Source organism: Aegilops tauschii, chromosome 1, assembly GCF_002575655.3.
Source record: "Aegilops tauschii subsp. strangulata cultivar AL8/78 chromosome 1, Aet v6.0, whole genome shotgun sequence".
NCBI lineage: Eukaryota > Viridiplantae > Streptophyta > Magnoliopsida > Poales > Poaceae > Aegilops > Aegilops tauschii.
In genome coordinates this window covers 96,996,684-97,068,772 of record NC_053035.3, presented here as the reverse complement: position 1 = coordinate 97,068,772, position 72,089 = coordinate 96,996,684, and the positions used below count along the sequence as shown (strand labels likewise).

Below are 72,089 nucleotides of genomic sequence, written 5' to 3'. Positions count from 1 at the left end.
TAGGACTTCCCATATATAAATCTTTACCTCCGGACCATTCCGGAACTCCTCGTGACGTCCGGGATCTCATCTGGGACTCCGAACAACTTTCGGTTAACCGCATACTAATATCTCTACAACTATAGCGTCACCGAACCTTAAGTGTGTAGACCCTACGGGTTCGGGAGACATGCAGACATGACCGAGATGACTCTCCGGTCAATAACCAACAGCGGGATCTGGATACCCATGTAGGCTCCCACATGTTCCACGATGATCTCATCGGATGAACCACGATGTCGAGGATTCAATCAATCCCGTATACAATTCCCTTTGTCAATCGGTACGTTACTTGCCCGAGATTCGATCGTCGGTATCCCAATACCTTGTTCAATCTCGTTACCGGCAAGTCACTTTACTCGTACCGTAATGCATGATCCCGTGACCAAACAATTGGTCACATTGAGCTCATTATGATGATGCATTACCGAGTGGGCCCAGAGATACCTCTCCGTCATACGGAGTGACAAATCCCAGTCTCGATTCGTGCCAACCCAACAGACACTTTCGGAGATACCCGTAGTGCACCTTTATAGCCACCCAGTTACGTTGTGACGTTTGGCACACCCAAAGCACTCCTATGGTATCCGGGAGTTGCACAATCTCATGGTCTAAGGAAATGATACTTGACATTTGGAAAAGCTCTAGCAAACGAACTACACGATCTTGTGCTATGCTTAGGATTGGGTCTTGTCCATCACATCATTCTCCTAATGATGTGATCCCGTTATCAATGACATCCAATGTCCATAGTCAGGAAACCATGACTATCTGTTGATCAACGAGCTAGTCAACTAGAGGCTCACTAGGGACATGTTGTGGTCTATGTATTCACACATGTATTACGATTTCCGGATAACACAATTATAGCATGAACAATAGACAATTATCATGAACAAGGAAATATAATAATAACCATTTTATTATTGCCTCTTGGGCATATTTCCAACAGTCTCCCACTTGCACTAGAGTCAATAATCTAGTTACATTGTGATGAATCGAACACCCATAGAGTTCTGGTGTTGATCATGTTTTGCTCTAGGGAGAGGATTAGTCAACGGATCTGCTACATTCAGGTCCGTATGTACTTTACAAATATCAATGTCTCCATTTTGAACATTTTCACGAATGGAGTTGAAGCGACGCTTGATATGCCTAGTCTTCCTGTGAAACCTGGGCTCCTTGGCAAGGGCAATAGCTCCAGTGTTGTCACAGAAGAGAGTCATCGGGCCCGACGCATTGGGAATAACTCCTAGGTCGGTAATGAACTCCTTCACCCAGATTGCTTCTTGTGCTGCCTCTGAGGCCGCCATGTATTCCGCTTCACATGTAGATCCCGCCACAACGCTTTGCTTGCAACTGCACCAGCTTACTGCCCCACCATTCAAAATATACACGTATCCGGTTTGTGACTTAGAGTCATCCAGATCTGTGTCGAAACTAGCATCGACGTAACCCTTTACGACGAGCTCGTCTTCACCTCCATAAACGAGAAACATATCCTTAGTCCTCTTCAGGTACTTCAGGATATTCTTGACCGATGTCCAGTGTTCCATGCCGGGATTACTTTGGTACCTTCCTACCAAACTTACGGCAAGGTTTACATCAGGTCTGGTACACAACATGGCATACATAATAGACCCTATGGCCGAGGCATAGGGGACGACACTCATCTTTTCTCTATCTTCTGCCCGTGGCCGGCCATTGAGTCGTGCTCAATTGCACACCTTGCAATACAGGCGAGAACCCCTTCTTGGACTGATCCATATTGAACTTCTTCAATATCTTGTCAAGGTACGTACTTTGTGAAAGACCAATGAGGCGTCTTGATCTATCTCTATCTTGATGCCTAATATATAAGCAGCTTCTCCAAGGTCCTTCATTGAAAAACACTTGTTCAAGTAGGCCTTTATGCTTCCCAAGAATTCTATATCATTTCCCATCAACAGTATGTCATCCACATATAATATGAGAAATGCTACAGAGCTCCCACTCACTTTCTTGTAAACACAGGCTTCTCCATAAGTCTGTGTAAACCCAAACGCTTTGATCATCTCATCAAATCAAATGTTCCAACTCCGAGATGCTTGCACCAGCCCATAGATGGAGCGTTGGAGCTTGCATACCTTGTTAGCATTCTTAGGATCGACAAAACCTTCCGGATGCATCATATACAATTCTTCCTTAAGAAAGCCGTTAAGGAATGCCGTTTTGACGTCCATTTGCCATATCTCATAATCATAGTATGCGGCAATTGCTAACATGATTTGGACGGACTTCAGCTTCGCTACGGGTGAGAAAGTCTCATCGTAGTCAACCCCTTGAACTTGTCGATAACCCTTAGCGACAAGTCGAGCTTTATAGATGGTAACATTACCATCCGCGTCTGTCTTCTTCTTAAAGATCCATTTGTTTTCTATCGCTCGCCGATCATCGGGCAAGTCTGTCAAAGTCCACACTTTGTTTTCATACATGGATCCTATCTCGGATTGCATGGCTTCAAGCCATTTGTCGGAATCTGGGCCCGCCATTGCTTCTTCATAGTTCGAAGGTTCACCGTTGTCTAACAACATGATTTCCAAGACAGGGTTGCCGTACCACTCTGGCGCGGAACGTGTCCTTGTGGACCTACGAAGTTCAGTAGGAGCTTGATCCGAAGTACCTTGATCATCATCATCATTAACTTCCTCTCTAGTCGGTGCAGGCACCACAGGAACATCTTCTTGAGCTGCGCTACTTTCCGGTTCAAGAGGTAGTACTTCATCAAGTTCCACTTTCCTCCCACTTACTTCTTTCGAGAGAAACTCTTTCTCCAGAAAGGACCCGTTCTTGGCAACAAAGATCTTGCCTTCGGATCTGAGGTAGAAGGTATACCCAATGGTTTCCTTAGGGTATCCTATGAAGACGCATTTTTCCGACTTGGGTTCGAGCTTTTCAGGTTGAAGTTTCTTGACATAAGCATCGCATCCCCAAACTTTTAGAAACGACAGCTTAGGTTTCTTCCCAAACCATAATTCATACGGTGTCGTCTCAACGGATTTTGACGGAGCCCTATTTAAAGTGAATGCGGCAGTCTCTAAAGCATAGCCCCAAAATGAGAGCGGTAGATCGGTAAGAGACATCATAGATCGCACCATATCCAATAGAGTGCGATTACGACGTTCGGACACACCATTTCGCTGAGGTTTTCCAGGCGGCGTGAGTTGTGAAACTATTCCACATTTCCTTAAGTGTGTGCCAAATTCGCGACTCAAATATTCCCCTCCACGATCTAATCGTAAGAACTTTTTTTTCTGTCACGTTGATTCTCAACCTCACTCTGAAATTCCTTGAACTTTTCAAAGGTCTCAGACTTGTGTTTCATTAAGTAGACATACCCATATCTACTCAAGTCATCAGTGAGAGTGAGAACATAACGATAGCCACCGCGAGCCTCAACACTCATTGGACCGCACACATCAGTATGTATGATTTCCAATAAGTTGGTTGCTCGCTCCATTGTTCCGGAGAACGGAGTCTTGGTCATCTTACCCATGAGGCATGGTTCGCACGTGTCAAATGATTCGTAATCAAGAGACTCCAAAAGTCCATCTGCATGGAGCTTCTTCATGCGTTTGACACCAATGTGACCAAGACGGCAGTGCCACAAGTATGTGGGACTATCATTATCAACCTTACATCTTTTGGTATTAACACTATGAATATGTGTAACACTACGTTCGAGATTCATTAAGAATAAACCATTAACCAGCGGGGCATGACCATAAAACATATCTCTCATATAAATAGAACAACCATTATTCTCGGATTTAAATGAGTAGCCATCTCGAATTAAACGAGATCCTGATACAATGTTCATGCTCAAAGCTGGCACTAAATAACAATTATTGAGGTTTAAAACTAATCCCGTAGAGGTAGCGTGCCGACGGCGATCACATCGACCTTGGAACCATTCCCGACGCGCATCGTCACCTCGTCCTTTGCCAGTCTCCGTTTATTCCGCAGCTCCTGCTTTGAGTTACAAATATGAGCAACCGCACCGGTATCAAATACCCAGGAGCTACTACGAGTGCTGGTAAGGTACACATCAATAACATGTATATCACATATACCTTTGGTGTTGCCGGCCTTCTTGTCCGCCAAGTACTTGGGCCAGTTCCGCTTCCAGTGACCACTTCCCTTGCAATAAAAGCACTCAGTCTCAGGCTTGGGTCCATTCTTTGGCTTCTTCCCGGCAACTGGCTTACCGGGCGCGGCAACTCCCTTGCCGTCCTTCTTGAAGTTCTTCTTACCCTTGCCTTTCTTGAACTTAGTGGTTTTATTCACCATCAAAACTTGATGTTCCTTTTTGATCTCCACCTCCGCTGATTTCAGCATTGAATATACCTCAGGAATGGTCTTTTCCATCCCCTGCATATTGAAGTTCATCACAAAGCTCTTGTAGCTCGGTGGAAGCGAGTGAAGGATTCTGTCAATGACCGCGTCATCCGGGAGATTAACTCCCAGTCAAGCGGTTGTGTAACCCAGACATTTTGAGTATGTGCTCACTGACAGAACTATTTTCCTCCATCTTACAACTGAAGAACTTGTCGGAGACTTCATATCTCTCGACCCGGGCATGAGCTTGGAAAACCATTTTCAGCTCTTTGAACATCTCATATGCTCCGTGTTGCTCAAAACGCTTTTGGAGCCCCGGTTCTAAGCTGTAAAGCATGCCGCACTGAACGAGGGAGTAATCATCAGCACGCTGCTGCCAAGCGTTCATAACGTCTTGGTTCTCTGGATGGGTGCGTCACCTAGCGGTGCTTCTAGGACATAATCTTTCTTGGCAGCAATGAGGATGATCCTCAGGTTCCGGACCCAGTCCGTATAGTTGCTGCCATCATCTTTCAGTTTGGTTTTCTCTAGGAAAGCGTTGAAGTTGAGGGCAACATTAGCATGGGCCATTTGATCTACAAGACATATTGTAAAGATTTTAGACTAAGTTCATGATAATTAAGTTCATCTAATCAAATTATTCAATGAACTCCCACTCAGATAGACATCCCTCTAGTCATCTAAGTGAAACATGATCCGAGTCAACTAGGCCGTGTCCGATCATCACGTGAGACGGGCTAGTCAACATCGGTGAACATCTTCATGTTGATCGTATCTTCTATACGACTCATGCTCGACCTTTCGGTCTTCCGTGTTCCGAGGCCATGTCTGTACATGCTAGGCTCGTCAAGTCAACCTAAGTGTATTGCGTGTGTAAATCTGGCTTACACCCGTTGTATTCGAACGTTAGAATCTATCACACCCGATCATCACGTGGTGCTTCGAAACAACGAACCTTCGCAACGGTGCACAGTTAGGGGGAACACTTTCTTGAAATCATTGCGAGGGATCATCTTATTTAAGCTACCGTCATTCTAAGCAAATAAGATGTAAAACATGATAAACATCACATGCAATCAAATAGTGACATGATATGGCCAGTATCATATTGCTCCTTTGATCTCCATCTTCGGGGCGCCATGATCATCTTCGTCACCGGCATGACACCATGATCTCCATCATCGTGTCTTCATGAAGTTGTCACGCCAACGATTACATCTACTTCTATGGCTAACATGTTTAGCAATAAAGTAAAGTAATTTACATGGCGTTATTCAATGACACGCAGGTCATACAAAAAATAAAGACAACTCCTATGGCTCTTGCCGGTTGTCATACTCATTGACATGCAAGTCGTGATTCCTATTACAAGAACATGATCAATCTCATACATCACACATATTTCATTCATCACATCCTTTTGGCCATATCACATCACAAGGCATATGCTGCAAAAACAAGTTAGACGTCCTCTAATTGTTGTTGCATGTTTTTACGTGGCTTCTATAGGTTTCTAGCAAGAACGTTTCTTACCTACGTAAAACCACAACGTGATATGCCAACTTCTATTTACCCTTCATAAGGACCCTTTTCATCGAATTCGATCCGACTAAAGTGGGAGAGACAGACACCCGCTAGCCACCTTATGCAACTAGTGCATGTCAGTCGGTGGAACCTGTCTCACGTAAGCGTACGTGTAAGGTCGGTCCGGGCCGCTTCATCCCACGATGCCGCCGAAACAAGATAAGACTAGTAGTGGCAAGAAAATTGACAACATCTACACCCACAACAAGTTTGTGTTCTACTCGTGCATAGAAACTACGCATAGACCTAGCTCATGATGCCACTGTTGGAGATCGTTGCAGAAATTAAAAAATCTTCTACGCATCACCAAGAACAATCTATGGAGTCTTCTAGCAACGAGAGGGAAAAGAGTGCATCTACATACCCTTGTAGATCACGAGCGGAAGCGTTCAAGTGAACGGGGTTGATGGAGTCGTACTCGTCGTGATCCAAATCACCGATGACTGAGCGCCGAACGGACGGCACCTCCGCGTTCAACACACGTACGGTTGGGGAAGACGTCTCCTCCTTCTTGATCCAGCAAGGGGAGGGAGAGGTTGATGGAGATCCAGCAGCACGATGGCGTGGTGGTGGAAGCAGCGGGGATCTCGGCAGGGCTTCGCCAAGCTCAGCGAGAGGGAGAGGTGTCACGGGAGGGAGAGGGAGGCGCCAGGGGCTTGGGGTGCTGCTCCCATGCGCCTCCCCACTATATATAGGGGTGGAGGGGGCTGGTTTGTTGCCCTCCAAGTCCATTGGGGCGTTGGCAAAGGTGGGGGAAAGAAATCCCATCATTTCCCTTCCCCACCGATTGTTATCCCCCTTTTTTAGGGATCTTGATCTTATCCCTTCGGGATATGATCTTATTCCTTCTAAGGTGGGATCTTGGTGTGCCTTGACCAGGGGTGTGGGGCCTTGCCCCCACTACCCACGTTCATGTGGGCCCCACTTCGGAACCTTCTAGAACCTTCCCGGTACAATACCGAAAAATCCCGAACATTTTCCGGTGGCCAAAATAGGACTTCCCATATATAAATCTTTACCTCCGGACCATTCCGGAACTCCTCGTGACGCCCGGGATCTCATCCGGGACTCCGAAAAACTTTAGGTTAACCGCATACTAATATCTCTACAACTCTAGCGTCACCGAACCTTAAGTGTGTAGACCCTACGGGTTCGGGAGACATGCAGACATGACCGAGATGACTCTCCGGTCAATAACCAACAACGGGATCTGGATACCCATGTAGGCTCCCACATGTTCCACGATGATCTCATTGGATGAACCACGATGTTGAGGATTCAATCAATCCCGTATACAATTCCCTTTGTCAATCGGTACGTTACTTGCCCGAGATTCGATCGTCGGTATCCCAATACCTTGTTCAATCTCGTTACCGGCAAGTCACTTTACTCGTACCGTAATGCATGATCCCGTGACCAAACACTTGGTCACATTGAGCTCATTATGATGATGCATTACCGAGTGGGCCCAGAGATACCTCTCCGTCATACGGAGTGACAAATCCCAGTCTCGATTCGTGCCAACCCAACAGACACTTTCGGAGATACCCGTAGTGCACCTTTATAGCCACCCAGTTATGTTGTGACGTTTGGCACACCCAAAGCACTCCTATGGTATCCGGGAGTTGCACAATCTCATGGTCTAAGGAAATGATACTTGACATTTGGAAAAGCTCTAGCAAACGAACTACACGATCTTGTGCTATGCTTAGGATTGGGTCTTGTCCATCACATCATTCTCCTAATGATGTGACCCCGTTATCAATGACATCCAATGTCCATAGTCAGGAAACCATGACTATCTGTTGATCAACGAGCTAGTCAACTAGAGGCTCACTAGGGACATGTTGTGGTCTATGTATTCACACATGTATTACGATTTCCGGATAACACAATTATAGCATGAACAATAGACAATTATCATGAACAAGGAAATATAATAATAACCATTTTATTATTGCCTCTAGGGCATATTTCCAACAAATATATGAAAGCTCAACAAAAGAAACTAAGTGGGTGTGCATCCAACTTGCTTGCTCACGAAGACCTAGGGCATTTGAGGAAGCCCATTGTTGGAATATACAAGCCAAGTTCTATAATGAAAATTTTCCACTAGTATATGAAAGTGACAAAACAAGAGACTCTCTATCATGAAGATTATGGTGCTACTTTGAAGCAGAAGTGTGGTAAAAGGATAGTAACATTGTCCCTTCTCTCTTTTTCTCTCTTTTTTTTGGGGCCTTCTTCTTTTTTTATGGCCTTTCTCTTTTTTTCTCACTTGGGACAATGCTCTAAAAATGATGATCATCACACTTCTATTTGATTACAACTCGATACTAGAACAAAGTATGACTCTATATGAATGCCTCCGGCGGTGTACCGGGATATGCAATGAACCAAGAGTGACATGTATGAAAGAATTATGAATGGTGGCATTGCCACAAATACGATGTCAACTACATGATCATGCAAAGCAATATGACAATGATGAACGTGTCATGATAAACGGAACGGTGGAAAGTTGCATGGAAATATATCTTGGAATGGCTATGGAAATGCTATAATAGGTAGGTATGGTGGCTGTTTTGAGGAAGATATAAGGAGGTTTATGTGTGAAAGAGCGTATCATATCACAGGGTTTGGATGCACCGGCGAAGTTTGCACCAACTCTCAATGTGAGAAAGGGCAATGCACGGTACCGAAGAGGCTAGCAATGATGGAAAGGTGAGAGTACATATAATCCATGGACTCAACATTAGTCATAAAGAACTCACATACTTATTGCAAAAATCTATAAGTCATCAAAAACCAAGCACTACGCGCATGCTCCTAGGGGGATAGATTGGTAGGAAAAGACCATCGCTCGTCCCCGACCGCCACTCATAAGGAGGACAATCAAAGAACACCTCATGTTTCAAATTTGTTACATAACCTTTACCATACGTGCATGCTACGGGACTTGCAAACTTCAACACAAGTATTTTTCAAATTCACAACTACTCAACTAGCACAACTTTAATATTACTACCTCTATATCTCAAAACAATCATCAAGCATCAAGCTTCTCTTAGTATTCAACACACTCATAAGAAAGTTTTTACTAATCTTGAATACCTAGCATATTAGGATTATTTAAGCAAATTACCATGCTGTTTAAGACTCTCAAAATAATATAAGTGAAGTATGAGAGAATAATAGTTTCAATAAAACAAAAGTTACCACCGTCCTCTAAAAGATATAAGTGAAGCACTAGAGCAAAAACTATATAACTCAAAAGATATAAGTGAAGCATATAGAGTATTCTAATAATTTCCGAATCATGTGTGTCTCTCTCAAAAGGTGTGTACAGAAAAGATGATTGTGGTAAACTAAAAAGCAAAGACTTAAATCATACAAGACGCTCCAAGCAAAACACATATCATGTGGTGAATAAAAATATAGCTCCAAGTAAAGTTACCGATGGAAGTTGACGAAAGAGGGGATGCCTTCCGGGGCATCCCCAAGCTTTGGCTTTTTGGTGTCCTTAGATTATCTTGGGGTGCCATGGGCATCCCCAAGCTTAGGCTCTTGCCACTCCTTGTTCCATAATCCATCAAATCTTTCACCCAAAACTTGAAAACTTCACAACACAAAACTTAACAGAAAATCTCGTGAGCTCCGTTAGCGAAAGAAAGCAAAACACCACTTCAAGGTACTGTAATGAACTCATTCTTTATTTATATTGGTGTTAAACCTACTGTATTCCAACTTCTCTATGGTTTATAAACTATTTTACTAGCCATAGATTCATCAAAATAAGCAAACAACACACGAAAAACAGAATCTGTCAAAAACAGAACAGTCTGTAGTAATCTGTAACTAACGCAAACTTCTGTAATCCCAAAAATTCAGCCAAAATTGGAAGACCTAGACAATTTCTTTATTGATCAGCAGCAATTGGAATCAATATTTTATCACGTTCTGGTGATTTTTAACAATTATTTTCGTGAACAGAAAGTTTCTGGAATTTACAGCAAGATCAAATAACTATCATCCAAGAAGACCCTATAGGTTTAACTTGGCACAAACACTAATTAAAACATAAAAACACATCTAACCAGAGGCTAGATCAAAGATTTATTCCTAAACAGAAGCAAAAAGCAAAACAACTAAAATAAATAAAATTGGGTTGCCTCCCAACAAGCGCTATTGTTTAACGCCCCTAGCTAGGCATAATAGCAAGGATAGATCTAGGTATTGCCATCTTTGGTAGGCAATCCATAAGTGGCTCTCATGATATATTCATATGGTAATTTTATTTTCTCTCTAGGAAAGTGTTCCATGCCTTTCCTTAACGGAAATTGGAATCTAATATTTCCTTCCTTCATATCAATAATTGCACCGATCGTTCTAAGGAAAGGTCTACCAAGAATAATAGGACATGAAGGATTGCAATCGATATCAAGAACAATAAAATCTACGGGCACATAGTTCATATTTGCAACAATAAGCACATCATTAATTCTTCCCATAGGTTTCTTAATGGTGGAATCCGCAAGGTGCAAGTTTAAAGAGCAATCATCAAAATCACGGAAACCTAACAAATCGCACAAAGTCTTTGGAATCGTGGAAACACTAGCACCCAAATCACACAAAGCATAGCATTCATGATCTTTAATTTTAAATTTAATAGTAGGTTCCCACTCATCATAGAGTTTTCTTGGGATAGAAACTTCCAAGTCAAGTTTTTCTTCATAAGATTGCATCAAAGCATCAACGATATGTTTAGTAAAAGCTTTATTTTGACTATAAGCATGAGGAGAATTTAGCACGGATTGCAACAAGGAAATACAATCTATCAAAGAGCAATTATCATAATTAAATTCCTTGAAATCCAAAATAGTGGGTTCATTAATATCTAAAGTTTTGATCTCTTCAATCCTACTTTTACCAATTTTAGCATCAAGGTCTAAAAACTTCGAATTTTTGGAACGCCTTCTAGGTAGAGGTGGATCATATTCAGTCCCATCATTATCAAGATTCATATTGCAAAACAAAGATTTAATAGGGGACACATCAATAACTTTTAGATCTTCATCTTTATTTTCATAGAAACTAGAAGAACACGCTTTCACCAAGCAATCTTTCTTAGCACGCATCCTAGTGGTTCTTTCTTTGCACTCATCAATGGAAATTCTCATGGCTTTGAGAGACTCATTGATATCATGCTTAGGAGGAATAGATCTAAGTTTCAAAGAATCAACATCAAGAGAAATTCTATCAACGTTCCTAGCCAATTCATCAACTTTAAGCAAATTTTTCTTCAAGCAAAGCATTGAATTTTTTTGCGAATTTATAAATTCCTTAACACTAGTCTCAAATTCAGAAGGCATCTTATAAAAATTTCCATAAGAATTGTTGTAGGAATTACCATAATTATTAGAGGAATTACTAGGATAAGGCCTAGGATTAAAGTTTCCTCTATACGCGTTGTTACCAAAATTATTCCTACCAACAAAATCACATCCATAGATTCATTATTATTCTCAATCAAAGTAGACAAAGGCATATCATTAGGATCAGAAGAAACACTCTTAGTAGTAAATAATTTCATAAGTTCATCCATCTTTCCACTCAAAACATTAATTTCTTCTATCGCATGCACTTTTTATTAGTAGATCTTTCAGTGTGCCATTGAGAATAATTAACCATAATATTATCTAGGAGTTTAGTAGCTTCTCCTAAAGTGATTTCCATAAAAGTGCCTCCCGCGGCCGAGTCTAAAAGATTTCTAGAAGCAAAATTCAATCCGGCATAATTTTTTTGTATAATCATCCATAAATTCAAACCATGTGTAGGGCAATTACGTATCATTAATTTCATCTTCTCCCAACCTTGTGCAACATGTTCATGATCAAGTTGCTTAAAATTCATAATATCGTTTCTAAGAGAGATGATCTTAGCGGGAGGAAAATATTTAGAGATAAAAGCATCTTTGCACTTATTCCAAGAATCAATACTATTTTTAGGCAAAGATGACAACCAAGCTTTAGCACGATCTCTAAGCGAAAAGGAAAATAGCTTCAGTTTAACAATATCATTATCCACATCTTTCTTCTTTTGCATATCACACAAATCAAAGAAGCTATTTAGATGGGTAGCGGCATCTTCACTAGGAAAGCCGGCGAATTGATCTTTCATGACAAGATTCAACAAAGCATCATTGATTTCACAAGATTCAGTATCGGTAAGAGGAGCAATCGGAGCGCTAAGGAAATCATTGTTGTTGGTATTGGTAAAGTCACACAACTTAGTATTATCTTGAGCCATCGTGACAAGCAAGCAATCCAACACATGAGCAAACAAGAAGCAAGCGAAAAAGAGGCGAATGGAAAAGAGAGGGCGAATAAAACGGCAAGGGTGAAGTGGGGGAGAGGAAAATGAGAGGCAAATGGCAAATAATGTAATGCGGGAGATAAGGGTTTGTGATGGGTACTTGGTATGTTGACTTTTGCGTAGACTCCCCGGCAACGGCGCCAGAAATCCTTCTTGCTACCTCTTGAGCACTGCGTTGGTTTTCCCTTGAAGAGGAAAGGGTGATGCAGCAAAGTAGCGTAAGTATTTCCCTCAGTTTTTGAGAACCAAGGTATCAATCCAGTAGGAGGCCACGCACGAGTCCCTCGCACCTACACAAACAAATAAATCCTCGCAACCAACGCGATAAGGGGTTGTCTGTCCCTACACGGTCACTTACGAGAGTGAGATCTGATAGATATGATAAGATAATATTTTTGGTATTTTTATGATAAAGATGCAAAGTAAAGTAAACAAAATAAAAAGGGAGTCAGAAATAGCTTGTTGTCGGGAGATTAAATATGATGGAAAATCGACCCGGGGGCCATAGGTTTCACTAGTGGCTTCTCTCAAGAGCATAAGTATTACGGTGGGTGAACAAATTACTGTTGAGCAATTGACAGAATTGAGCATAGTTATGAGAATATCTAGGTATGATCATGTATATAGGCATCACGTCCAAGACAAGTAGGCCGACTCCTGCCTGCATCTACTACTATTACTCCACACATCGACTGCTATCCAGCATGCATCTAGAGTATTAAGTTCATAAGAACAGAGTAATGCTTTAAGCAAGATGACATGATGTAGAGGGATAAACTCATGCAATATGATATAAACCCCATCTTGTTATCCTCGATGGCAACAATACAATACGTGCCTTGCTGCCCCTACTATCACTGGGAAAGGACACCGCAAGATTGAACCCAAAGCTAAGCACTTCTCCCATTGCAAGAAAGATCAATCTAGTAGGCCAAACCAAACTAGTAATTCAAAGAGACTTGCAAAGATAACCAATCATACATAAAAGAATTCAGAGAAGATTCAAATATTTTTCATAGATAAACTTGATCATAAACCCACAATTCATCGGTCTCAACAAACACACCGCAAAAGAAGATTACATCGAATAGATCTCCACGAGAGAGGGGGAGAACATTGTATTGAGATCCAAAAAGAGAGAAGAAGCCATCTAGCTAATAACTATGGACCCGAAGGTCTGAGGTAAACTACTCACACATCATCGAAGAGGCTATGGTGTTGATGTAGAAGCCCTCCATGATCGATGCCCCCTCCTGCGGAGCTCCGGAACAGACCCCAAGATGGGATCTCACGGGTACAGAAGGTTGCGGCGGTGGAATTAGGTTTTTGGCTCCATATCTGGTAGTTTGGGGGTACGTAGGTATATATAGGAGGAAGAAGTACGTCGATGGAGCAACGTGGGGCCCACGAGGGTGGAGGGGGCGCCCTGGGGAGGTAGGCGCACCCCCCTACCTCGTGCCCTCCTGGTTGATGTCTTGACGTAGGGTCCAAGTCCTCTGGATCACGTTCGTTCCGAAAATCACGTTCCCGAAGGTTTCATTCCGTTTGGACTCCGTTTGATATTCTTTTTCTGCGAAACTCTGAAATAGGCAAAAAAACAGCAATTCTGGGCTGGGCCTCCGGTTAATAGGTTAGTCCCAAAAATAATATAAAAGTGTATAATAAAGCCCAATAATGTCCAAAACAGAATATAGTATAGCATGGAACAATAAAAAATTATAGATACGTTGGAGACGTATCAAGTACTCATCCAAAGTACTCGCAAGCAAGGATCTACACTACATATGCATGGGTATATGTGGAAAGGGCCATAACGGTGGACTGAACTGCAGAATGCCAGAATAAGAGGGGGATAGCTAATCATGTAGAAGACTACGCTTCTGGCCACCTCCATCTTGCAGCATGTAGAAGAGAGTAGATGGTAAGTTCACCAAGTAGCATCGCATAGCATAATCCTACCTGGCGATCCTCCCATCGTCGCCCTGTGTGAGAGCGATCACCGGGTTATATCTGGCACTTGGAAGGGTGTGTTTTATTAAGTATCCGGTTCTAGTTGTCATAAGGTCAAGGTACAACTCCAAGTCGTCATGTTACCGAAGATCACGGCTATTTGAATAGATAAACTTCCCTGCAGGGGTGCACCACATAGCCCAACACGCTCGATCCCCTTTGGCCGGACACACTTTCCTGGGTCATGCCCAGCCTCGGAAGATCAACACGTCGCAGCCCCACCTAGGCACAACAGAGAGGTCAGCACGCCGGTCTAAATCCTATGCGCGCAGGGGTCTAGGCCCATCACCCATTGCACACCTCACGTTGCGTACGCGGCCGGTAAGCAGACCTAGCCTCCCTAATATAAGAGCAGGCGTTCCAGTCCAATCCGGCGCGCGCTGCTCAGTCGCTGACGTCAAGAAGGCTTCGGTTGATACCACGACGTCGAGTGCCCATAACCGTTCCCGCGTAGTTGGTTAGTGCGTATAGGCCAGTGGCCAGACTCAATCAAATACCAAGATATCGTTAAGCGTGTTAATTGAAGTATCCGCGAACGCCGACCAGAGCCAGGCCCACCTCTCTCCTAGGTGGTCTCAACCTGCCCTGTCGCTCCGCCACAAAGTAACAGTCGGGGGACGTCGGGAACCCAGGCCCACCTCTACCAGGATGGAGCCACCTGCCCCTTCAGCCCCCATCTCCGAACAGTATCATAGTAATGTAACAGTATAAAGTATATAGCATATGCCCGTGATCACCTCCCGAAGTGATCACGGCCCAGTAGTATAGCATGGCAGACGGACAAGAGTGTAGGGCCACTGATGGAACACTAGCATCCTATACTAAGCATTAGGATAGCAGGTAAAGGTAACAACAGTAGTGGCAAAGACAGGCTATGCAGCAGAATAGGATTAACGGAAAGCAGTAACATGCGACACTACTCTAATGCATGCAGTATAGAGAAGAATAGGCGATATCTGGTGATCAAGGGGGGGCTTGCCTGGTTGCTCTGGCAAGGAGGGGTCGTCAACAACGTAGTCGATCGGGGCACCAGCAGCGGCGTGAGTCTCGTAGTCTACCGGAGAGAAGAGGGGGAAGAAACAATGAATACAATGCAAACAGATGCATAACATGTCAAGTAACGGTGCTAGGAGTGCCCTAACGCGGTAGGAGGTGATACCGGCAAGGGGGGAAAACATCCGGGAAAGTATCCCCGATGTTTCGTGTTTTTGGACAAATGAACCGGAGGGGAAAAGATGCGTTTTCGCTAGGCTAGGGATGTGTGGCGGACGAACGGGCTGCGTATCCGGATTCGTCTCGTCATTCTGAGCAACTTTCATGTACAAAGTTTTTCCATCTGAGCTACGGTTTATTTTATATTAATTTTAAAATATTTAATCATTTTTAGAAAATATTCAATTATTTTAATTCAACATTATCCAGAATAGTGTTTGCTGACGTCATCATGACGTCAGCAGTCAACATAGGTGTTGACTGGGTCGCTGACGTGTGGGTCCCACTGGTCATTGACTTAGTTAACTAAACAGGATTAGTTAATTTAATTAAAGTGATTAGGTTAATTAATTAGGCTTAATTAGATTAATTAACAGGATTAATTAAGTTAATTAATTAATTATATTATTTTTATTTATTTTTATTTAATTCCTTTTTTATAAAATCGTTCTGGGGGGTGGGGCCCCACATGTCATAGGGTCGGGGGGCACTGGCCCAGTGGTCAGTGGCCCATAGGCCAAAGTGGGTCGGGCGTCGGGCGCGGGCGTCCGCCCGAACGGGACTGGCGAGGGGGCGCGGCGGACGAAGGCCGCCGGGGCGCGGCGAGGCTCCGGCCAGGGGGAAGTGGTGGTGGCCGTGGCGGCCGGCGGAGAAGCGGATGCCGGCGGCAGGGGGAGCGACGGCGCCTGGCGGTAGCAGGCGGAGCGGGGGAGGGGGCGCAGGGGCAAGCTGTAGGCGGAGGCGGAGCGCGGTCAGGGCGCAGGCGGCGAGCGCGAGCAGGTGCGGTGGCGGGAGGAGCAGGAGGTAGCGGCAGCAGGCACCAGCAGCATCGGCTGGACGGGGCGCGGCCTCGGGCGGTGAGCGCGTATAGGGAGGAGGCCGGGGTGGGCTGCGGCGATGGAGCGTGCAGGACCACGGCGGGGCACGTAGCACGTGCACAGGGCGTGGCCAGCGGACGACCGGAGCACGACGCGCGTGTGCGTGTGCGAGGCATGGGGGGTTAGTAGGTGAGGTGGGGTGGGCCGGTCCAGTCGGGCCGACTGGAGTGGCCAGCTGGGCTGGTTGGCCCCGGGGGAGGGCTTTCTTTCCTTTCTTATTGTCTTACTATTTTCCTTTTATATTTCTTCTACTTTTTCTATTTTAGTTTTGTTTCCTATTATTTTAGTTTTATTAAAATATACACGCAGCATCTAAATTAGTATTTCAACTTAACCCATAGTCACAAAAAGTCTAGTCCTCAAATAAATTAGTTTGACATTTTATTAATTACAAAAGGTATTTAAATAATTGTTTTTACTGCTGTTTAATTCATCTTATAGTACTTAAACATTTTATAAAGGTGTGGTTTCTCCACCATAATTACCTATGCAATATTTGGTTCACTCCGAACATTTTAGTTTTAATATTTGAAAACTTTTATTGTTTGCTTGATTTTGAATTTGAATTTGAATCGGTTTCGAACTAACACGAGTTTAGCAACAGTAATCGAAGTGACGTGGCATCATTAGCAGAGAATTACTGTAGCTTAATTATCCGGGCGTCACACATATATAGCCAACCCAGCTCCACATATTTCTGCACCGTGTATATGTACGTTCCCCTGGCAATCGCTTTACACAATCTTCAGAGTTATTTGACACCGCTGGTTGCCTGTCATCACCTGCTGCTTGGTAAGAACTTGTAAGATATTGATATTTGCTTTACTGTGAGCGCTTTACCACCACATCCTAGTAGTTCATAGGAACATTATTCTTGAATTTTGTTTCTTGTTTCTACTAATCATGACAGGATCTAGAGTCAATTCATGGGGTTTGTCGATAGTGGGAGACGTGCCATCACCTATGCAAATACCACAACCGTCACGAGAGGTGCACAAACATCCAAATGCACATGATCAGGTTAATGTTTCTATACCACCATTTAATGGCCGTTTTAGATCTGCTTTATATATTGAATGGAGTTTGACATAAATAATATATTTGCTTCCAATAATTTTGATTTACGTAAAAAAGTTAAGGTTGTGGTTGGTTCTTTCACTGGTTATGATGTAGTTTGGTGGAGTGAATATTGTCCGTTACACCCTAATGATATACCTACTACTTGGGATGATTTGAAACTTGCCATGCGACATACATTCGTTCCCGCTTATTATACTCATGACATGATTACAAAGTTGCAACATTTAAAACAAGGTAGTGACACCGTAACGAAATATTATGATACTTTACAAACTACCTTGCTGCATTCCTCTTTAGAAGAAAGTGAAGAAGATTTTATGGATAGATTTTTGGGAGGATTAAATCGTGACATTCAGGAGATACTAATTCATGAAGAGTGTTATCCTATGGACCATTTGTTTCATCTTGCTTGCAAAGCTGAACAGGAAATAAAACGACGTGTTGCCCACAAGGAGAACAAGCGCGAGATGCACATTCCAAGAGTTGATACGGTTGTCCCTTCAACTACTAGGTATACTATGACAACCACATCCGTTGTTGTGAGGACTACATCACCTCCACCATGTGACACATCATCACCGAGAGTGCCTACATCATCTGAGTTGATTATAAAAGGTAATGACAAAGGTACTAATCTTCCACCTCCACATGAGTATGATGAATGTCTTGTCAATTTAAGTGCACCATGCGGTGAGCTACCCACTACTTTGATCACACCAACTACTTTAGAGGACTACGTTGATGATTTGACTTTGCCATGTGATCAAACAATTTTGAGTGAACCCATTGAATTAACTATCGATGCAAAAGAATCAAGTGAATCAGGGAATAAATCAGATTTGGATCAAATATGTTTGAAAATAATTGTGCCAATGTTTAATCATTTTGATATGGCCTCTAATCTTGGTGATGGTTCGTCAATGTTGGGATGGTTTAATAATAAACATTGTCAATCTTTTGATATGAATAAGAGCTTCACTTATATGTGCAAACTGAGTTGCAATATTTTCATGCCTTTGAGTTCTTGTGATAATATATTGGCTTTACATTTCACGACTTTTGAAGGGTGCTCTTGTATAACTGTGTCACATGTGCACCGAATGAGGTCAGTAAAAACGGATGACATATACATATACAACGTGTACACCTTGTCTCTTTTGTTAGCCAGATTTCAGATTAAGCAACGCCGAGGACGGTTTTGTTTTCAAGAAGGGGAGGATGATGAGGACATGACTACCTTGGATACGACCAAAAATATTGCATACATGCATATTTGTCAGGTGATTTCTAGTGCAAACTATTCAATAATCTATTTATGTTATCCAGAACAAAAATACTTCACACACTTTTGTGTTTTGTCTAATTGCAGGTGTATGAGACATTTGTACAATCCACATATGAAGATAAGGCAAAAGGAGAAGTTTAGGTTCTGTTCAAAAAGTCCTCTCACGTCACTTTTGGGCCAAGAGAAGATAGAGTCCAAGTCTCTCACGTTCTGGATTCAGATTCGGACTGCACAGACATACCTGACTCAAAACGCCAACAACTTTTTCATACGGACTCCGAATTGGGTGATTCTTTTTTTTGTTGGAAAGTAGATTTCGTCCTCTTTCCAACCCAATTGGATTCACCTTTAAATTCGTCCGGATCGTTGAGATATGGACGAAACAATCTGACGCTGCAGCAGAATCCGAGTCAAACAACAAGTCAAAGGTGTTGCATCACCTCCACTTGGGCCCATGAGCCTTGTACGACCTAGGGTTGGTTTTAGGCTGCCTTGGGACGTCCTCCCACCTCCTTGGCCGCCACCCCTTGCTCCTATATAAGTAGATCCATCTAGTAGCTTTTTCCTGGGGATTTGTTTAGTTAAAAGTTAGCCATTGCAACTTCGTGTACTTCGTTTGTGTCCAACGACCAGACCAAGACCGCTTCCGGATCCCCACCTTTATCAATACTTCATCTATATTTGCAACATTCAGATTGCATTATCATATTCTTGCTTGTTCTTCGATTGCGTGCAGGAATAGACCTTCGTGGTCAGGTTGATCGTGCTCCGGCATGGTCAATAACCTCTCAGAGTTGGTTTAGCGATTGCCAAGGTGCAACGTCGTGCACGTTTGTAGTCGGATCGTCAAAGTCGTCTCCACCAAATCGATAGTTATCATCTCATCGAAAGATCGGGACACCCCGCCTCTATCATGGCAACTACAGTTGCGCGTACGTGCCAACTAGGTAAACATACATGACAACTATGATTCGTTGCTAGATGGCAACTGCAGTTGTTCGTACGTGGAACTAGGTAAACACACATGGCAACTGTGATTAACCATACATGGCAACTATGGTTGGACCACACATGGCAACTATGGTTGGACCACACGTGACAACTAGTTAATCACACACTTAGACATGGCAACTGCATTTGTCATCCCGGGTGACTAAAGTTGCCATCCCCCTAGGGTAACTAAAGTGTCATCCCACGGGTTCGCCGGGATGTGTGGGCAGATTTGCTTCGTGCCACACACGCAGGGTGAGGATGAGTAGTAGTTTGTTGGACGCGTGGCACAAAGTAGTTGCGCCCACACGTGTGGGCAGTTCTAATGTTCGCTCACACATGGCCCGTGTAGGCCGCCTCCTGCTTACGCCACACATGACGTGTGGGCGGATGTCTAATATGCCCACACGTATGGGCGTTATCAGCGTTTATCCGTCTCTCTCCATCAGTTCGGTTTTCTAAATAAATTGACTAGAGTATGAACTTAATATGGTATCAGAGACAAAAAAATTATAGTTTAAGACTCTACCAACGCAGTACGGTCTACATCTATTCCATGTTTAAGGACTAAAAAGACTACGCGTGAGCGAACTATGTGATGTTGCCATCTCATCGTAGCCTTCAGTCTCTTCATGGAGTATGTCCTGGGTACAGCAGACTCTGCATGGAGTATGTCCTGGGCAAAATGAGACATCCAGATTGTAGTGCCAACCATGTCTGTCGTAATTTTGAATTCACCAAGAGGCACCGACAACATCATTGAGTAATTAAAACAACTAACGATACCCATAATCATATACTCCCCCGTTCCAAAATATAAGATGGTTTAGGTTTTTCAATAGTCAAACACAGGCATGTTTGAGCGCTCAAGGAGATCTACCTCAACGGACGCCGGTACACGTGGTCCAACGAGCAGTCGCCCCCGACCCTCGTTCACCTAGACCGTGTCCTTTGCACGGCTGACTGGGAAGAGCTCCATGGGGAGTGCCATCTTCGCTGCCTCGCCTCCGTCGTGTCGGACCACGGTCCCTTGCTTCTCGACTGCGCCCCGATGCCACCCACCCACCGGCGATTCCACTTTGAGGAATTCTGGATCCGGTTGGATGGCTTCCAGGACATCGTCACAGCTGCCTGGCACTCCGTCCATGACCCGGACCCATTCAGGCGGCTCATGCTTCGCATGAAGGCCACGGCGCGCATGCTCACAAGCTGGAGTTCGAAGACAGTTGGCAACGTACGGCTCAAGCTGGCGATCTCCAGGGAGCTCCTCCTCCGGCTTGATGCAGCACAGGACCACCGCGCCCTATCCCCGCACGAGGATTGGCTGCGCCGGCAAATCAAGGCGTCATATCTTGGCCTCGCCTCCCTCGAGCGCACCATTGCCCGACAACGTGCCCGCCTCGTCACTCTCAAGGACGGTGATGCCAACACTTCGTTCTTTCATCGGCAATGCACGTATAGGCGCCAAAAGAACAGGATCCATAGCCTCCTTGTCGGTGAAAGCGTGGTCACCGACCCCGCGGAGATGGCCGCGGCTGCCTACGCCCACTTCGACGTGCTTTTGGGCACGGAGGCGCCCCGGGACTGCGCGCTCGACCTCACGGACCTCATCACCCCCGCCAATCTGGAGGACCTGGATGCCCCGTTCGACGCCGAGGAGATCTGGCAGGCGGTCAAACGGCTCCCCGCGTGCAAAGCCCCGGGCCCAGACGACTTCACGGCTGAATTCTTACGCGCATGCTGGCCCACCGTTCGGCAGGACTTCGTCGACGTCTTCTGTCAGCTCTACGCGCTGCGAGGCCGCGGCTTCAGCTGCCTCAACCAGGCGCTTCTCACCTTGCTGCCCAAGCGTGCCGACGCCCACGCCCTCGGCGACTTCAGGCCCATTAGCCTCATTCACTTGGTCGCCAAGATCTTCGCCAAAGTCCTGTCGCTGCGCCTCGCGCCCAAACTCAACACTCTTGTCAGCACAAGCCAGAACGCCTTCATCCCCGGACGCAGTCTGCATGACAATTTCATCCTCGTCCGGCAGTCGGCTCATCTGCTGCACCAGCTCGGCGCCCCACGCGCGCTCCTGAAGCTTGACCTGGCGCGCGCCTTCGACTCGGTCAGATGGCCATTCCTGTTCGATGCCCTTAGCCGATACGGCTTTGGTTCCAGGTTCCTCGACTGGCTTGCCATCCTCTTCTCTTCGGCAAGCACCAGAGTGCTTATTAACGGAGAGCCAGGCCCTGCTATCTGCACCGATGTGGGTTCCGCCAGGGCGACCCCCTTTCGGCCCAGCTCTTCGTACTCGCCGTCGACACACTTGGACGCCTTCTCCACCGCGCAACTGAGCTGGGTATCCTGCAACGCCTTCACCCTCGGCGACCGATGCCATCCGTCTCCCTCTATGCGGATGACATGATCCTCTTCTGCCACCCCACCCTAAGCGATGTCACTACCGTCAAGAGCATCCTGCAACTTTTTGGGCGCGCCTCAGGACTACGGGTCAACTTCGCCAAGAGCACGGCCACGCTGATCCGCGCCGGCGTGGACGAGGTCGCGCCTGTGGTCGATTCGCTCGGTTGCCCCATCGTCGAGCTGCCCATCACCTACCTGGGCATCCCCCTCACGCTACGCCGACCATCCGCAGCCCAGCTTCAGCTCGTCGTCGACAAAACAGCCGGCATGCTCCCATGCTGGAAGGCACACCTCATGAACAAGGCTGGGCGCCTCGCGTTTGTGAAATCCATCCTCAGCGCGATCCCCATCCACCAGCTGTTGGCTCTGCCCCCCCCCCCCCAAGAAGACCATCAAGGCACTCGAGAAGATCCAACGTGGCTTCCTCTGGGCCGGGCGCACGGAGGCAAATGACGGACACTGCCACGTCAACTGGCAGCGAGTTGCCCGCTCGATCCCTCTTGGTGGCCTTGGCGTCCGCGACCTCGCGCGCACCAGCCTTGCGCTGCGCACGCGGTGGCTATGGTTCAGCCGCACGGACACTACCAAGGCATGGGCAGGCCTCGACCTCCAATTCGATGCTGATGAGCGCGCGTTCTTCTTCGCCTCCACTACCATGCAGCTCGGAAGCGGCACAGACGCCCTCTTCTGGGAGGACCGATGGATCGGCGGGCGGTCCGTCCGCGAGATCGCCCCGCTCCTATACGCGTGCATCCCCAAACGCCGTCGCAAACTCCGGACTGTTGTGGATGGGTTGGCGGACAATCGTTGGGCGCGAGATATCCAGGGCACGGTTGGCATCCACGAGATCGGGCAATACCTCCAGCTTTGGCATAGGATCGCGGGCACGACCCTCTCTGCCGAGCCCGATCGCCTCATCTGGAGATGGAGCGCGAACGGCGTCTACTCGGCCAAGTCGGCCTACACGGCCACTTTCGCCGGCTCCACGACCTGCGCCGCCTGGAAGCTCACCTGGAAACACTGGGCACCGCCGCGCGTCCGCTTCTTCCACTGGCTCGCCCACCTCGACAGATGTTGGACCGCCGACAGGCTTGCTCGCCGTGGGCTGCAACACCCCGCACGATGCCCCCTATGCGACCAGGCGCCTGAAACCATGCACCATCTCATCCTCGCATGCCCCTTGGCCCGGCAAACCTGGCACGAGACGCTAAGCTGGCTGCGGATCCCGTGCACCCCACCTGACGACGAGCCTTCGCTTCTAGACTGGTGGCAATCGGCGCGACACTCCACCCCCGCGCCCATGCGCAAATGCCTCGGTACCGTGACCCTCCTCGTCCCATGGATGATATGGAAACACCGCAATGACTGCATCTTCAACGGAGCGCGCCCATCTGTGAACACCATCGTAGCGAAGATCAAGGAAGAAGCTGCCCTTTGGGCAAATGCGGGCGCGCTAGGGCTCAAAGCCATTACCCCCCAGACTTGGGATGTCCACTAGTCCGGTCTCTGTAATCAGCCTCCTAGGAGGAATGTAACCAAACTCTCCCTCTTTACAATGCAATGAAACGCACGCTCTCATGCGTTTTCTTGAAAAAAACAGTTTTTAGAAAAAATACTACTCCTTCCATTTCAAAATAAGTGTCTCACAGTTAGTACAAAGTTGACACTTATTTTGGGATGGAGGGAGTAATATCTACTATACCAAATTCATATCATTAGATTAGATTCATCATGAAAACTATGAAAACTATTAAATCGTTACAGCTTATATTTTGGAACATAGGGAGTACAGTACAAGATCTGATGCCTGTAGCAGGTGGAAGGGGTAGCTATCCAAATAGAGCTTCTAAAAAGGATTACAATCAAGACATATAGTTCCCGGCTGGCTAATTTAGTAAAATCCTGCACAATATAAACTGAACTATCACCGTTCAAATGTAATGCAAAGGCCTCCCACAGAAGAAAAAAAAATACAAAGTAAAAAAAAGTTAGCTGTCAGCATAGGCAGAATACGTTGATGGCTATATGGATAGTTAAACTTTTAAACATAAAACTTGCCAAACTGTGATTCCAAAACAGAAGTACACCATTGCACGCGGAACTGAAAGAGTAGGATGTTCCCGGTGATGTTCTTCCAGCTCCAATAGTCCATGACTCACAACAATCAATGTTAAACAACAGTCAGTTCCATATACCATATATAAAGACATAATATTGCAGTCAAGACTACAGCAGGTACATTTCCATCACAAGTCCAGCAAGATAACAGTAGTCACGGGGAGCCTGCTTAGTTCCATGAGATCAAGTACATTAGCAACCTCTAAATAGCTCAACTTGTCATATAGGCAACAAATCAGAGTCTACAGCTGAAATATAATTGCATCAAACACTACTTAGCTCCACGAAGAGACACATTAGCAACCATTACATAGGTCAATTATAAGCATATGTGCATCAAAGTTTACAATTCAAATAATGACCAGTTGACCTTGATAAGCATCTTAACAGCACCACAGGTAATTTCATCTTCCTCTGCACCGTTCACATGTGGAGTGAAATTAGTGGTTCGTGTAGCAGAGGCAGTTGCCACATCACTAGCCTGGATAGCAATCGTTAATAAAAGCATATCCTTCATCCCAACAGTTACAACACGGCGCCACAACTGGAGCATTCCAGTACCATCACAGATTACACCACCTGCTTTGCTATCATGAAGCACAAGGCGATCCTGAATCCTGGAGGTGCAAGCTGTGATTTCTCCATAGAAATCTCCTTTGAGAACCTTGATTTCAAGGGTAGCCTCCACTGCAAGTTTAACTACTGCAAATTTCACCTCTACAGTGCTCAGCCTGCTATCAAGGTCTTCACATCCAACATGACCATGTTCCTCCCCTCCCATTAATATGCCATCAATCGCACACAGTCCCTTGCTAAGTTCTTGGTCTCTCTTCCCTTGGTCATCCTTGATCTTAAGATCCACCTCAAAATATATACTATCTAGTAACACAAGTCCTCGAGTTGGTCCAGTCAAGATCAACGATTGATCCTATGAGAAAAGGTCACATAAAAGATTAGCAGTAACCTCATCTGGATAACGCAATGGAAGTAAAAACAAGCAGCGGATGAAAGTTGTTGTCATGCATGCAAGTATAAAACTGTTTTTAAAGATTTACTCTGACATCTGATTGTATGTGAGCATGTTCGGTTCTACTCTGCTCCATACCATATTCAAAGCATATTTTCTTATGATATCATGACCATTCCTTTTTTTATCTTACTAAGGGCTTTTTTGGTACAAAGGATATTCATACATGTTTGGGAGGATTTAAACCCTTAATATTTTTTCCTATGTGGGTTGTTTGACTTGTAGGATTGGATCACATAGGATATTTTCCTACCGATCCCTTTGCACTACAAACCACAAATTTCAAACAGATTCATGCCACAAAAATCCTGCCCTTTTTTCTATTCACGCTTTTTCGGAATCCTGCGGTTCAATAGGCCCTAAAATTTACAAGGAAATGGAGGGTTGCAACCTCTGTTCCACCATAACCATGCATTATTCTTATGCTTAAACATGTGTAACAACAAGAATACACTTAACTATCCTTGCGTATTATTATGAATACCAAGACATGATTATATGACGATCCAGCCATACAAAACAACAAGCATAAGCTTCATTAACAATACTTGCGTATTTTTATGAATACCAAGAGATTGCAACCTATAATCTGATGAGTGAGCCATACAATTTCCAACACCCTATAATTTATTTCCAGAGCAGAAATGTAAAAGAACTGACTAGTCAAGGGAAAAAAGCGGCCATCACCACACAATGAGAAATGACTTGTCGTAAGTATATGGTCTTCAAAGAAAAGCTGTACTACCTCTGAGTTGATGAGCTGGTAATCCTCTCTACGGCGACGGAACAGATAGACACACTTAAAATCAAGGTAATCTCTTGCAATCACGGTACCGTACACCTTTAACGGGAATCCCACATCCGAAGAGGCTATCTTCACTGAGAGGATGTTTACAGAGTCAGACACGTCGTACACCTGTCTTCCGAGTGAGTTGGTATATTTGGATGGTGTTTTGTGAGTGTATCGCATTGGAGCCAGAGGAGCTGCTCGCGGTAGAAAAAATCAAAACAGCACCGTTTATGTCAGTGTATCGCATTGGAGGGGCAATAATTATACAATGTGAAGACAAAACATGGATTACATGGAGGAATTGGATTTTGGACTTACACTCCTCGTCGATGTCAAATACGGAGAAGTCCGTGTTGAAGAATCGGGTGTAGCAGACTTTCCCCGTCTTGGGATCGTACTCGCGGATCCTGTTGATGACGGCCTGATGCGCTGCCTTTCTCCGCCTGCATTCCTCCATCTTCCGCGCATGCTCCGCCGACTTCTCCTCAGCCTCCCGCTGCCGCCTCTCCGCCGCCGCCGCTTCGGCCACGACCTCCGCCTCGTCGTAGAAGAAAGGCTCTAGGAAGCCACTCTCGTCTACTGCCTCCTCCAACCTTAGGTTGCCATCCGCTATGAGCACGCCGTCCGCCATGAGAACGCCGCCGAGGCCGAGGAAACCCTATCGCGGCTTCTTTTCAGAGAGAGGGGGAGTGGGGGGGTGGGGAGAAGGGGAGGAAAGGCCGGAAGTCATCGCGGTGCTTTGGATCCGGGCCTTTGGAACGCTGCATCGCACCCCTCGGACTGGCAGGCTGCCACGTGTCGGTCCTCTATATTATTCCTAGGCTAATTTTTTTTCTTCTAAATTTTAAATAAGCAGTTAAAATCAAGTCTCAACATTCATGCAGGAGGATATTATACTACTTCCTCTGTCCCAAAATAAGTGTCTCAACTTTGTACTAGCTCTAGTACAAATTTGTACTAAGCTCAAGACACTTTTTTAGGAGGGAGGGAGTATTATAAAGGATGCTTGAGTACCTGTCTCTTGGGGCTAGAGTGCCTCCCATCATCTGTTCCGGTTGACGTGCTCGGGCTCTCTATCGGCTACCCAAACAGTGCTCCCAAATTAATCATTAGGCCTGACATTTTTGCTGTGAGCAAACTAAGTCGGTTTCTTTCAAATAGGGAAATGTTCGTTGGCAATGCTTTTGACAGAGTAATGTGTTATTTAAGAGGCACTAAGAGTTATAGAATGAATCATACCGGATGTACTAAATTGTTACAATGAATCAAACTGGATCTGATGCTGATCAGATTAATGCCACAACTATGTATGTTCTACCTTTGGTTGTGGCATTGTTTCCTAGAAATTTTGTAAGCGGACCAACTTAACAAGGATAACAATGGAAGCAAAACTCGCAGTGTTAGACACAACCACTATAAAAGTAGAATGGTTTAGTGGGCTCTTGATGGCCCTGGTGGTGGTTTAAAAAATTAATATCATAAATTCTGATGAACATTGTTAATCAAATTGTTATTATCTAGGTAAAAAGTTTCAAGTACAATATATAATCATCAAGACATGTGAAAAAGGAGATTGAAATTTGTCAGACAAATGAGAAACTTCGGGGCTATCGCGTTGCATTATATCCAAACATCTAAAGATTTGGGAAATTCTTCATAACGGATTTATCACGAAATATGATAGACAATGCATCAAGGGAGATGGATACGAGGCCTACTGCATAGTTATCTATTACTGGTGAATCATTCTATGTTACCAAAGATACCCTGAAGTAAAAGTGGTGAGACAAGCTATTGGTTAACTGAGAGGTGAGTATTTCTTTTTATAAAGATCCACTCCGCTAAGATGCAACTCTTTCCTAATCTATATAGCAGGTTGATTTTTATCATAATGTGTTTGAATCGAAGGTATTGTTCTAATCCCGAGCTCATGTGAACTCGAGTGAACAGTAAAATCACAAAAGGTAGTAAAAATATATATAACTATTTTTTCTATGAAACATTGACAAATGTTTTCATAGCCTGCAAAATTTCATCATGAAATGACATTTGTGGAAAATGTGGCCAAAAAAATCGATGCTCCAAAATGCGTTTGAAAATAACATTTTGGAGCATCGATTTTGTTTTTTGCCACGATTTTCACGAATGTCGTATGGTGATAAAATTTTGCAAGCTAACAAACATTTTGTCAATGTTTCACACAACAAAATTTAAGAATTTTTTGAATTTTGTTTCAAATTTTTTATTTTACTGTTCACCTGAGCTCGCGTGAACTCGGGATTAGAACAACTGCTTCCGTTTTGAGTGGCTTACTTATGCAAAGATTATGTGTCTGATTGTTAAAATTTACAGTCTATGAGAGTTGGATGCTCTCTAATAAATTCATGAAGAGGCCCCGGAGTATGACATATAAGCTCCACCCACGAGAAATCCTTTCCACAGCCTAGTATTGTCCAGGGCTTCGCGAGAAACTTATTTATATGGAACTTACAGTTCAAGGCATAGTTCATCATTCAAGTTGTATATAAGTGCAGCATGGAGTCCAAGGTGAAAGGTCAACTTAAGAGTCATCATCAAACATTCTGGTATATAAACAATATTTTGGAACCATACATAGATTTTGTATGGGGAGCTCCTATGTGTTGCTTATTGCGGCAGATTATCGCAGAAACACACAGGCGGTCCGACTGGGTCAGCCCACTCGTGCACGAGCGAAGCGAGCGGTCGTATGAAGGGATCGAGCATTGTAGGCTTGTAGCGAATCACAGATGGACTTACCGTAGCAGATCTAACCGGCTACTGTAACGAACTGGCTGAGTCATTGTAGCGAACCCACCAAGGATATTGTAGGCTTTTTGCCCAGACCCAGGGGAACGGGATGAGGATGGATGCCTGCCATATGGGGAGAAGCTTAGATGGGCTAGATCCCGCAAGAACTGCGCGAATGCACCCCCCAAATAGCAGCAATGGGGGACGGCAGGACGCCAGGAGAGAGGAGGAATGGGAGGATGAAGAAGAGGATGTAGAGAAGGGTGAGGAGGTAACATCACCAATGAAAAACAAGCAAGGGATGGTCAGGAACGCCGTGTATCGGTTCAATGCCCGGGGAGGATCTGCTGGCCGCGCTGGTCCCGGGAGGGGCTACGACAGAGCTAGAGGCAGAGGCCAGGAAAAGGTGTGCCGGCGAGTGGAGTTGGGGCCTGATGGTCGCACCAACGCGTCAAACCAGCTTATGATCTTGGATCAGGATACTTGGAACAAAAAGAGATCCATGGAGGGCGATGAGCCAAGTACATCCAAGGAAGATAGTAGGGACTCAAAAAAGAAGAAACATGTCGAAGGAGAAATCACTAGTGAGCAGGCGGTGGCTGATGCACAGCCCCGCCGGGAGAAATGAATTGCATAACATGGAACTGTCGCGGGCTTGGGAACCCGGAGACAGTTCGTGAACTTCACCATTTGGTGAGGGTTGAAGCGCCCACCTTAGTCTTCTTATCAGAGATGAAGATTGAGGGAAATAAGGTAGCGGATATGAGAGCAAGACTTGGTTTCGAAGGATGTATTCCTGTCAGCGGTAATGGGCTGAGCGGAGGACTTGCCCTTTTCTGGTCTAGAGAGGTGGATGTAAAGCTCAACAACCTATCTAACCAACATATAGATGTTATGGTAAGGAATGTGGGTAGCAACCACAAAGAGTGGCGTTTCACAGGCTTCTATGCTAAAGCAAAGAGGAGTGAAAGGAGTGAGAGTTGGACACTTTTGAAGTGGTTACGGTGTCAAAGTGACGTCCCATGGCTGTGTGGCGGGGACTTTAATGAGATCACGGACAATATGGAATATTTTGGGGCTAATGAAAGAGCGGAATGGAAAATGCAAGGTTTTCGTGAGACCATCGATGAATGCAAGTTCCAGGACCTGGGTTTTACCGGGATCCCGTATACATGGGATAATCGTCAGGAAGGCGCTGCAAACGTAAAGGTGCGCTTGGACAGATACTTGGCCGATCCGGCCTTCATCTATGAGTATGGAGATACCGGGGTGAGGCACGTACCATCACCACAGTCGGATCACTGTATGTTAGTCATTAAGATCAAGAAGCTGGTGGAGTGGGAGGACAGCGGACCTCGCCGTTTTGTTTACGAGGAAGCATGGAGACGGGAAGAGTCTTATGAGCCCACAGTGGTGGCTGCATGGGAGAAGAATAAAGGAGCTCTTACACTTGAGGACCTCAACTCCTCGTTATATGACATGCAGGTCCACCTAACCGATCGGAAACAAAAGAAGTTTGGGGATATAAAGCGTAAATTGAAGAAAGTGAGAAAGGAGTTTGAGAGGGAGAAGGCGAACTCGCTGTACCGCGACTCGTCCAGGAGGGAGAAGGAGCTGGCCAGGCAGCTGAATGATCTGCTGTTAAAGGAGGAAATCATGGCGAGAGCGAGGTCGAGAGCTGACTGGCTTAAGGCAGGCGACAGAAATACCGGGTTCTTCCACGCTCAAGCATCAAGAATGAAGCATCAAAATAAAATCCTTGTGCTTGAGAAGTCGGATGGAACGATCGTTGACAGTAGGGATGAAGTGAGAGCCGAGGTACAAAGTTTTTACACACAGCTATACACAGCTCAAGATGAATTGGTCATGGATGAAGTGTTGCACCATGTACCAAGTATGGTGACTGATGAGATGAATGACCGGCTGAATAGGCCCTTTTGTGCGGATGAGGTAGAGAAAGCATTGTTCGCCATGGCACCGGTGAAGGTGCCGGGAGCAGACGGATTCCACGCGGGATTCTATCAGCACCACTGGTCACTCATAAAGGAGGATGTAACCCGATCTGGTCTAAATTTTTTGAACGGCGGGCACATGCCGGAAGTTGTTAACAAAACTGTAATAGTGCTCATACCAAAGGTTAAAAATCCGAGGAATATTACACAGTATAGACCAATCTCCCTCTGTAATGTTATTTACAAAATCTGCTCCAAAGTTTTGGCTAACAGGTTGAGGGAGATTCTAGATGAGATCATCGCGGAGGAGCAAAGCGCTTTTGTTCCCGGACGATTGATTACAGACAACGCCATCACGGCTTATGAGTGTATCCACGCTATGAAAAGGAAGAGAACTAAACAAGGGTGGTGTGCAGTCAAGTTGGATATGATGAAGGCGTACGATCGTGTGGAGTGGTTGTATCTCCAAGGAATCATGTTGCAGCTGGGTTTTTCAGAGGAATGGGTATCGCTAGTTATGAGATGTGTCAACTCTGTTACCTTTCAGGTGAAGATGAATGGAGAACTGTTGCCTTCTTTTCGCCCCTCCAAAGGTATACGGCAAGGTGACCCCGTCTCCCCGTACTTGTTCCTACTATGCGGGGAAGGGCTCTCCTGTTTGTTAAAGAACTATGATGCTGGGCGGGTTGATCGAGGTATACGACCGGGTTTGAGAGCCCCTTGGATCTCGCATCTCTTATTCGCGGATGACTGTCTAGTTTTCATGAAGGCGGACTCAAGGAGTGCACAAAGGTTGAATGAAATTCTTCAAGCATATCAACTGGGTTCGGGGCAGTGTGTAAACCAGGCCAAGTGCTCGGTTTTTTTCAGCCCAAATACAAGGGCGTCGGTGAAGGCAGGGGTTAGGAGCAACCTGCAGATCTACAGAGAGACTCTTTTGGAGAAGTACCTGGGCTTGCCCACGGCAGCGGGCCGGATAACAGAAGAGAGTTTTGTACATGTGAAAGAGCAAGCAAGGTCCAGGGTGCAAGGATATTGCAAAAGGCTAATGTCAATTGCGGCTAGGATGGTTCTTCTCAAAGCGGTGATTCAAGCCCTACCGGCCTATTCTATGAGCTGTTTTAAGCTCAATAACGGCTTGTGCGAAAAAGTCACGGCAGTGATGTCAAAGTTTTGGTGGGATGAATCTCTTGATAAGAGAAGAATGCACTGGCAATCGTGGGAGAAGATGGCTATCTCAAAATTCAAGGGAGGTTTGGGATTCCGGGATTTGGAGTTGTTCAATGATGCAATGCTAGCCAAACAAGCGTGGCGGCTGTTGGAGAGACCAGCCAGCCTATGCGCGCGTGTTCTCAAGGGTAGATATTACCCGGATGGAGATTTCTTGCAGGCAGGATGCCCTGCTAGTGCCTCTACTACGTGGAAGGCCATAATCACCGGTAGGGAGGTGCTCAAGAGGGGTTTAATCCGTAGAATCGGCGATGGAACTACTACGGAGGTATGGCATGATAACTGGATACAAGGGAGTAATACTTTCAAACCGGTGTGTAACATGGGAAGTGACCCCATTCACCTTGTGTCTGAGTTGATGACGGATGATGGTGACTGGAATGAGGAAATTATCGAGAGAACCTTCATTGCCCCGGATGCACAGGCCATCCTTAACATGCCAAGGCCAAGGGTCGTTGTACCTGATTTTTGGGCATGGGGCCATGAGAGGTCCGGGGTTTTCACGGTTCGATCCGCGTACAGGATGCTGTTGGAGTCCCGCGAAAATGACTTGAACCAGGTTGGCAGCTCTTCCCAGGGGGAGGAGGTGTGGAAATCACTATGGCGTCTAAAGGTACATCCCAAGATACGAATTTTCTGGTGGCGGGTCCTTAAAGGATTCCTGCCGGCGAAGGAAGAGTTATGCCGTTGAAAGAACATGCGGTACCCCCATGTTTGGTTTTGGTAATTGATGACAATCTCTATGGACTAATGGTTGCCTTGAGTTATATTTGAAGGATTTGTCCATAGGCATTTCTTGAAGTCCATGTGTTGGTTTCAAGGAGTTTATGTGGTGACCAAGGTGTTATTAAGGAATTATCCAAAGATTGGTCATGTGAGAGTAGAGCTTATTGCAAGCATGTCTTGAAGAAGAAGATTGTGTGATCATTCATGTTTACCTTCAAGACATCATCCAAATGAAGAGAGTTGGAAAGAGTCAAGGTTGATCAAGACTAAGTCAAGAGTGAATCAAGTTGATCAACACACAAAGCGCACAAGATGTACCGAGAGGGATCAAGCGATCCCATGGTGTGGTAAGCATTGTCGATTACGCTTTGTGTACTAACCCATGATCTTCGTGAGAGTTCTTTGTGGGGTTAGGTTGCGGTGTGCAAGTTCAAGTGAAGCATCATGAAGAGATCAAATGCTTGAAGCTTGCTGTCCATTGTGGTGACAATGGACTTGTGAAGATGTTGCGGTGTGCAAGTTCAAGTGAAGCATCATGGAGAGATCAAATGCTTGAAGCTTGCCGTCCATTGTGGTGACAATGGACTTGTGAAGATGTGCGGAAGAGTGGCTCACCCATAGTGGAGTATGGGGGAGCAATCAACTAGTCTTCATCGAGCCAACACAACCATGAAAGGTGGTCCAACTTGAGGGAGTCAAGATCGTCATCATCTAGCTCAAGTGGACCATGTGCAAGGCAAAGGTTTGCTCTGGATAGGTTTTCTATTTTACCGGTCTCATGATGGTAGTTGGGAGACCGGATTATAGGATCGATTGCCGTACTATCAAGGGGGGCTCTCGATGAGTAGCTTGATCGTATCGTTCATAGAGAGCTCAAACCATTGCATCCTTGCATCATCTTTGTTGGTTCTTGTTTGGTTCTTCTCTTTGTGAGTTTTGGAGCTTATGGTCATCTTGATGACAAGCTCGAGTTCATCGAAAACGGAGTTCACTCGCATCTTCTATGATGTTTTCGATGTTGGAGGTTATGCCGGTTCTTCTCGGTTGGAGGTTTCACTCCTCTATTTGTTGGCATACCTCCCCTGCCTCTTCTTACTATAACCAGTCGCTGTTTTGATGCTACTCGTCTTTCTCAATCCGACAAGCTTGAGTTTGCTCAATTCGGAGCTCATATGCAGAAGTTATGGCAGTTTTGGTTTCCTAGCGGTAGTACCGCGGCCAGAGCGGCAGTACCGCTTATCGCCCCAAGCGGTAGTACCGCTGTCCAAAGCGGTAGTACCGCCTATGGCCATAAGCGGTAGTACGGCTACGGTTCCGCGCTGGTACCGCCTCGATTTTGGGTCTTGCATTTTTCGTGTCGAGTTTTGCAGTAGTTGCACGACAGTAAGGCACGACAGTTCCGCCTATAAGCGGTAGTACCGCCCCGATGGGCGGTAGTACCGCCTGTAAGCGGTAGTACCGCTCCGGTCGGGCGGTAGTACCGCTATTGCATTTTTGGTCCCGTGTTCTGCTCCTCCAGCAGTAGTACCGCTGGGGTGCGCGGTAGTACCGCTTATAAGCGGTACTACCGCCCCAAGGTTCATGTTTGGTTGCTCCTTTTCCCTGCTTCTTCCGCCAGAGCGGTAGTACCGCTCGTGGAGCGGTAGTACCGCTCGTATGCGGGCTGAGCACATAACGGTTGGATTTTTCCTCTTATAGAAAAGGGGGTCTTCTTCCCCAATGAACCTTATCCTTTGAGCTCGTGTTCTTCCCCCATTGTTGACCTTCTTCGAGCTTGCTAACTCTCAATCCCTCCATGGATTCTTGCTAGTTTTTGAGGGAAAAGAGAGAGGAGATCTAGATCCACATTTCCACCAATCACTTTCTCCTCTATGTGAGGGGAACCCATTGGATCTAGATCTTGGAGTTCTTGGTGTTCTCCTTCTTGTTCTTCCTCTCATTTTCCTCCCTAGCATTAGTTGCTTCGGTGGGATTTGAGAAAGAAGGACTTGGGCACTCCGTGTGCCCTTGCCATTGCATTTGGTGCATCGGTTTGAGTTCTCCACGGTGATACGTGGAAGTTACAAGTTGAGAAGCTTATTACTCTTGGGTGCGTGGTACCCTTGAGCTTGTTCCTCTTGGGTGCTTGGGCGCCCTAGACGGTTGGTGGTGTTCGGAGCTCAATCATTGTGGTGTAAAGCTCCGGGCAAGCGTCGGGGTCTCCAATTAGGTTGTGGAGATCGCCCCGAGCAATTTGACGGGTACCGGTGACCGCCCCCAAGGGTTGCCAAAGTGTACGGGTTCGGTGATCGCCCCCAAGGGTTGCCATTTGTACGGGTTCGGTGACCGCCCTCAAGGGTCCCTTAGTGGAATCACGGCATCTTGCATTGTGCGAGGGCGTGAGGAGATTACGGTGGCCCTAGTGGCTTCTTGGGGAGCATTGTGCCTCCACACCGCTCCAAACGGAGATTAGCATCCGCAAGGGTGTGAACTTCGGGATACATCATCGTCTCCGCGTGCCTCGGTTATCTCTTACCCGAACCCTTACTTATGCACTTTACTTTGTGATAGCCATATTGTTTCTTGTCATACATCTTGCTATCACTTAGTTGTTCATCTTGCTTAGCATAAGTTGTTGGTGCACATAGGTGAGCCTAGTTGTTGTAGGTTTTGTGCTTGTCAAATTAACCGCTAGGTTTATTCCGCATTTGTTCAAGCCTAAACCGTAATTATTTTAAAACGCCTATTCACCCCCCCTCTAGGCGACATCCACGATCTTTCAGCCGTCGACACGTAGGGGAAGATCTTACGTGCCCAATGTGCGGCAACCAGGAGGAGTCGCTGTTTCATTCTCTAGTGACATGTGATCATGCGAAGTTATTCTGGAGAGAGGCAGAAGATTTCTTCGAGTTTAAGGTGCCAAGGCTACACCCAGCCACGTGGTTGAGGGACTTGGTTGATCCCAGCTTTATTGGGAGAGACCGGGCGGCCATCATTATCTCAGTCATGTGGACAATATGGACAAGTAGAAACAAATACACTCATGAGGAGGTCACGTATCAGCCTGGGAGATCGATGGTCCTAGTAAAAGAACTCATCCAAGCCTTGTACATCCCGCCTGATGCTGTCGATGGGAGAAGTCACGCAAAGGAGAAATGGCAGCCACCGGAAGAAGGATGGTGCAAAATTAACACGGACGCTGCGGTGGACGTGAATGGGGGTTCTTCAGCGGTCGGTTTGGTGGCTAGGGGCCATGGCGGAGAGCTTATGCTAGCCAGGGGCCGCAAGCTGGCCAGGGTGACTGAACCGTACTGCGCAGAACTGCTAGCTGTCAGAGATGCTGTGTGTCTGGCTATGGAGAAGGGCTGGACGCGGGTGACCGTCGAAACGGACTGCAAAACAATCATAGATGAGTACATGACGACGGAGTGCAGGTCGATAGGAAGCCCGATCATCAGCGAGATCAAATCCTATCTCCAACATTTTCAGGGGCTACGACTCAGTTTTGCTAGAAGGGAGGCCAACGAGGTGGCTCACTGGTGCGCCAGAGAGAGCCTGGCTAATACTTCGGCTGTAATTTCTTTTGATGTTTTCCCTGCTTCATTGATTGCCCTAGTGCAATCGGATGTAAACCGTCTTAATAATGAATAAAGGCATATGAGGGCGGTTCTCAAAAAACCAAGGATACTGTAGCGAACACTTAAAAAAATCAAACATTTCCCAAAAACCAAACAATTTTAATTTGCCAACTTTTTAAAAGATCGCAAATTTGAAACCCTGGACAATACTAGGCTGTGGAAAATCAAAATCAAAATGTACAAATAAGTTAATAAGGACAATACTAGCCTAGTATTTCAAATTTGCAATCTTTAAAAAAACGTTTTCAGATTTTGATTTTTTTTAAACATGAACCTTTTTTCATTTTCATGATTTTTTCGAATTATTAACTTTATTGAAATTTTCAAATTTTGAAAAAAAAGATAAGGAAAAGAAAAAAAACTGGTTTAGAAACCTCCTAGAAGGTTCCCAAAACTAGTAAAAACGGCTTGGAACATCCTAGAAGGTCCCCAAAACCAGGATCAGTGAAATGTTAACGGGTCGGCCCAACTAATCGCTCGCTCACCAACTCCTATTCAAAAGGTCGACCCTTTTGACGCAAAATGTGTCATATAGGGTTTTCCAATTTTATGTGCCTATGGGATGGGGATTGTAGGGAATTATCGGGCCAACCACATTAATAATTTTAATAGTTCTTAGGAAAATCCTAGAGGCTCATAGGACTCATTAATGAATGACAAAGGGAGTTTAGCCATCTCACTACAGTGTGTGTTCCCTGTTCCGGGGCGGGAGGGGGGGGGGGGTAGTTCCTCCCCACACCCCACTAAGAGCATAAGTAGATGATATCATACACGCTCGCCCCTACTCCTCTACTAGCCTTGCCTTGCACGTTCCCATGTTTTGTGAACAAGCCGGCCGAGCTAGGACATGCCAAGTGTACGCCTTGTCTTCTATTTCAATGCATGACAAAAGTTGAAACATTTTTCAACATTGGTAGATGAATTCGAAACGGCTTCCACTGTTCCTCTCCTCCAACGTTTTAATTTCAGAAACAATACAATTCGGAGCTCAGCAGAATATGTGAACATTGAGAAATTTTGCATACTCCAAAAACTCTTGTGAATTTAAGCCTTCATAATTCACTTATTTTCAATGAGTTTTAACCTAATTTAAATTTATTTGGAAATTAGTTTGAAACTAGCTTAAAATTTGGGGTTATAAATATTTTGTATCCCACTGAAATATGTGAAATTTCATTGAAATTCCGTTAACATTTTTTACCATGCCTCTCCTTGTAGTGGATTCTCTTTGCTCAGGTCTACAAGAGGGCGCTCCTCTGCATACATGCAACATTACCTCCCGGTTCCATACCTTTGGGCTGCCTATTGTCTTTCCCATTCTTCTTTCCACCGTGCACCATGAAGTCGAACAATAGGCCTTCGTAATCCCGTCTCTTGTGAACCTAGTGAGGGGCAATTAGGTTTTTGGGAAACGTTCTCCTGTGACTACGAACTTCTTCTCCAATGTGGTTGTGCACGACTACTTCCCCGACGCCGACGGCCTCCTCGACAACATAGCATTTGATCCTACTGCGAATGCATCTTCTTCCACTGGACGCGCATGCTCTTATCCCTTATGTTAGGGATTATATACAAATAATTGATAGGAGTACTTGCAATCGACATAGACTAGTTGTTTTTATCTTATCTATTCAATTGCATGTTTACTTTGATTAATATTTTCTCTGGTAAAATAATCATGTCTACTATGTTCATCGTGTTTTATCTAGTGTTTTGGGGATTAAATTTATTGGAAGATTGCTCATATGCAATGTACTTTCTCTGGTTAAATGATCATGTCTATGATGTTCATCATGTTTTATCAACTATTTTTCGGACTGCATTTATTGAAAAAGTACTCGTATGTTCAACAAGCTACTGGTGTTAAAAAAAAGGAGGCATCTAAGTCATTTAAAGCCTCAGTATACAAATGGTGCTGCTAGCTAAAATAATTTACAATCAACGGGAGACACCAAACTATGTGTTTTCCCTTTTTTTTATGAGCAACCGCAGGGGTGCTGCCTTTTCATTAAGTGGGAAACATGTACAAGTGCCATGTTTTAAAAGACCTACGGACATGCGAGAATCCAAAAAAAAAAAACTAATGGCACAGAAGCCACATGTCAACTTACTCATAATTATGGTGTACTCTTGGATGGTCCTTTTTGCATATTATATCCCCGTGTGCAATGTGCGCCACCTCGATAAATGTCATTCTGATGCCACTTAAAATGTGCCAGTTCCTTTCCTTCCACACATTCCACATGATGCAGATGAGGGATGCAATCGCATGTCCCTTTTTCTTGCACAATATGAAGTAAACTATAACGTTGAAACGCAATGCAAAGGCCTCCACACACAACAATAAATTAATACACCGGAAAACAAGATAGCAAAGAACTTTAGCTATCAACATATGCAGAATACGTTGACAGTAGCTATATTGATATTTATAAAGGAAAAACTAAACTTTACACACAAAATTGTATATATTGTGCTCCGAAAACAGAAGTATAGCATTGCGCAAGGGCACTAACACAAATAACTGAGTGCATAGTTTTCAGTTATGTTCTCCATCCAGATCCAATAGCCCACGACTCTCAAACAGTTAGTATTGACAAAAAACAGCAAGATTGATCTTATAAATACATAAGTTGCGTACCATGTATAAAGACAGAATATTGCCCAGTCAAGTCTACAACAGGTACATTACCATCACAAATCGAACAAGATAACAGTAGTCACGGGGCACCAACTTAGTTCCATGAGAATGTACATTAGCAACCTCTACACTGTAAATTTACCACTGGCCAGAGTCTACTACTCAAATAACATCTCTCGCACACACTACTTAGCTCCAAGAGGAGACACAGTAGTGACCATTATGATATAGCTCGATTAAGTAGAGGCACATCAAAGTTTACAACGAAATAATCAATGACCAGTTGACCTTGATGAGCAACTTAACAGCACCAACAGTAATTTCCCCTTCCGTTGAACCATTGACTTCTGGAGTAAAAACAAGAGTCCGTGTGGCCGAGGCAGTTGCAACATCACAAGCCTGTGCAGCAAGCATTAACAAAAGCGTCTCCTCTAAGCCAACAGTTACAACACGGCGCCACAACTGGAGTATTCCACTACCATCACAGATAACACCACCAGCTTTGTTATCATGGAGCACAAGACGGTCCTGAATGCTGGAGGTGCAAGCTGTGATTTCTCCACAGAAATCTCCATCGAGAACCTTGATTTCAAGGGTAGCCTCCACTGCATATTTAACTACTGCAAATTTCACCTCCAGGCTGCTCAGCCTGCTATCAAGGTCGGCACATCCAACATGACTATGTTCCCTCGCTCCCCTTAATATGCCATCTATTGTACACAGTCCCTTGCTAAGTTTTTCGTCTTTCTTCCTGTGGTGTCCCGGTCTGGAGATCTAGGGGTCAGAGGATAGCTTGGAGAAGGGGATGAGATATCAGACGAAAAGGGATGAGATTATCAGCAGAAAAGGGATGAGAAAGGTTCACAGGATTCAATTACAACACAACCCGAGCACCACTCCTCATCTCCTAGTTATACCACTCTACACTTACAGGTGGGACACACCCACGCGACGGCTTACAGTAACTATTCATCGTCCACGTCATCGTCGTTCGCCGGTCCACTCGTCAGGGAGTCTGGAGCCGGCGACTCGCTGTCCGCCGAATTGGAGGAAGGCGTGACATTGCCCCCCGCTTGAGCTTGCTCATCGTCCCACAGAAGAGCTTCAGGAAATCTGCTTTTGACGACGTAGTAATCCTCCCAGGTAGCACACTCTGGAGGAACATGTGCCCATTGAATGAGAACTTGAGGTGCTGCTGCATTGCCCTTGCGTACCATCCGACGATCAAGGATTGCAACAGGTACCGGTGCTACTGTTGTCAAATCCGGCACGGCAGGAATATCCGTATACACAGGAGTGTAGTTTGGAGTAAATGGCTTCAATTGGGACACATGAAAGACTGGGTGTACTTGAGCTGAAACGGGTAATTGTAGTCTGTATGCGACAGCACCAATGCGCTCCAGAACAGTATAGGGACCGAAATACTTGTAGGATAATTTGGGATATGGACGATTGACCACCGTTTGTTGGGCATAAGGTTGGAGTTTCAGCAAAACTTGATCACCAGGTTGAAACTGACGTTCAGTCCTGTTCTTGTCAGCATAGCTCTTCATGCGTTGCTGGGCTCGTATCAGCTGAGCACGCAAAAGTTCAGTCTGTGCCTTATAGTCGATAACAACACTAGCAGCTGGCGAGTCATTGGACACGGTAAGGTTAGGCATTCCTCCAAAATTTGGGGCGATGTGATACAAAGCTTGGAATGGTGAGCATTGAAGAGCAGTATGAAAACTGGAATTGTACCAGAACTCTGCCATGGATAGCCAACGACGCCAATGACGAGGATTGTCTTGTACAGCACAACGAAGATACTGCTCCAAACATTGATTTACTCGTTCGCTCAATACCCATGGATTGCAGGAGGTTTCTCCAAAACTTACTAGTGAAGATCTTATCACGATCAGAGATAATGGTTTTGGGAATACCATGTAGTTTCACCACATTATCCAGGAAAACTTTGGCCACTGAAGTTGCTGTGAAAGGATGATGCAAGGGCAGAAAGTGAGCATACTTTGTTAAGCGGTCAACGACCACCAATATTGAATTTGCACCCTCTGAATTAGGAAGACCCTCGATGAAATCCATTGTCAATTCAGTCCAAGGACTGTCAGGGGGTGGCAAGGGTTGCAGAAGGCCAGCTGGTTTTGTATTAGTGTGTTTTGCTTGTTGACACACTATACATTGATGGATATAATTTTCCACAGCAACCTTAAGACCTGGCCAATAATACAGCTGCTTCAATCTGTGGTATGTGGCCTGAATACCTGAATGGCCTCCCACTGCAGTATCATGGTGAGCTGCTATCAGCTTAGTTTGTAGGGCAAGATTTGCACCAATATACATTCTGCCTTTGTAAGTAATGAGGCCTTTCTTCAATGCATAACCTTTTGCATTAGGTGATTGAATTGCCAGCTCTTGTAATAACTGAGTGGCCACTGTGTCAGTGACATAGGAATTGGAAACCTCCTGGACCCAATCAGGTTGCAAGGTGGAAATGGCATGTGCTTCCAGTAAATGGCCCACTCGAGACAAGGAATCAGCAGCACCATTATCACTGCCCTTTCTGTACTTAATCTGAAACTGTAAACCCACGAGCTTGGCCATTGCCTTGCGTTGCAAATCAGTAGTCAAAATTTGATCCTCTAGGTTGCAGAGGCTCTTATGATCGGTGACTATCTGAAATGGGCCGCGCTGTAAATAAGGACGCCACTTATCCACAGCCATAATCACAGCAAGGAATTCTTTTTCATAGATGGACATTTTACAGTTAAGTATCCCAAGAGCCTTGTTCATGTATGCAATTGGATGCCCTTTCTGCATTAACACTGCCCCCACTCCAGTGTCACAAGCGTCAGTTTCCACGGTGAAGGGCTCGGAAAAAATTGGGCAAAGCCAGGACAGGTGCCTGTGCCATAGCTTGTTTCAGAGCAAGAAATGCTTGTGTTGCTTGTTCATTCTAGTAGAAACCCTTTTCGGTCAGAAGTTGGGACAGTGGTTTAGCAATCAGACTATAATGTTTAACAAATTTACGGTAATAACCTGTTAGGCCAAGGAATCCTCGTAGTTCAGTTGTTGTCTTAGGAATTGGCCACTGTTCCATCACCACTGTTTTCTCGGGATCGGTTGCAACACCGGAATCAGAGATAATATGGCCAAGATACTGAATACTGTTCTGCCCAAAAGAACACTTGGATAACTTAGCAAAGAATTGAGCCTGACGAAGTGTTTCGAATACCAGACGCAGATGCTCTAAATGCTCTGCCCAAGATGAACTGTAGACCAAGATATCGTCCAGGAAGACTATCACAAACTTGCGGAGGTATTTAGCAAAGATGAGATTCATAATGCACTGAAATGTGGCTGGCGCATTCGTTAATCCAAATGGCATCACTCGGAATTGAAAGTGGCCGTGATGCGTTTTAAAGGCTGTCTTTTCTTCATCCTCTGGCCTCATGCGAATTTGATGGTATCCTGCGCGCAAATCTAACTTGGAGAAAAATTTAGTGCCAGCCAATTCGTCCAGCAACTCATCAACGACCGGTAGGGGAAACTTGTTCTTCAAAGTTATGGAATTCAAGCGACGATAATCAACACAAAATCGCCAAGTGCCGTCCTTCTTTTTAACTAACAGCACCGGAGACGCGAACGGACTCATGCTTGTCTGAATCACCCCTCTGTCAAGCATTTCCGAGACCTGACGTTCGATCTCGTCCTTTTGCAATGGAGAGTACCGGTAGGGGCGACTGTTTGTTGGATGAGCTCCTGGTTCTAATGAGATCGAATGATCCAAAGCACGATGTGGTGGCAAAGTAGTGGGCTGATCAAAAACATCATGATATTCCTCGAGTAAAGACTGCATATCTGATTGCACTATGTTGGGTACAGATTTTGTTGTTTGCTGTATAGGATCAATCATAGCCATGGCCCAGACCTCATTCCCAGAAATCCACTTATTTAGCTGTTCCACAGACATTTCCTGGAGTGACTCTTGTGGTTTAGAAAGGACACCCTGCAGTGTAATAGATTTTCCCAGATAATCGAATGTTAATGTTTTCTGACGCCAATGGCAGATCATAGGACTGAACTGAATAGTACAACCAGCACGCTCTGCAAAGCTCTTATTTACAAACGTGTGTGTGCTGCCAGAGTCAATAAGCAAGAGCATCACCTGATTTCCCACCAAAGCACGAATGCGAACTGTTTCCAAAGCTTCTGTTCCGGCGAGAGCATGCACAGAAAGATGATAGCAAGTAGCAGGTATTGTTGTTTCTTCCAAGAGATCCAGAGCAACCACTGCATCATCTGATAATACTTCACCAAATTCTCCAACTTCAATAGTGAGTAGCTGACCTGATCTTTTACACTGATGCTCTTTGGAATACTTATCCCCACATTTAAAACAAATACCATTGGCGCGCCGAAAATCACGGATCTGCCGTTCCCTGTTAAAATCATCATTGCCCTGACGGCGAGGCAATTCTGTTCGTCCCAGAGCTGGTGTATGCACCACACCTGCTACAGGTTGTGGTGGATGTTTTGTTGGAGCTGCTGGACGATTTCTGGGTCGTATGTGTTCCACTTCTTCTTCCTGAATTTTTGCCAAAGCTGCAGCGCGGGTAACACTAGTAGGAGCCTGCAATCTCACAGGTCCACGAAGCTCATCTCGTAATCCAAAGACAAACTGAGAGACAAACCAGCGAGTGCTCATGGTTGGATCCAGAGAAAGCAAATGATACATACACTCTTCAAATTGGGCCTTATATTCATTCACAGAAGTGGTTTGCCGTAACTGCTGCAACTTAGTCATCTGAACATCATACTCGTCATGCCCAAATTCAGTCACCACAGCACCCGTGAATTCATCCCAAGTGAGACGTCTATGCAAACGCATATATCCCAAGTGACAAGTTGCTCCTTTGGCCAGCGCACGGTGGATTTGAGTTCTTGAAGGGCAGCTTCGAAGGGCTCAAGGGATACGCCGTGGGCCGGATGACCAAAAGTCGTCGCGGCAAGCTCTACATCGATGATGCGGACTGGGGCCCCGACGCCGGCTCAATTGAGTACGGGTACCGGGTCCCCTTTGGCGGGATTCATGTCTTCATTGGCAAGATTGGTGAGCCGGGCCCCGAGCCGGATTTCTGCGCCGATCTCATCGAAACGGCTCAGCGCGCACGACCCGCCCGGGCCCGGCCCGCCTTAAGGCGCGCTTTTGTGGGATGCATCCATGGAGGGCCCTCTGATCCATCTGGGTCTGGAGATGAGGCGGCCGCCGGCTCTGACGGCGAGTCGGCCACCGATGAATCAAACTCGTTGTACCGACTTCAAGATGGCAGGCTCATGGGTGGTTCCGATGGCGACAGTATTCCGGACCTTTTTGAGCCGCCAAGTCAGGTTGGAGTTTTTATGGCTGGTGCGCAGCCTGTTCAGAACCCCGCTGCTGGATCGGGAAACCCGGTGCCTTCTCCGGCTCAGGTGCTGATGGATCTCACGGACAAGATGACGGCCCTGTTAACCACCGCGGTTGACCCGGCGAATCAAGCTCAGCATGATGCGGAGGTGGCACAGTTAAAATTGGATTTGATAAAAGCTAAGGAGGATCTTGCAGCGGAGGGGATCAGGCTGGCTGCGGAGCGGGCGGCCCTCGACGCCCGGACTCAGCTGATTCAGGCGCAGTCCTTCCAACTCACAATGGATCAGAACGCGGCCAACGAGGTCATGAGAAGGAGGCATCAGAAGGCCCAGTCTCGACTCCCACCGGTTTACGATCCACGCAATCTCTTCAACACACCGGGTGCAGGGTCTAGTAACCCGCCAGGGGTCATTGCACCCGGGTCTGGACCCCTTATTCAGCCACGAGTGATGGGGCCTCCCCAGGTGCCCCCGGCCCCGCCTCAGTATGTGCCAATACCCCCGGGCCATTATGATAACCCGCTGGAGAACATGGTGGCTGCGGCAGCACGACTGGCGGCTCTCCCCGTTGACGGCGACTCTCCGGCGGCCATCGAAACCCGCCGGGTCAGGGAACTCCTGCAGACGGCACTAGCGCAGCAAGAGGCGTACTCTTACAGCCGGGACAGGATCCACTTGACCCCTCGTCCAGGCCAGAGCCTGAGTTACAGCCGGCACATGGTCTCAGCAACCGGCTCAAGTAATGTCCGACGCCGTGACCCGCCCCCTGGCCATGGCCCGGCTCATAATGGAGCCTTCTACGCAGCAGACCAAGCACGGCAAGAGGCGGAGCAGGTGCCTCAATTGACGGCTTACCAGACCCCCCCGGCTTATCCGACGACGTCCGTTGATGTGGGTATTTCTACCAGGACCGGTGGTGTCCCTTGTTTGGTGCCGGCCATCCGTAATGAACGTCTACCTAAGGACTTCAAGGGCCCTAGGAAGGTGCCTAACTATACAGCGGACTTACAGCCTGCAGCCTGGATTGAGAGTTATGAGATGGCTATGGAATTGCTGGAGGTCAGTGAGGCGGCCATGGCCAAATATTTCACCATGATGTTAGATGGAACTGCCCGCACGTGGTTGAAAGGGTTACCACCGAACTCCATTGGGTCTTGGGCTGAGCTGAAAGCCCGGTTCATTCAAAACTTCAAAGATACCTGCAGGCAGTCTATGTCAATTGTGGATCTGACTAACTGTAAGCAGCAGGAGGGTGAATCCACGACCCATTGGGTTCGCCGGGTCAAGGAGATCATACATTCATCAGATAAGATGGATGCCGGCTCTGCAGTCTTAATGTTGGAACAGAACTGTCGCTTTGTGCCCCTTAAGATGAAACTCGGGCGGCTTAAACGCGACTGCACCGATATGGGTACCCTAATGGCGGCTCTTGTCAAGTACGCCGATTCTGATGGTACCAAGGATCCCCCTTCAGACGATGAAAGGACAGGGAAGGGAAAGAAGAACGACAATGGCAAGGGTCCTCAGTTTAACCCGGGGAACCAAGGAGGAGGCAAGCGTAAGGCCGATGGCAGCCTAGAGTTTGTAGCCAACGCCAACTCCCAAGGTAGTAACCCGCGACGCAAGGGGAGGCCCCCTCCCCGAGGCGGCGGGTCAGGTCCAACGCTGGAGCAGCTGTTGAATGAACCTTGTCCAAGGCATGGCTCTAGAGAGAAGCCAGCGACTCATCTGTGGAAAGACTGCGCGATCATGAAGGCCTTTAAGAGCTACAATGGCCCGGGCGGCGGCTCAGGCGTCGGCGGTTTTCATGGCCCGGGCGGCGGCTCAAATTCCGGTCCTCAGAACGGTCAAGGGGGCTTTAATCAACAGGCGGGTCAGGGTCATCAACAGCAACAGGGGGGTTATCAGACCAACCCAAAGCAGCTTAGCGGTGGACAGTATCATGTGTTCACCACTAGTTTGTGCAAATGAGATCAAAAGCTTCACAAGAGGGCTGTGAATGCTGTTGAGCCGGCGGTTCCACGCTACTTGCGGTGGTCTGAGCAGCCTATAGTGTGGAGTAGGGAGGATCACCCTCCCCGGGTGGATAACCCGGGCCACTTGGCCTTAGTGGTGGCTCCTCAGGTGGGAGGTTATAAGTTCACAAAGGTGCTCATGGATGGAGGCAGCAGCATCAACATCCTATATTATGAGACTTTTCGCCGTATGGGGCTGGTTGATAAGAACCTCAGCCAGTCAAACACTATCTTCCATGGTGTGGTACCTGGTAAGTCGGCTTATCCAGTCGGCAAGATCGAGTTAGAAGTGGCTTTTGGTGATGAGAACAACTACAGGGTGGAGAAGTTGACCTTTGAGGTGGTCAAGATAAGAAGTCCATACCATGCTATATTCGGACGGCCGGCTTACGCCAAGTTCATGGCACGGCCGTGTTATGTGTACTTACAGCTCAAGATGCCGGGTCACAATGGGACCATCACGGTTCCCGGCAGCCGGAAAGTGGCTCTCGAGTGTGAGGAAGGTGATGCAGCTTATGCAGAGTCTGTTTGTGCAACAGAGGAGTTGAAATTTTACAAAGACAATGTTGACCCAACAGACATGACTTCTCTAAAGAAGCCGACTACGGAGGCTGAGTCGGCGATGAAATTTAAGTCGGCTGATGAAACTAAGCTTGTTGATTTTGTTCCAGGAGATTCATCTCAGTAGTTTAGCATCAGTGCCAATCTGGATCCAAAATAGGAAAGCGCGCTCATCGAGTTCATCCGTGAGAATAGGGACATCTTTGCGTGGAAGCCTTCTGACATGCCAGGTGTACCTAGAGAACTCGCTGAGCATACTCTCAATGTTGATCCGAAATTTAAGCCAGTCAGACAGTTCCTTCGACGGTTTAATGAGGAGAGGCGGAAAGCCATTGGTGAGGAAGTGGCCCGGCTCTTGGCGGCCGGGTTTATTGTTGAAGTTTTTCACCCAGAATGGTTGGCTAACCCGGTGCTCGTGCTCAAGAAGAACGGCACCTGGCGGATGTGTGTGGACTACACGGATTTGAACAAGGCGTGTCCGGCTGATCCTTTTGCTCTCCCCCGTATTGATCAAATCATTGATGCTACGGCAGGTTGTGCACGCTTAAGTTTCTTGGATGCTTATTCCGGGTATCATCAGATTAAGATGGCAGTTAAGGACCAGGAGAAGACGGCGTTCATCACTCCCTTTGGAGCCTTCTTCTATGTGTCTATGCCCTTTGGACTCAAGTGTGCACAGGCGACTTACCAGCGTTGTGTACAGAATTGTCTTCATAAACAGATCGGGCGCAATGTTCACGCTTACATGGACGATATTGTGGTTAAATCCATCAAGGAAGAAACCCTGATAGATGACTTAAGGGAAACCTTCGATAATCTCCGGGTCTATAAGATGATGCTTAACCCGGCCAAGTGTGTTTTTGGTGTTCCTGCAGGCAAACTATTGGGCTTCTTGGTTTCTGACAGAGGCATTGAGGCTAACCCGGAGAAGATTAAGGCCATCACCTCCCTAGCTAAACCGGCGTGTATAAATGACGTTCAGCGTTTGGCGGGTCGCATCGCTGCTTTAAGCCGGTTTATAAGCCGTTTGGGTGAGAAGGCTATGCCCTTATATCAGTTGATGAAGAAAACTGATAACTTTGTTTGGAATGATGCAGCTAATACCGCTTTTGAGGATTTGAAAAAGCAGCTGGCAGAGCCCCCAGTCCTTGCTACTCCGGTTGATAAGGAACCCTTGCTACTGTATGTGGCGGCAAACGCGCGAGCTGTCAGCGTGGCTATTGTGGTGGAGCGCAAGGAGGCGGGTAAGGAGCATCCGGTTCAGCGGCCGGTTTATTATGTCAGCGAGGTGCTCATTGAGTCCAAACAGCGGTACCCGCATTGGTAGAAGCTCGTATATGGTGTGTTCATGGCGAGCCGGAAGCTTAAGCATTATTTTCAGGGTCATCCCATCACTGTGGTCAATTCTGCCCCTCTTGGCGATATTATTCAAAACAGAGAGGCCACAGGGAGAATTGCTAAGTGGGCTATAGAACTTGGACCTCATGGCCTCAGATATGTGCCACGCACTGCTGTTAAATCTTAGGCTTTGGTGGATTTCATCAACGATTGGACAGAGTCACAAGTGCCTGAGCAAAAACCGGATAACACTTATTGGACTATCCACTTTGATGGGTCCAGACAGCTGGAGGGCTCGGGGGCTGGTGTTGTATTGGCTTCCCCTAAAGGTGACAAGTTCCATTATGTGCTACGGTTGATGTTTCCTTGCACTAACAATGCGGCTGAATACGAGGCTTTGCTCCACGGTCTTCGGGTGGCTAAGGAGATGAGCTTAAGCCGGGTAAGGTGCTTTGGTGACTCAGACTTGGTGGCTCAACAAGTATCAGGCACCTGGGATTCTAAGGATCCTCTCATGGCGGCTTATCGCCGTGAGGTTGATGCCATTGCCGGGCACTTTCAGGGATACCAGGTGGAGCACATTGATCGCAGAAAGAACGAGGCGGCTGATGCTTTAAGCCGGCTAGGTTCTCATCGAAAACCGGTGCCGCCTAACACTTTCTTGGATGTCCTGTATAACCCTTCGGTTAGGTTGCCTACAGAGGAGGATTTGGCTATCCCTGACCCGGAGGCACGACTGGTGGCGGCTCTTCATGTCATACCAGACTGGACAATGCCATATCTGGCTTATATAACCCGGGGAGAGTTGCCTGAGGATGAAACTCTGGCCAGGCAAATAACCCGGCGGGCTAAGTCAATGATTGTTATCGACGGCGAGTTGCATCATCGCAGTGTTTCAGGGGCATTTCAGCGTTGTATCTCCCCTGAGGAAGGTCAAGAGATCTTGCGCGAGATCCATGAAGGGGATTGTGGCCATCATGCCGGTTCAAAATCCCTTGTGGCCAAGGCTTTCCGTCATGGTTTTTATTGGCTGACGGCTCACGCTGATGCAGAGGACTTGGTCAGTAAATGTGATGGTTGCCAAAGGTTCTCACGACGGGCTCATGTGCCGGCTCAGGAGTTGAGGATGATCCCAATCACTTGGCCCTTTGCGGTCTGGGGGCTTGATATGGTTGGGCCTTTTAAACGGTCCAAGGATAAGAAGACCCACCTCTTGGTGGCAGTTGATAAATTCACGAAGTGGGTGGAGGCTGAGCCAGTTAGCAAGTGCGATGCAGCCACGGCGGTTCAATTTATGAAAAAGGTGATTTTCCGCTTCGGCTTTCCGCATAGCATCATAACTGACAATGGCACCAATCTATCCAAAGGCGCTATGGAAGAGTTTTGTCAACGAGAGCATATCCGACTTGATGTTTCCTCAGTGGCTCATCCCCAATCCAATGGTCAAGCTGAGAGAGCTAACCAGGAGATTCTGAAGGGCATCAAGCCCCGGCTTTTGGTCCCTTTGCAACGGACGCCGGGTTGTTGGGTGGAGGAGTTGCCCTCCGTCTTATGGAGCATCAACACTACTCCTAACAGGTCTACAGGCTTCACACCTTTCTTCATGGTTTATGGAGCAGAAGCAGTCCTCCCCAGCGACATCCGTCACGATTCACCTCGCGTGGCGGCTTATGTTGAGACGGATAATGAACAGGCGCGCCAAGATGCTCTGGACTTGTTGGACGAACAGCGTGATGTGGCCGCAGCCCATTCAGCAATTTACCAACAAGACCTGCGCCGTTATCATAGCCGCCGGGTCAAATCCCGGGTCTTCCAAGAAGGCGACCTTGTGCTCCGGCTCATCCAGGATCAAACAGATGCACACAAGTTATCCCCACCTTGGGAAGGGCCCTTTGTGGTCAGCAAGAACTTGCACAACGGGTCATATTACCTCATTGATATTCGGGAGCATAAAGATTCGCGTAAATCTGAGGAGGAGACCCGTCGGCCGTGGAACATAGCTCAGCTTCGGCCTTACTACACTTGAGCTACCGGCTCTCGTGGTGTACATATTTATCTCATACATGTATATATTATGATAAGCAATAAAGCAGGACCTCTGTCCTTTTTTCCTCCAAATAGGCGTGTGTTGTTTTTTACATGCTGACTTAAAGGAGGATCCGGCTTATGATCGTATTCGAGTCTAGCCGTAATCAGTAAGGTCACTTGGGGGCTTCCTGTTCAAACATGGGTCGTATTCGAACCAAAGAGAACATAGCTGTCGATACCCACTTGATTGGCAAAGTGCCGAGCTCATTGGGAAGTTGCCTTTGGTCATATTTGAACCACAGTTTAACCCCTCTGAGAACCGACGTGGATCGTATTCGAATCAGCGTCGTTAAACAATTTTATGAATCATTTGGGGGCTTCCTGTTCAAACATGGGTCATATTCGAACCAAAGAGAACATAGCTGTCGGCACCCTTTTGATTGGCATCGCCACACCCACTGGGGGCTATATGATCGTATCCGAATCTTAGCTTAACCCCTTGGGGCCGGGTCTTTGGTCGTATTCGAACCGGAGGCCCCTAAGTTCTTCTGCTTTTTCACAAGTTTATTCTGAGGTATGCATGGCCGGGTCTCACTTGCCGGCTTAACTTTGGTTTACAGTGTTAGTTGCACGCCATGGGTGTCATTAAAGCAAGTAAATCAGAGTTAAGGTGTCAACCTTACTGCCCGGGTTATTTAAACCGAAAGATGCATACAGGCTGTTCAATGTGTTATTTTGGCTATGTTCAGAGTATAATTAAGGACCAGTCTTTTTTGATTCATATTCCGGGTTATTTATCTCAAACACCTGATTCTCAGGGTGGTAAGCCGCCTCGAGACTTGTGATTTGCCTTTTCTATGCAGATACTTAAAGGCATCTTTTGAGGTTGAGAGAAACAAGGGATGATTATGACCCGGAGAAACATCAAAGAGACAAATTCAAAGGGCTTTTTCATTCAAAACGTGCACGATGACACGGCAGAGATACATTGTTGCACTTACTCCATTACAATAATTTTTCAAGTCTAAAAGATGGAACAATGGTTGATAAGCCGCCAGCTAACTTATGATGCCCGCTGAGTTGAAGTCCCTGGCTCATTCCTGTCTTCTCCTCCGGTTGATCCCAAGACCTCGAAGGTTGATGATTTCCAGTCGATGCCGCTGAGAGCTTCGAACTGGGCTTCTTCGTCAATTAACCCGGCCGGGTCAATCTCCGGGGCGAAGGTGTGCTGACGAGCCGGCGGGATCAGGTTGAGGGCTTCATAGCGAGGGGTTGGAATCCTCTGATTCTCCGCATCATAACCCGGCTGGTACTTGGTCAAGTCGGTGTCGTTCCCGATGAGGGTGGCCACCGGGCGTACAGCCTTCACACATGCCGCGAAGTCCTTCTGGTCGAAGGCTGAGCCGTCTTCCTTCAGGCTTGGGTAACCCAGGGCGATGTCTGCCGGGTCTAGCTCCGGCAGGAATGCTTTGGCCCGGCTCAGCGCGGCGATTGCTCCGGCTCTCGCGGAGGCCCGTCGTAACTCCTGGATCCGCTGCGGCAGAACAGCGAGCCGGCGCAGGACTTCGGCCAGATGAGTTGGCACCTCGTTGGATAGGGCCACCACAGCTAAGGCACACTGTGACCCGGTGTAGAGTTGTTCCACCAGGGTGTACACGGCCTTTAATTTGGTGACCACGCTCTGGTTGAGGTTGGCACTCCTGGGGCCTGTTTAACAAGATCAGATAAGCCGGTGACAAGGATGAATCATGACATATACAGACTTGATGTAAGCTGGTGAGGCGACTTACCAAAGATAGCAGCCACCATTTGGGAAACCTGGCGCTTTAGGCCGGAGAGCTCAGCGGTCTTCTCAGTGAGGGCCTTCTCCGCTTGTTCCGCCCGGGTTACCAGTGCGGCCTTCTCTTCGACCCAGGATTTCCTCTCAGCATCAAACTCGGTCTTCAACTTTTCTTGAGTGGCAATGCTGGATACAAACTTGGCGTTTGCCTTCCGGGTCTCCGTCTCCTGCATCTTTAGCCGGCTCTTGAGATCCGCAAGGTCCGCCTCTAGTTTCTTGCCAACAGCCTGCATGTATTTCCGGGTTAATTAACAGTTGTTATATAAGTCCCAAGCACTTTCCAAGCAAAGGCACTTGGCACTTGGGGGCTAATGCATATTGAACGCCTCTATCTATGTACTGCCGGCTCAGTTGAGTAAGCCGGAACCTAAGTCTACAACATATTCAAGTATAAGTCCTCGACTTGGGGGCTAGCATGGCAAAGGTAACTATGCAGTAAAATAAGAAGACAACAGAAGGGTACCTCGGATTTTTGTTGGATTTGGTTGACCATGGCAACCTCGGCATCCCGGCTCTTGTGGACGTGGCTGATGTAGCCAGAGACGAGCTCTCCAATGCTCAAGTCGGTGTAGCCGGAGAGGTCCAGGTTCACCCGGTGGGGTTGCAGTAACTCCCCCTTCGCGGAGCACTTGGCCAACGCGGTCGGTCTCCCCGGCTCAACGAATTCCGTCCGGGTGATTACCACGTCCGGGTCGTCTGCTGGTGGGGCTGAGCTGGAGGCCTCCGGGTTAACCGACGCTTCGGTCATTATCTTGGTAGTCGGGGCAGGGGCCTCAGGCGCCGTGTCCATTGGAATGGTGGCTTCGGGGGCGGAGGTAGCTGGCGGCTCTTGAGCCGTCGCCTCCGAGTCAGGCAAGTCTGGCACTCCGGCTGATCTGGTTTTCTTTGCTCTTTTGGTGAGCTTTGCCTGGGCACTGAAAATATAGAAGTGTTAGGCACACAAAGAGTAAGTACAGACAGATAATGTAAGGAGATTGTTATTACCCGGGTGCAGTCTTGAAGGCCGGCAGACTTGACTGCATGGAGTCACCCGAAGAGGGGGAGGTCTCCTGATAATTGGAGTCAGAAGAGTTGAGTGGCTGACGGATAACACCCGCCAACGGATGAAAAGGGTACAGGTGAGAAAAAACCTCAGTGCGACGCTTCCTTGTTGCGTCGGGTAACCCGGTGGAGAGGTCGGTGTCCTTACGGGCCCGGGTGTGACGCCGGCTTTCGTGAACCTGCTGCTTCAAAAGAAATTGAGGGTCTTGATGAGCTAATGGATGTGAGAAGCTTACTTTCCGGATTACTCTTCGGACTTTCAGCTGTGGCAAAGACTCCGAGTCGGAGGAAAGTGACATTACCTCTTCAACCACCGGGTTACTGGCGCCGGTGTCATCCTGTCAATGAGCAAATGTTGATAAGGCGGACAACAACAAACAACAAATATGGCAAGAATTTAAAGGTTTAAGGATTACCTCTGACTCGGAGCTGTCGCTTAATTGCAATAGCTCCAAAGCAGTGGGTCTGCTTCCCTTTTTGCGAGGGGCGGCTTTCTTGGCGGCTTTCTTCGCCTTCCTGGCCTTCTTGGCCGCCTCATGGTCATATTTGACCCGCCAGAATTTATCATCAGCCTGAAAGATACAATGATTGATTCTTAAAACGGTTCAGTTGAAGGTTATATGCAGATGAAGATAAAAGTTAAAGTCAGCGGCTTACCGCTGGGGCTGGATTGGTCTTGCAGAAGGGGGCTAGCCCGGTTCTTCCGCAGTCTGCCAAACTCTCGTTTAGAAGAGCCTCGGTCTCTTCCTCTGCAACGTCTTCTGGAAGATCATTGCGACTGTGCCTCTGCGGGTCATCCTTTCGCCCGGTGTACTCACACATTAAGCCGGGGCGGCGGCTCAATGGGATCACCCGCCATGAGATCCAGACCCGGACCAGATCAATTCCGTTCAGACCGTTGCCTAGCAGGGCTTTGATCTTATTGATCGTTGGAAGCAGAGGCTGGCGTTCCGCGGCATTCAGTTTGTCGGATAACGGATGAGTCGGCTCTAGACGGGTTGGGCGAAAGCCGGGCAGCGGGTTCTCGTCAGCCGGGGACGTATCTTGGCAGTAGAACCAAGTCATATTCCAGTCCTTGGGGTGGCTTGGCGGCTCTGCGTAAGGGAACAGACAGTCCCTACGCCGCTGGATGGAGATGCCGCCTAATTCCAGACTTGGCCCGTTGGCACACTCGTTTTGGCGGTTTAAGTAGAACAGCTCTCTGAAAAGCAGTAAACTGGGCTCCTCTCCAAGGTACACTTCGCAAAAGACTTGGAAGTTGCAGATGTTGGATACGGAGTTGGGTCCTATATCCTGAGGCCGTAAGTCAAAGAAGTTGAGCACGTCCCTGAAAAACTTTGAGCCGGGCGGTGCGAAGCCCCGGCTCATATGGTCTGCGAAGATCACTACCTCCCCGTCCCTTGGCTGTGGTCTCTCTTCCGACGGGTCAGGGGCGCGGTAGGACATGATTTCCTTCTTAGGTAAATATCCGGACTTAACAAAATTGGCCAGGGTCTCGTCGGTGACGTTGGACCTCATCCAGTTGCAAGTGATGGGAGCCTTGGGAGGCATGGTGAAAGTTGGTGGTCTATGATAAAGAGAAAAGTGTCCGGGTTAATTATAAGCCGGAGATCTATTGTTCAAACTAAGATGGCGGCTTATGAAGGGGACTAATGATATATACTCAGATACAGTGGGTTATTTAAGCCGCAGGGGGATTCAGAGTAAGTTGGTTATCTACGGTTTTACCACAGTTAAGCCGGAGGATTCTACAGAGCATAGTTCTCTTTAAACCGGAAAGTTCTATGGCGCATGTTTTCTTTAAACCGGAGATATAAGCCGCCAAGATTCAATGGTTGCAGTTTTTACTAAGTGTGGTAAAACAGGTTTCACATATGGCAGTAACTTTGTTGGATCAAAATGGTCAGGTGGAATGAAAACTTTCTAGACCTAGAAACAGACGAGCGGATATTCTAGAGCTCGAACGAAGCATTTAAACAGTGGAAGGAGACCTACTGGTACTTGAAATGAGGCTAAACAGCTACCGCACTAGTTCTATGCAAGGTTAAAGATCAACCAAGTACAGTGGCTACAAGAACTGCCGAGGTTTGTGGCAATGGTGATGAACGCGAAGAACACAGACGAACCCTACAGTAGATCTATCTGACAGGGCAAAGGAGACTCACCGGAGTTGGAGAAGAGCGGAGGTCGCCGCCGTGTATCTGGTCCGGATCAGGGTGATGCAGCGGCCGGGTTGATGAAGACCAGGGGCGCGACGGCGGCGGCAGTGGCGGAGCTCGGGCAGAGGAGCGACGGCGCGTGGAGGAAGAAGAGAGCGTGAGAAGAGCAAGTTGGGCCGGCCTATTTTTAAGGCGAAGTCATAAGTGGGCGCGAGATTCAAGGAGACCACGGCGTGGTTATCTCCCCCTCACGACGCCTCGATTTTCGGAATGACAGTAAAAGCAAAGATCCGTTGCGGATCTGGCGGAGTAAAAAACGGACTTAATGGAGGATGACGTCACGGCGGATTATCCGGAGTCCAGAGGGTGACGTCACTCCGGGTTATGGCCATCCCATGAATGGTAAGCCGGAGATTTTTTCGGTCAGAAGGGTTGAAGATTGACATGAGCCGGCTCAAATCAATCTGGGGCCTAATGTTGAGAATATAGACCTTAGAGTCACCCGCCAGGAGGGGCCGGGTTACTCGTACGGTTGTTATCAGAAGCCCGGAGCCAAGTTTCAAGACGATGGGCCAGAGATGGGCTGAGACCCGGATATGGCTTAAGGCCCGTAGTTACAATCATTGTTATGGTAAACTTGTAGCGTAAGGCGTGTATAGTTTAGAGTCCGAGCCGGACACTCTTATGAGCCGGCCGGGACTCTAAGGGCTGCTGGGCGTCAGCCTCCCTATATAAAGGGACGACCCGGCAGTGGTTTAAGCGCGACAACAATCTGATCGAGAGCCGGGGATAGTTGTTCAACTCCTGGCGATCGTAACCCTAATCAATATCACCTCAAACTGGACGTAGGCTTTTACCTTCATCGTAAGGGGCCGAACCAGTATAAACCCTCGTGTTCCTTATCCCGCATAACCCCTTCAAGCTTCCTAGTTGCGATGGCTCCACGACTAAGTCCTAGCTCAAGGACATCTGCCGCGACAATTCCACGACAACATCGCAGCCAATCCATCCAAGTACAGAGTAGCAGTACTGACCCAGTGATGAACAGGCACTCGGTACATCTTGAAATAAGTCAAGCACTGGTCTATCCAAAGCAGGGGCATCTCACCATGGAAACGTGGAAAATCATGGCGTGGTTGACGCGGCCGGTACTCCTCCTGATCTGGTTGGGTGTGGAGGGTGGGCCGCACATCCTGCTCATGTGGTGATGACGGCGCGGTGTGAAATCTGGACGGCTGCTGTTGAGGAGTTCCAAGCAGCGGTGGATGATTATTGGCGAGCAGCGACACTCCATGGCCCTTGTCGGCAGGTGGCGGAGCGGTCTCCTGATGCAGCGCGGACGAGGACGATGGGGTTGACTTGCCGGTGTCGTGGACGCGGTGCTTGATGTGGTCCATCTCGTCGCCAAACTCGTCTACCTGTTTGCGCAGGCTGGTGACCTCCTCGGAGACGGTCTTGACGCTGGTATCCATGGCGGTGAAGCGGGTCAGGATCTCCTCCAACGTCGCCTGCACCTTCTCCATTGTGCCCAACAAAATTTCCGTCTGCGCCGAGGGCTTCGTGATCTTGGACGGCGCCGTCGCGGCTCTCCTGAATCAAATCCAACCCCGCTAAGGATTTCGAGCCGATGAGCCGAAGCAAATCAAGGCACCTTTCGCGGTGGAATTTTACTGATTGATCTCGGATTGTGAGCGCGAGCGGAGCAATCACAGGCTCTGATTACCAGTTGTGGTGTCCCGGTCTGGAGATCTAGGGGTCAGAGGATAGCTTGGAGAAGGGGATGAGATATCAGACGAAAAGGGATGAGATTATCAGCAGAAAAGGGATGAGAAAGGTTCACAGGATTCAATTACAACACAACCCGAGCACCACTCCTCATCTCCTAGTTATACCACTCTACACTTACAGGTGGGACACACCCACGCGACGGCTTACAGTAACTATTCATCGTCCACGTCATCATCGTTCGTCGGTCCACTCGTCAGGGAGTCTGGAGCCGGTGACTCGCTGTCCGCCGAATTGGAGGAAGGCGTGACACTTCCGTTGCTCGTCGATGATGTTAAGATCTACCTCAATATATATACCATCTAGTAACACGAGCCGACGAGTTGGGCCGTCAAAATCAACGACTGATCCTATGAGAAAAGGTCACAGAACATATTAACAGTATGGTCACCTGGATAATGCAATGGTAGGTAAACAAGCATATAATGAAATCTAATTGTATGCGAGCATGTTCATTTCCACTCTGCTCAATACCTTAATCAAAGCATATATTCTTATGATATTATGACCATTCCTTTTGTTTATGATCTTACTAAGGGCCTTTTTGGTTGAAAGAATTTTCACAGAAATTTTGGCGGATTTAAATCCTTCAGATTTTCCTATGTGAATCACATAGGAACTTTTTGGTTCCGTTGCACTACATTTGAATCTGAATTTTCCATTGACTCAAACCTCTTGGAAAGAACCCTTTGTTTATATTAACAGACTTCCGTACAAATTCAATCATGTAGCATTCGAGTGGACAAGACATTGCAATCCAGCATGTTTTTCTCTATTCCCACTTTACTGGAATCTTGCGATTCAAATAGGCCCTAAACTTTATAAGGAACCTGGAGGTTACAACCTCTGTTCCTACCACAGCCATGCATTATGCGAATGCTTCATTTTGTATATAAAGTTATAAACATGTGCAACCAACAAGAATATGGTTCATTAACTATCCTTGTGTATTACTACAAATACCAAGACATGATTATATGATGATGTAGTCATATAATTTCAAAACACGTTCCCTGAGCCGAAACAAAAAGAGCTGGTAGGTAAACTTAGTCATAACCATAAAGTAATATCATGCATAAGCAACCAAGGAAAAAGGCGGTCATCACCACACAATGAGAAATGACTGCTTCAAAGTAATTAAGCATGGTCTTCAAAGTAAAGATGTGCTACCTCTGAGTTGATGAGTTGGTACTCCTCTCTAGAGCGACGGTAGAGATAGACACACTTGAAATCCAGGTGATCTCTGGCAATCACAGTACCATACACCTTCAACGGGAATCCCACATCCGAAGAGACTATCTTCACTGAGAGGACATTTAGAGAGTCATACACATGGTACACCTGTCTTCCGAGTGAGTTGGCGTATGTGGATGGAGTTTTGTGAGTGTTCCGCATTGGAGCCAGAGGAGCTGCGTGCGTGCCGTAGGAAAAATCAAAATCGCATTGGAGGGGCAATTAAACATGGATTACATGGGGGAATCAGGAGGAATCCGGGGGGGTGGGTGGGGGGGGGAATGGATTTGGGATTTACACTCCTCATCGATGTCAAATTTGGAGAAGTCCCTGTTGTAGAATCGGGTGTAGCAGACTTCCCCCGTCTTGGGATCGTACTCGCGGATCCTGTCGATGACGGCCTGATGCGCTGCCTTTCTCTGCCTGAATTCCTCCATCTTCCGCGCATGCTCCGCCGCCTTCTCCTCAGCCTCTGTCAGGCCACAGCAAGCTGCAGTTCAGCGCGGGCATCTTCAGTTAACGCACGGCCAGGATTGAAGATGGAAGAAGGATCGGACGGCTCGTTGCGCTCGCCCTCCGAATGAACCGTTTCCTGTTACTGTTTAGTTTCCGTTGCCGTACTGTTCCGTCACCTGTTGTCGCTGGCTATATAAAGCCACTCCTCTCTCTTTGTAAGGTATGCCATTTTCTGTAATGAACAACTACCACTTTACAGCTAATACAGATAAGCATATTCGCCTCCGATACTCTCACGCTTTCTCGGTGACGAACCCTAGCGCTCCGATCCCCAATTCTCCTAGCTTGATCTAGGTTCGGGCATGACAATTGGTATCATGAGCCAGGCTGATCTTCTGCGAGTAGTGTAGCGGCGCGGAAAATTTTCTCCCTCCCTTCCCTCCCACTTTCTGGCGGCGATTTTGGGCGGCGGTGTTGGGCGTCGATGGAGGCGGTGTGGTGGCGCTGGCGGCGGTAGACTTATTCGGTGACAGCTCAGGATCAAGAACTGGTTGTGGGAACTCTCTGTTTCCGTGGTAAAATTCCGAGTCCTTTTCTGGGTGGTGTTGCAGGGAAGCAGATCTCGTTGGGCAGCTCAAGTCTCAGATCTGTTCGGGTTCCCAGCACTGCGGGCTGTAAAATTCCTCTCAGGCTGAGATTGAGATGGGGCGTTCGAAGCCGAGCTTGGATGAGAATGATATCGCGGAACTGTTGGCTCTTAAGGGCGAGGTGGTTCAGACTCGTGAAGATATGGCAGAGATGCGGGGAGAACTTGATGACCTGCGCAAAGACGTCCACGCCATGAACCTCAAGCAGGATACCATGGCCAAGGCGATGTCGGGGGTGCAGGAGGTGGTCTCAGCTCTGAATACGCAGCTGTCGACTATGGCAGATATTCTAAAAAATTTCAGCAACAATCGTGCTCCAAGCCCGGGGCAACCAATCACAACCCAAACAGTGTCGGACGTGGACATACCCCAAACTTCTCGGGAGGCTGCAGAACCTGATCCCATGAGACCGTTGACTGAAGAACTGCGCAAGCGTTTGGCGTTGGAACAAGAGAAAACCAAACAGTGTGCACTCCAACTACCGGCCAGTTTACCTCCTGTCCGAGTATCCACTAGATCAGCTCCTCCGGGCTTTGCAGACGCACCTCGGCGTGACACACATTCGGGCAATGCAACTCCTACAGCAACTTATCGCACTGCCCATACTGCTGTATTCAATAACTTTCAGCCACCAGCAGTTCGAACACACTGGGAGGATTTCTACCGACAGTATGAACAGGAAATGCGTACCCAGTTTCTGAAATCTATCACTAAAGGACCACGATTGGATTTCCCTTCATTTGATGGGGATAATCCAGGAGGATGGATCAGACAATGTGAGAAGTTTTTCCAAATGTCAGGTACACCTACTGAGTACAAAGTCAACCTTGCACAAATGCATGTGGTGGGCAAAGCAGATGTTTGGCTCAGACGCTCGGGTATCTTGGCAAAGAAACCTACATGGTCTCAATTCTGCACTGAAATTCTACACAGGTTTTCGTCCTCTAGTTCCTATGATCTAACAGAAAAGTTCCACTCTTTGAAACAGAACACTCTAACTGTAGCAGAATACACTGAACAGTTTGAGGAGCTCATGGCCGAAGTTCAGCAGGAAAACCCTGATATTTCAGAAAGTTGGTTTGTGAGATGCTATGTTAATGGGCTCAGATCACAGTTGAAGTTCCAGCTGAGGCCTCTCAGACCTGTTACCTTGACTGATGCTTACTGGTTGGCAGTAGATATTGAGCAAGGAGCACCTCTTAAGAAGCAATTCCCACAGTATTCTTCTAATGCAAAAACATCTTCTCTGTTTCCTAAACAACACACTTCTCAGTCTGACAAACCCAATGAATTTAAACCTCCTGTCACAACTCAGAGGGCCAGAGAACCAGGCAAATGTTGGAGGTGTGGGGATCAGTGGTTCCATGGGCATAAGTGCAAGCACGCACCTGTGATTAATGTTCTTACTGGTGAAACACCTACTGACAATTCAGGAGAACAAGAAGAAATGGAAGAACAGGAACAGGAAGAGCAGCCTATGGCAGAAGAACAATGCATGAGGATTTCTTTACAAGCTATGCAGGCAGACAGTGTTAATACCATTTCCATTGCTGTTTCTATGGGAGGGAAACAAGGAATTGCCTTAGTGGATTCTGGCAGCAATTCCACCTTCATGAGCTTAAAATTTGCACTCCAAACTTCCTGTACAATCATCAAAGATCAATCCAGAGCAGTAACTGTTGCTGGAGGGGGAAAGTTGTGGTCAGGTTCTTACATTCCTACCACTACTTTTACTGCTGGTAACACTTAGTTTCAGCATCACTTCAGAGTGTTAGACCTACCAGGACATGATGTTGTATTGGGTTCAGATTGGATGGCACAGCACAGCCCTGTAGCATTTTCTTATGATCCCAGACAGCTTATTATCTGTCATAATCAGAGTAATTCTATCACTATTCCAGCTTGTGAAACCCTGACTGCAACCAACCAGATTGATGCTTTGTAACTTAACAGAATGCTCCTCAGTGGTGCCCCTGCTTTTGTGCTCCAATTAGCAGAAGATACCACTCTTGTACCTGCTACTAAGGACAGTGCCCCCCTGCAGTTATGGAAGTCTTGCAAGAATTTCAGGAGGTTTTCAAGGAGCCACAAGGACTGCCCCCAGTGAGGGAATTAGATCATGAGATTCCTCTCAAACCTGATGCTGTACCACCTAATTCTAGGCCCTATAAAGTTCCACACATGCAGAAAAATGAGATGGAGAAACAAATTCACCACTTGTTGCAATCTAAGATGATCAGAGAAAGTCAAAGTCCTTACTCATCTCCAGCCATTTTGATTATGAAGAAAGATGGGTCTTGGAGAATGTGCATTGACTACAGAAAATTAAATGCAACAACTGTAAAAAACAAATTTCCCATTCCGGTTATTGAGGATTTGTTGGATGAGCTCCATGGAGCAAAATTCTTCACCAAACTGGACTTGAGATCCGGATATCATCAGATCAGAATGCATGACAAGGATATTCCCAAAACTGCATTTAGAACTTACTTTGGGCATTATGAGTTTTTAGTGATGCCCTTTGGGCTTACCAATGCACCAGGAACTTTTCAGGCCTTGATGAACAAGATCTTTGGTCCTTATCTCAGGAAGTTTGTGCTAGTATTCTTTGATGATATACTAATCTTCAGTCAAACTCTTGAAGAGCACCAGGAACACATCAGAATAGTCCTACAACTCCTCAAGGAACACCAACTATTTGTGAACAGGTCCAAATGTGTGTTTGCAGTTCCTCAGGTGTCCTACTTGGGTCACATTATCTCGGGTGAGGGAGTATCAACTGACCCAGCAAAAATTTCTGCGGTTGCTGACTGGCCAACTCCAACAACACCAACTCAGTTGAGAGGTTTTCTGGGATTATGTGGCTATTACAGGAGGTTTGTCAAGAACTTTGGTAGCATAGCTCGACCCTTACACAATATTCTCAAGAAAGATAGCTTTGTGTGGTCCTCTGCACAGACACAAGCTTTTCAGGAATTGAAACAAGCACTGATATCTGCTCCACTTCCGGCTCTTCCTGATTTTTCTGCTCCATTTTTGCTTGAGACTGATGCTTCAGGCACTGGGTTGGGAGCTGTTATGATGCAACAAGGTCAACCAATTGCTTATTACAGCTCAGTGTTGTGTCCTAAAAATGCTGCATTGTCTACTTATGAGAAGGAGGCACTAGCAATCATGGAAGCTTTGAAACGATGGAGACATTATTTCCTGGGAAATGATTTAATTATCAGAACTGATCACCAGAGCTTGCAGTTTATGACAGATCAGAAGATTTCCACTAGTATTCAACACAAGTTAATGCTCAAATTATTGGAGTTTAACTTTCAGCTGGAATACAAAAAGGGGAAAGAGAATATAGTGGCTGATGCACTATCCAGAAAATATTCTTGCATGGCAATTTCTGTAGCTACTCCTCAGTGGATTTCTCAAGTTGAAAATTCTTATATCAATGACCCCCATTGTCAGAAACTATTGGAGAAGCTGTTGGTCACTGCAACTCACACTGTCAACAATAATTCTCTTCAGCATGGCATAATCAGACACAAAGGGAAAATTTATGTGGGCAGAGACACTGAACTGAGACACAGGATTATGTAGGCACTACATTCTTCTGCTATTGGGGGCCACTCTGGCATGAAAGCATCCTACAAGAGATTGAAACAAGTGTTTTATTGGCCTGGGATGAAGAAGGACATGGATAACTTTGTTCTGTTGTGCCCTGTCTGTCAGAAAAACAAGGGGGAAACCTGCCCATATCCAGGGTTTTTAGACCCACTCCACATTCCTGACATGGTTTGGACACACATCAGCATGGATTTCATTGAGGGTCTGCCCAAATCCAATGGGAAAGAAGTGATATTTGTGGTAGTGGATAGATTGTCTAAATTTGCTCATTTCATTCCCTTGTCACACCCTTACACTGTTCAAACAGTAGCTTGAGCATTCATTGATAATGTTATGAAGTTACATGGTCCCCCTCTTACTATTGTTTCTGACAGAGACTGCATCTTCACAAGTAGACTGTGGCAAGACATTTTTGCTGCCATGGGGATTGAACTACGTTACAGTTCAGCATACCACCCACAGTCTGATGGGCAGACGGAACGTGTTAATCAGTGCATTGAGAATTATTTGCGTTGTATGACATCTCTAGATCCAAAGAAATGGGCACTGCATTTATCCATGGCAGAGTATTGGTACAACACGTCTTTTCATTCATCCCTGCAGAAAACCCCCTTTCAGGCGTTGTATGGTTATCCTCCTCCGGACCTCCAACTCCCAGCAGCACTTGCTACTACTAACCAAGAAGCAACAGAGTTTCTGGGGGACAGAAATGCAATGTGGCAGCAGTTAAAAACCAATCTGGCCAGTGCTCAAGCTCGAATGAAGAAGTATGCAGACCTTAAACGTTCTGAGCGACAGTTTTCAGAGGGAGACATGGTGTATCTCAAAATGCAGCCGTATCGTTTGAATGCTTTTGGCGCTCGTTCTCATATCAAGCTTCAGAGCAAGTTTTATGGCCCGTTCCGCGTAATAGCAAAGGTGGGAAATGTGGCCTACAAATTGCTGTTGCCGGATAACGCTGCCATACATCCGGTTTTTCACGTCAGCCAACTCAAGAAACATCTGGGACCTCAGGCAGTTCCTTGTGCTGACCTACCTTTGATCGGTCCGAATGGGCGTGTGCGCACGGAACCGTCATGGGTGCTGGAGACGCGGCAGATACCCCGCAACAATGTGGCTGTGGTTCAGTGGTTGGTACAGTGGGAGAACCTGCCTCCTGAAGATGCGTCCTGGGAAGATGCAGATTTCATGAAGAAGGTGTTCCCAGCTTTCTTGAAACAAACGGTGGATCGTTGGTTCAATCGCCAAGCTCCTTGAGGACAAGTTCGCTCTCAGCAGGGAGTATTGTCAGGCCACAGCAAGCTGCAGTTCAGCGCGGGCATCTTCAGTTAACGCACGGCCAGGATTGAAGATGGAAGAAGGATCGGACGGCTCGCTGCGCTCGCCCTCCGAATGAACCGTTTCCTATTACTGTTTAGTTTCCGTTGCCGTACTGTTCCGTCACCTGTTGTCGCTGGCTATATAAAGCCACTCCTCTCTCTTTGTAAGGTATGCCATTTTCTGTAATGAACAACTACCACTTTACAGCTAATACAGATAAGCATATTCGCCTCCGATACTCTCACGCGTTCTCGGTGACGAACCCTAGCGCTCCGATCCCCAATTCTCCTAGCTTGATCTAGGTTCGGGCATGACAGCCTCCCGCTGCCGCCTCTCCGCCGCCGCCGCCGCTTCGGCCACCACCTCCGCCTCGTCGTAGAAGAAAGGCTCTAAGCAGCCACTCTCGTCGTGCACCTCTTGTAACCCTAGGTCGCCTTCCGCCATGAGAACGCCACCGAGGCCGAGCAAACCCTGTCGCGGCTTCTTTTGAGAGACTGCATCGCGGCTCTCGGACCGGCAGGCCCATTTTTTCTTTCTAAATTTTAAATGTGTGCAGTTAAAATCAAGTCTGAACATTCATTCATACAGAAGGATATAGAATAGCAAAATTGCGAAAATTGAATCCAAATAATAATTGATAGCATTATCCATGTACGATGGAGGCACTTGGGTAAATGACGATGAGGACGGGGAACCTTTGATAGGATGACCGGATCCTGTAGGGTCGTTGAGTTCTTCGCCTCAGGTGTGGGGGCATCGGCGGTGACGAGAATAAAGGTCCTTTAGCCCACCCCAAATCGGTGTTCTTTCCTAGGGGAGCGTCGACGGGCTGGAGTATGGAGTCGATCGTCGAGCATTAGGCCTGGCGTGTTAAAGGTTTGTATACGGGGCGACGTTCAGTGGAGCGGATGATGTCGCGGGGTATTGATTTCCCCAAGTTCCGCCTCCCCTGATGAAGCTCGGCCAGATATGGCTTCGTCGTGGAACTTGCGAGTTTGGGGTCCTCCATCTCCGTCTGGCCGGAGCTAGGATTATCTCTTGGGCCTTCTCGATACTAGCTTCTCCAGGACGGCGATCCCTCGAGTTCGTGGTCACCAGCATCTTCTGGTCTACGTCGATGACTTTCGGCCGCTGTTTATACAAGTCCCAGGGTTTTTCCAAGATTTCTCTCACACGAACTTTGCTACGCCAGAGGCCCAAAAGCGGCATCGGGTTTTGCTCACGGTGCACCATTGACGGATGTAGAAGGAAGATGGTGCTCAACTTTTCAAGGACTTATGTTTTATTTCTTTTTGTAAGGATGTTCTTGTGGACTCGTTTCACATAATATATGGCTTTATGCCTTTTCCACAAAAAACAACGATGAGGATGAGATAAAATCGATATATCATCCAACAACAAGAATGCAAGATCTCAATCAAATTAATCATTAATAGTTTTCATTTTGCCTCACGTCAATTTGGTGGAGAAATCGGGATACATCTAAAATCGGCATACCCTGGAGCTAAACTAGAGGCCCCAACCTCGGTCGTCCCCTCTCCCTTCCTCGTCCACGCCGTAGCCAAAAGGCGCCGCCGGCCGAAGCCTGGCCTACGTCAGCAGCGGCGAGGCTTCCTTCTCTTCTCAAGCGACAATAGTGGCGCAGGTCTCGGCGGTGTGGTGCTTTGGGCGGGGCACGACGACTTTTGCATGGGGCGGCCGTGACGACGCGGGCCTATGTTAGAGTCGCGGAGGCTGCTCGGAGTTGGTCGTGCAGGGCGGTAGCGTCACGCCAGATTTGGTGCGGAAGCCTCGTCCGTGCGGGATGGTGGCATTGGCTCTATTCTGGCATCGCTCTGGGCATGGGCTGCAGCGTAGAGGTTGACCGGTGGTGTCTGACGCCACGGTGCAAATGCTTTGTGGCGGTCTGACACTGCGCGGTGGTGGCTGGGATTTGACCTAGATCGGGTTGGATGCTCAGTGGTGGTCGGCGGCGTCCTAGGACGGGACTTGTGCGACTGAGCTGCGAGCGGTTGCTGTGGGCGCGGCGTGGCGTCGCTCCCCGACGTGCTTGGGCAGCTGCTCCGGCTTTGCGGCATGTACGCTCCCTTGAGTGACGTGAGGCATCATGGCACCGATGTACAGTCTTGCGAACGGGGGTCGATGGGCATGGACATGGTGTCGTGCTAACTCACCTAGGCCAAGACCAATGGGCTATGGGCGGGGCTTACTCGACAGTGGTCATCGACAATCACTGAGGAGTGCCCCCACCGATTCACTGGACTTGGTTGGGGCACAGGTGCAGACGCTTTCTACCGTGGAGGCGTGGATGCCGACTTGGTGGCTGCTGATGTCTACTACGCAACTTTATTCTTGTAGACACGTGTTGGGCCTCCAAGCGCAGAGTTTTGTAGGACAGTAGCAATTTTCCCTCAAGTGGATGACCTAAGGTTTATCAATCCATGAGAGGTGTAGGATGAAGATGGTCTCTCTCAAACGACCCTGCAACCAAATACAAGAAATCTCTTGTGTCCCCAACACACCCAATACAATGGTAAATTATATAGGTGCACTAGTTCGGCGAAGAGATGGTGATAAAAGTGTAATATGGATGGTAGAAATATATTTTTATAATCTGAATAAATAAAAACAGCAAGGTAGCAAATAGTAAACGGGCACAAAAACGATATTGCAATGCTTGAAAATGAGGCCTAGGGTCCGTACTTTCGCTAGTGCAATCTCTCAACAATGCTAACATAGTTGGATCATATGATTATCCCTCAAAGTACAACAAAGAATCACTCCCAAGTTCCTATTAGCGGAGATCAAAAGGTTGGAATTGTTTGTAGGGTGCGAAGCCACCTCAAAGCTATTCTTTCCGATCGATCTATTCAAGAGTTCGTACTAAAATAACACAAAGCTATTGTTTCCGTTCTATCTATCCTAAAGTTCGTACTAGAATAACACCAAAGCATATTCATATTCATAATACTCAATCCACACAAAGAACTATAAAGAGACCCCAAAGTTTCCGTCGGAGAAAAATGTGCATCAACCCCTATGCATAGATTACCCCAATATCACCGCGGGAATCCACGAGTTGAATGCCATAACATATATCAAGTGATCAATAAGATACCCCAATTGTCACCTCAAGTATTCATACCGCAAGACATATATCATGTGTTCTCATCTCTGAATATTCAATCCGACATGACAAAACTTCAAAGGGTAAAGATTCAATTCATCACAACGAGAGTATAGAGGGGAGAAACATCATATGATCCGACTACATTAACAAAGCCAATGATATAGATCACGAGAGAGAGAGAGAGAGAGATTAAACACATAGCTACTGGTACAAACCCTCAACCCCGAGGGTGGACTACTCCCTCCTCATCGTGGTGGCCACCGAGATGATGAAGATGGCCACCGGAGATGACCCCCCCACCGGCAGGGTGCCGGAACGGGTATAGATTGGTTTTCGGTGGCTGCGGAGCCCTGCGGCGGCGGAACTTCTAATCTAGGTTAACCCTGAAGGGTTTCGGAATATTTGGGAATTTATAGTGCAAAGAGGGGGTGCGGGAGGCCACCGAGGTGGGCACAACCCACCTGGGCGTGCCAGGGGGGCCTGGCGCGCCCTGGTGGGTTGTGCCCCCCTCGGGGCACCCCCCCAGGTGCTGCTATGGCCCATCGGGAGTCTTCTGGCCCATAAAAATCCACAAAAAGTTTCGCAGTGTTTGGACTCCGAGTGATATTGATTTTCTGCGATGTAAAAAACATGCAAAAATAGCAACTGGCACTTGGCACTATGTCAATAGGTTAGTACCAATAAATGATATAAAATGACAATAAAATGATTATAAAACATCTAAGAATGATAGAATAAGAGCATGAATACTTCACAAATTATAGATACGTTGGAGACGTATCAGCTGCCATCGAGCTAGGAGTGGAAGGAGGTACCTTTTTATTTTCCTAATATGGCTGGTGTACTCGGATGTGGACGTTGGGCAGAGCCTAAGATCTTAGATGCTCGGACGGTGATCCGCATGGTTGGCTCTCCGGTGGGCATCATGGTGAAGGTGGTGGCTCTTGTTGGGAATCATTGCCTGGAAAACAAAAAAAATCCTACGAATCCACCCATGATCTAATATACTAGATGCTAGCAATGAGTGGGGAAAGTCTACATACCCTCATAGACCGAAGGCGGAAACGTTCTAACGAACATGGTTGGCGTAGTTGTACTTTCTTCGCGATCCAATCCGATCCAGCACAACACGAGCGACACCTCCGAGATATGCACACATACGGTTCGGTGACGTCTCCTTCTTTTTGATCCAATAAGGGAGAGGCAGAGGTAGATGGGATCTAGGCCAGCACGACATCGTGGTGGTGGAGCTCTGGCAGGGCTTCGCCAAGCGTCTACGGAGGAGGAGATGGAGTAGCAGGGAGAGGAGGCGCCTAGGGTTGGATGGGCTGCTGCCGCCTCCCCTCTTTATATAGGCATGGGGGAGGGTACTTTGTTGGGGAACACAGTATTTCAAAAAATTTACCTACAATCACGCAAGATCTATCTAGGAGATGCATAGAAACAAGCGGGGAGAGTGTGTCCACGTACCATAGTAGACAGAAAGCGGAAGCGTTTAGTAACGCGGTTGATGTAGTCGAACGTCTTCGCGATCCAACCGATCCAAGCACCGAATGTACGGCACCTCCGCGTTCAGCACACGTTCAGCTCAATGACGTCCACTCTTGATCCAGTTGAGGCCGAGGGAGAGTTCCATCAGCATGACGGCGTGGCGACGGTGATGATGAAGTTACCGGCGCAGGGCTTCGCCTAAGCACTACGACGATATGACCGAGGTGTGTAACTGTGGAGTGGGGCACCGCACACGGCTAAGAGAAGACTTGGTGTGTTCTAGCGGTGCCCCACCCACACACATATATAGGTGGGAGGGGGAGGGAGCAGCAGGACCCACGCCCCAAGTAGGAGGAATCCTACTTGGGGCCTAATCCTATTCGGTCTCCCCCCTTTCCATGTTTTCCAGAGGGAGAAGGAAAGAGGAGGGGGGAGAGAAGGAAAGGGGAGGCGGAATTGCCCCCTTCCTTTCTCTCCTCTCCCTTTCCTCCCCCCTTATTCGGCCATGTATGGGGCGCACCAGCCCACTAGGGGCTGGTCTGTCCGCCCTAGGCCCAATAAGGCCCATATCTTGGCCGGGGGTGCCCGGAACCCCTTTTCGGTGACTCGATACGTACCCGGTACCCCCGGAACACTTCCAGTGTCCAAATACTATCGTCCTCTATATGAATCTTTACCTCTCGACCATTTCGAGACCCCTCGTCATGTCCATGATCTCATCCGGGACTCCAAACAACATTCGGTCATCAAATCACATAACTCATACAATATAAAATCGTCATCGAACGTTAAGCGTGCGGACCCTGCGGGTTCGAGAACTATGTAGACATGACCGAGACACCTCTCCGACAATAACCAATAGCGGAACCTGAATGCTCATATTGGCTCCCACATATTCTACGAAGATCTTTATCGGTCAAACCGCATAACAACATACGTTATTCCCTTTGTCATCGGTATGTTACTTGCCCGAGATTCGATCGTCGGTATCATCATACCTAGTTCAATCTCGTTACCGGCAACTCTCTTTACTCGTTCCGTAATGCATCATCCCGCAACTAACTCATTAGTCACATTGCTTGCAAGGCTTATAGTGATGTGCATTACTGAGAGGGCCCAGAGATACCTCTTCGATACACGGAGTGACAAATCCTAATATTGATCTATGCCAACTCAACAAACACCATCGGAGACACCTATAGAGCATCTTTATAATCACCCAGTTACGTTGTGACGTTTGATAGCACACAAAGTGTTCCTCCGGTATTCGGGAGTTGCATAATCTCATAGTCAGAGGAATATGTATAAGTCATGAAGAAAGCAATAGCAATAAAACTGAATGATCAATATGCTAAGCTAACGGATGGGTCTTGTCCATCACATCATTCTCCCAATGATGTGATCCCGTTCATCAAATGACAACACATGTCTATGGTTTAGTAAACTTAACCATCTTTGATTAACAAGCTAGTCAAGTAGAGGCATACTAGGGACATTCTGTTTTGTCTATGTATTCACACATGTACTAAGTTTTTGGTTAATACAATTCTAGCATGAATAATAAACATTTATCATGATATAAGGAAATATAAATAACAACTTTATTATTGCCTCTAGGGCATATTTCCTTCAGTCTCCCACTTGCACTAGAGTCAATAATCTAGTTCACATCGTCATGTGATTTAACACCAATAGTTCACATCTTTATGTGATTAGTTCACATCTCCATGTGACTAATACCCAAAGGGTTTACTAGAGTCAATAATCTAGTTCACATCGCTATGTGATTAACACCCAAAGAGTGACCATGTTTTGCTTGTGAGAGAAGTTTAGTCAACGGGTCTGCCACATTCAGAGCCGTATGTATTTTGCAAATTTTCTATGTCTACAATGCTCTGCACGAAGCTACTCTAGCTAATCGCTCCCACTTTCAATATGTATCCAGATTGAGACTTAGAGTCATCCGGATCAGTGTCAAAGCTTGCATCGACGTAACCCTTTACGACGAACTTTTTGTCACCTCCATAACCGAGAAACATGTCCTTATTCCACTAAGGATATTTTTGACCGCTGTCCAGTGATCCACTCATGGATCACTATTGTACCCTCTTGCCAAACTCATGGTGAGGTACACAATAGGTCTGGTACACAGCATAGCATACTTTATAGAACCTATGACTGAGGCATAGGGAATGACTTTTCATTCTCTTTATATTTTCTGTCGTGGTCGGGTCTTGAGTCTTTACTCAACTGCACACCTTACAACTCAGGCAAGAACTCCTTCTTTGACTGATCTATTTTGAACTCCTTCAAAATCTTATCAAGGTATGTACTCATCGAAAGTCTTATCAAGCGTCTTGATCTATCTTTATAGATCTTGATGCCCAATATGTAAGTAGCTTTACTGAGGCCTTTCATTAAAAAATCTTATTCAAGTATCGTTTTATGCTATTCAGAAATTCGGTATTATTTCCAATCAACAATATGTCATCCACATATAATATCAGAAATGCTACAGAGCTCCCACTCACTTTCTTGTAAATACAGGCTTCTCCAAAAGTCTGTATAAAACCATATGCTTTGATCACACTATCAAAGTGTACCAGTCCATAAATGGATCACTAGAGCTTACACATTTTGTTAGCACCTTTCGGATTGACAAAACCTTCTGGTTGCATCATATACAACTCTTCTTTAAGAAATCCATTAAGGAATGCCGTTTTGACATCCATTTGCCAAATTTCATAAAATGCGGCAATTGCTAACATGATTCGGACAGACTTTAAGCATAGATACGAGTGAGAAACTCTCATCGTAGTCAACACCTTGAACTTGCCGAAAACCTTTTGCGACAATTTGAGCTTTGTAGATAGTAACACTACTATCAGCGTCCGTCTTCCTCTTGAAGATCC

The 72,089-nt window shown here is 46.9% G+C and overlaps 2 protein-coding genes and 1 long non-coding RNA gene across 3 annotated transcripts; 1 reads left to right on the top strand and 2 right to left on the bottom strand.

The window, feature by feature from the left end:
* Positions 1–24,524: 24,524 nt before the first annotated feature.
* On the bottom strand, positions 24,525–26,896 carry LOC109733775 (uncharacterized). Its single transcript, XM_020292986.4, has 3 exons — positions 26,487–26,896; positions 26,124–26,362; positions 24,525–25,279 (listed from the first exon to the last, which is right to left on the bottom strand). Exons 1-3 carry the CDS (start codon positions 26,797–26,799, stop codon positions 24,695–24,697), a joined length of 1,137 nt encoding a protein of 378 aa, XP_020148575.1. The 5' UTR covers positions 26,800–26,896; the 3' UTR covers positions 24,525–24,694.
* Positions 26,897–29,669: 2,773 nt separating this feature from the next.
* LOC141027728 (uncharacterized) lies at positions 29,670–39,805 on the top strand. The gene is made up of 2 exons (XM_073505013.1): positions 29,670–31,482; positions 39,591–39,805. The coding sequence occupies exons 1-2, from the start codon at positions 29,670–29,672 to the stop codon at positions 39,803–39,805; spliced, it is 2,028 nt and encodes a 675-aa protein (XP_073361114.1).
* On the bottom strand, positions 37,571–65,087 carry LOC109733776 (uncharacterized). The gene is made up of 5 exons (XR_012203341.1): positions 64,875–65,087; positions 58,808–58,979; positions 58,447–58,685; positions 57,534–57,626; positions 37,571–39,855 (listed from the first exon to the last, which is right to left on the bottom strand). It is a non-coding gene; the product is annotated as an uncharacterized lncRNA (long non-coding RNA).
* Positions 65,088–72,089: the final 7,002 nt, after the last annotated feature.

Bases quoted from the DNA above. Each gene is read 5' to 3' on its own strand.
- LOC109733775 (XM_020292986.4), bottom strand. From the start codon at position 26,799: ATGGCGGACGGCGTGCTCATAGCGGATGGCAACCTAAGGTTGGAGGAG. The intron at 26,363-26,486 runs GTAAGTCCAAAA...TACCGCGAGCAG, and splicing joins ATTTGACATCGACGAGGAGT to CTCCTCTGGCTCCAATGCGA. The intron at 25,280-26,123 runs GTAGTACAGCTT...CTTTTCTCATAG, and splicing joins ACCAGCTCATCAACTCAGAG to GATCAATCGTTGATCTTGAC.
- LOC141027728 (XM_073505013.1), top strand. From the start codon at position 29,670: ATGAAGATTGAGGGAAATAAGGTAGCGGATATGAGAGCAAGACTTGGT. The intron at 31,483-39,590 runs GTATACGGCAAG...CTACCATCACAG, and splicing joins TTCTTTTCGCCCCTCCAAAG to ATAACACCACCAGCTTTGTT.